General features: G+C 34.4%; 5 protein-coding genes and 1 non-coding gene across 8 annotated transcripts; 2 read left to right on the top strand and 4 right to left on the bottom strand.

Moving 5' to 3' along the window:
* Positions 1-16365: 16365 nt before the first annotated feature.
* LOC145607665 (acid beta-fructofuranosidase-like) lies at positions 16366-24810 on the bottom strand. The gene is made up of 7 exons (XM_081663260.1): positions 24307-24810; positions 24141-24149; positions 20127-20980; positions 19100-19261; positions 17229-17455; positions 16959-17046; positions 16366-16785 (listed from the first exon to the last, which is right to left on the bottom strand). The coding sequence occupies exons 1-7, from the start codon at positions 24704-24706 to the stop codon at positions 16594-16596; spliced, it is 1932 nt and encodes a 643-aa protein (XP_081519386.1). The 5' UTR covers positions 24707-24810; the 3' UTR covers positions 16366-16593.
* A 6291-nt stretch (positions 24811-31101) lies between these two features.
* Positions 31102-36368, bottom strand: LOC145606734 (trehalose-phosphate phosphatase A-like). 2 transcript variants are annotated; one of them, XM_081662558.1, is made up of 12 exons: positions 36178-36368; positions 34225-34297; positions 33606-34122; positions 33384-33524; positions 33208-33279; positions 32995-33123; positions 32820-32876; positions 32594-32695; positions 32354-32501; positions 32165-32235; positions 31986-32078; positions 31102-31828 (listed from the first exon to the last, which is right to left on the bottom strand). In XM_081662558.1, the coding sequence occupies exons 3-12, from the start codon at positions 33891-33893 to the stop codon at positions 31778-31780; spliced, it is 1152 nt and encodes a 383-aa protein (XP_081518684.1). In that variant the 5' UTR covers positions 33894-34122; positions 34225-34297; positions 36178-36368; the 3' UTR covers positions 31102-31777. The 2 variants fall into 2 exon arrangements, with proteins under 2 accessions (XP_081518684.1, XP_081518685.1); XM_081662559.1 differs by lacking the exon at positions 36178-36368 and adding an exon at positions 35166-35634.
* A 7022-nt stretch (positions 36369-43390) lies between these two features.
* LOC145609886 (small nucleolar RNA snoR114) lies at positions 43391-43482 on the top strand. The gene has a single exon (XR_014106159.1). It is a non-coding gene; the product is annotated as a small nucleolar RNA snoR114 (small nucleolar RNA).
* Positions 43483-43779: 297 nt separating this feature from the next.
* On the bottom strand, positions 43780-47136 carry LOC145609177 (BAG family molecular chaperone regulator 7-like). Its single transcript, XM_081664726.1, has 3 exons — positions 46424-47136; positions 44736-45017; positions 43780-44407 (listed from the first exon to the last, which is right to left on the bottom strand). Exons 1-3 carry the CDS (start codon positions 47099-47101, stop codon positions 44186-44188), a joined length of 1182 nt encoding a protein of 393 aa, XP_081520852.1. The 5' UTR covers positions 47102-47136; the 3' UTR covers positions 43780-44185.
* Positions 47137-51649: 4513 nt separating this feature from the next.
* LOC145609295 (vesicle-associated protein 1-3-like) lies at positions 51650-55493 on the top strand. Its single transcript, XM_081664813.1, has 10 exons — positions 51650-51792; positions 51921-51991; positions 52080-52161; positions 52439-52551; positions 52678-52848; positions 52955-52993; positions 53429-53470; positions 53722-53763; positions 54605-54682; positions 55126-55493. The coding sequence occupies exons 1-10, from the start codon at positions 51744-51746 to the stop codon at positions 55234-55236; spliced, it is 798 nt and encodes a 265-aa protein (XP_081520939.1). The 5' UTR covers positions 51650-51743; the 3' UTR covers positions 55237-55493.
* Positions 55494-59171: 3678 nt separating this feature from the next.
* On the bottom strand, positions 59172-69730 carry LOC145608405 (disease resistance protein RGA2-like). 2 transcript variants are annotated; one of them, XR_014105802.1, is made up of 3 exons: positions 69348-69730; positions 67930-68039; positions 59172-59432 (listed from the first exon to the last, which is right to left on the bottom strand). XR_014105802.1 is itself a non-coding variant. In XM_081664013.1 (2 exons), the coding sequence occupies exon 1, from the start codon at positions 63486-63488 to the stop codon at positions 59943-59945; it is 3546 nt and encodes a 1181-aa protein (XP_081520139.1). In that variant the 5' UTR covers positions 63489-64996; the 3' UTR covers positions 59172-59432; positions 59898-59942. The 2 variants fall into 2 exon arrangements, 1 of the variants encoding a protein (XP_081520139.1); XM_081664013.1 differs by lacking the exons at positions 67930-68039; positions 69348-69730 and adding an exon at positions 59898-64996.
* Between the last annotated feature and the right edge of the window lie 2359 nt (positions 69731-72089).

Genomic DNA, 72089 nt, shown 5'->3' with positions numbered 1-72089 from the left:
TTTTTTTTAAAACTTTTACTACCAAGTACTATCACCGCTACTCCCTTTTTTTTTTTTTTTTTTATAAATAATAAATTCTTTTTTTTTATTTTTTTATTTTTTTTGTTTGTTTTGTAAATAGGATTATTATTTACTACTACTACTAACACTTTTCACTGTTACTTCGTATTTTTATTTTCATAATAATTTTTTTTTTATTTTGTTGATTATTATTATTATGAAAAACCAAAATTGTGGTACGAAAGATGTAAATAACAACTACATATAACAAGATAATTAAGTATAGAATAGCAAGTTTTAAAACTCAAACTCTTAAAATTATACTCACAAGGACAGGGCATATGAAAAATGTAAATTGCAAATTCATTCCTAAAAGATGTAAATTGCAAATTCAATGTTCTAATACATATTAGCAACTACTGTACAAATTAATTTTGTATAATTAAATTTTGGGTGAAAAGGGTGATAGTAGTAAATCTAAGCAGCAAACACTAATAAAGACGTCATTTTGCTTCCTCTTCATTATGCTCATGCATTAAGCTAGTTGGGATCTCACTTTTTTGATGAGATTTTTTTTTTTTTTTTTTTAATAAAAAACAAATCAGAACCCATACATTTGCAAATTGAGATCTCAACAATTTTGTTTTAACTAACCAATAAGGCTTCTTATTAAATTCTTCCCTAATTAAAAGATAATTAAAGAGCTTCATGGTAAATTCTGTAGGAGTTTATAGGTACTACGCAGCGGAAACAACATATATGAATCATATTCAATAAAGTACCTAATCCCAAGAATCACATGCATAACACACAAGACACATAATCATACCTTTGAAGCGTGAATTCCACGAAGCTATTCGACAGGCAAATCAGGGAGAGAATAGAGCCCCAAGTGTTGCTCCTTTACTTAGTCCACGAGATTCGAACGAGCCGTCCACCAATACTAGATTGGTCGAGTGATTGAGGAAAACCGCGATCACCACCTTTTCGGACAACCGACCACCGCACGAACCACCACCACCACGAGACACCACCGTGCGCCGGGAGGAGGAGAGAGCCGTGAGAGAGGGAGTATGAGAGGGGTTTGGTTTCGTGTTTGCTAATTAGGGTTTGATCTAAATGATCAGTTAATTCCTTACCAGCAAACCTAGGCACCTAGTCTATTTATAATCTCATTATAATTAGACTAGGGCACGAAGCCCAATAGCCTCTCAAAGCCCCTACATGGCCGGCCACCTAGAGAGATGAGGCCCATGATGGGCCTCGTCCTCTAATGCTCGATCTAGCCCCTTTGTGTGACCTTATAGGATCCGTCCAATTGGGCTTTGGCCTATTTTACTAGTCCAAAGATCGTAAGTACCTCTAGCTATGGCAAAACGACGACCCAAATGTCCGAACTTAATTATCTCCATAATTTGATCCAATTATATATCTAGTAATTGCACACGACGAAGACATAACTCCTTCAATCTCCCACTTGTCTGAGACAAGGGTGCAATATTCAAATTCCTTAAGTCAATGTATATGTCGATTTGATAATATGATTGCATCACATGTCGAGATCATATTAATCTACAAATCATTTCTTGAAATCTGAGTTAGAATTACAAAACCAAATGATTACTGAGTAATGCATTTGAACGCGGCCACGTATTTTCTGAATTCTCCCTCTTCAAGCGGCCATGACACATTTCCTAATTTAATAGGTAGACTCTATCCAATCTTGTGGCAACAAGCCTCCCACTCAACTTCTGAAATAACCGGGAAACATCCTTTATAATCTCCAGTTACGGGTAGACGTTTGAATGTACCACAGTTATAACATCCATTGAATGAAATCAATGTTCCACTCATGTCAAAGGAATCCACTAATATATACGGAAGCTCTATACTTGAACTTCAAAGTAGGTCAATAGTTCAATCATGCATCATTCATGCATATCCAAGTGATTGATCGAGCATCACTATGCCCCTATAGCCCATGAAACCGAGCTATCCAATCGATCTTACATGCTAGTCCATTTATTGAAATCATTTATGTCCACTTTAATGATTTCGAACTAGGAACTTAAATAATATACGGATTTTTGTTCACCTGTGGAGTTTCATACACCAGGTCTCTATCTGATAGATAACCTGATGAGCCCATCAATCCATAATTATTTTGGACATTTTATTTAATTTCAAAACCATAATTAAATAAGAGAAATAATAATTTCTGTTTTAAACATAATTCTGCAAATTGATGTATTTTCTCATGTAATATGTTTCCACAAACATACACAACTTAAAATTACATAATTTGCTTCAATCCAAGACTTTAATATGACTTTCATACCTTTGTCTATGGAAGGGGTTTAGTGATTTCTCACTCATAATAAAACTTCGCAGAACGTGACCTTCCGCCGGTCAATGATCTCATAACTGAGGCGATATTTTATATCCATTTGTTTGGATTTGTAATGTGACCCTGGCTCCTTTGTTCTTGGGCAAAGGTGATCCTTTAGTCATATTACATTTTAATCCGAACTTCCTCTAAAACTATCCGACTATAGCTTAATACACATATTCTGACATTGAGCATGCAATAGTGCTCTGCTTTGAACTTTTCAAGCTCACTGTATTTCTCCATACTGACAAAATTGTGCGTCTAGATCAAAATCTAGAGTCATCTTGCCTGTTTGGAGAGAACTCGCATTCGTAAAACTTTTGACAAACTTGTTTACCTTTAACACCATAAACTAGACAAATTCCTTTAGTGCTTCTCAAGTACTCAAGGATTTGTTCTTGGTAACTTTCCGTATGCTTATTCTGTATTTGCTTGAAACTTGCTACACATGCACAAGTCATATGTAACAACTTGCTTTGTACATTTCATGGTACATGTAATGGTCCCTTTTGCAAAAGCATTAGGTCCACTGCCTTTACAACTCAACTCAACTAGCTTTTAAGGCACTGAGTTTTACTGAGTGTAAAACCATGAAACATGGGAAGAGATCCTCTCTTAGAATCTTGCATCTTGAACTCGTCAAGAACCTTATCAACATAAGTCTCTTGATTTGGTCCAGTCATCCTTCAAGATTCACTTTGTAGATTTTGATTCCCAATATGTACTCAACATCTCCTAAGTCTCCCATATAGAAACAATCTTTCTAACCATTGCTTGACTTATTCAAGCATTGATATATCGTTTCATATGAACTGTATGTCAACTACATACTAGACTAAGAAGACCAATTGCTCCCACTAAACTTCTTGTTTGTACAAGATTTCTTTTCATTCTTCCAAGGTAATCAAACTGTTTGATTTCCTAATGAATATTTCAACTCCTTAATGCTTATTTCAATCCATAAATGAATTTCTGAAGTTTGCAAAACTTTCTAGGAATTTCTGGAATTCAAAAACTTAAGTTGTATCATATACATCCCATCCGTCAAGAACATTTCATGAAGGTGATTTTTGATTTCCATAACCAGAAATAATCCGAATAGGCTTACATGACTAATAGGTTTGACCCTATTTGTAAGACTATCATGGACTAGCACATCTTTACAGACATGGAGTCCATTCTGGATTTCTTAGCCTTAAGCCATTTCCTGAGTTGGCACTTGTCCAAAGCTTGCTTGTAGGTATGGATTCCAACCATTCCAATAGGAAAATTTTAGAATCCACCTTTTACTAGAATTCCAACAAACTGTTTGTTTTAATCCTAAGTAACCTACGATAGGTGTGAGCGACAATAGAATTATTCTCTTCAACTCTTTGAAGCCTTTCATTCTAGTAGGACGATAGAAGTCTCGCTAGTTGAATTAGCTTGCTTCGACACACGTTTTATCAAATTAGCTGATTTCATGCGCATTCGTCTCTAATGTAGTGTTATCTACATCCCTTTGTTGCTCGTCTCGAATCTCATCGAGATCTAACTTTACTCCCACTTGGCTTTGTAGGAAGACATTTCTTTCTATAAAGACACTATCGCGAGCAACAAACATTTTGTTTTTACGCGATTGTAGGAATAATACCTCTGATTTAGGGTTTATGATGTCATCTTTGTAAACATTTTACATAGATTTCATATTCCCTCAATCCTGTTTAGAAAAGATTATTTTGGAATATTTCCAGTCTTTCTACTGCTTTGGTGAAGTTTCTGTTTAGTATATTCGCAATTGTTGTTGTTCTAATGCATATCCTCAAAACGATATTTGTAAATCATTAAATCTTGGATCGAACCATGGCAAGCAAAGTTTGATTCCTGCTTTATACATACATTTTAATTGTAATGTTCCTGGATTGTGAACTAATTCAACAATTCCTTTAGATGATCATTTGTTTTGAGTTAAATATTTATTACAACAATCATATTGTGGTGCTAAATTGTTTATCTCAAACTTGATTTTACATTTCACTTTTGGAATTTTGAACATTTCAATGATTCCAACTTTTATTTCATTAAGTAATTATCGACATATTTGCTTAAATCGTTAATAAGAGCAATGAAATAGTTAAATCCTTTTGCTATATCTTGAACTTATGGTACACACACATCATATGTTTGTGTTCCAAAAGGTCATTTTAGCTCTTTTACCCTTTCAACTAAAAGGTAACTTGGTCATTATACCTTATCAAGCATGACTTCTAATTCTTAAGTGATTCATAATCATATAAGAGTAAGAGTCCATCCAAAACTTTGGATGTGCAAATGGTTTATGTGACCTAACTTTACTTTGTTATAAGTATGTTTGCTTTGAATCATCTAAATTTACTTTTGTGATCTACATATATCAATGTCATAAATAAAATTAACTCATATCTAGCAAAATGAAAACAATTTATTACCTTGGTCATGGATCAACATTTGTCCAAGCCAAGTAAAACAAATCAGTATTCAAAACAAGAAAACCGAAATATTGTCTCATCAAAAAATGGAAATAGTTCTAAATGTCATGATAAACTAATCAGAAATTAAAACTATGAAGCTATCTCTGGCCACTCAAATACTCCTAGTGTACCTTCAAGCTCCATCTCCATGCTAGCTTCACTTGCTTGCAGTTCCTGTGCAACATCATAATGTTAAGCACTGCAACTTGGTATCACATACCTTAGTGAAAGTTAAAATGATTATAACTTAATACCTGAGGTTGATGCTCCATTCTTCTTCTTGAGGAAATCAAGGTATTTCTGGCAATTGCGTTTCCAATGCCCCTTCTTCTTGCAGTAAAAGCATTCACTCTCACTTGCAACTTTGGGTTTTGGATTCGCCTTAGGCTTTTCAGGAGCCTTGGCAACTTGCTTGCCTTTGCTCTTGGCACTAGCCTTTTGCCCCTTCTTCTTGAACCCCTTTCCCTTTTGGATCATAAGAACTTCCTTCTTAGGTTCCTTAGGGATTTGTTTCTCAGCACTCACCAGCATTGCATGCAATTGACTCATAGTCTTTGCATTCGCAGTCATGTTAAAGTTCATGATAAACTGGTTGAAACTTTCTGGAAGTGAATGGAGAATGATGTCTGTTGCCAAATCATCACTAATTGGGTACCCCAGTTTCTCCATACTTTGAATTAGGCCGATCATTTTGAAAACATGATCATGAACTGTGGCACCCTTCTCCATTCTACAATCCATAATCTCACGATGAAGCTCATACCTTTCAACTCTAGCTTGTTTCTTAAACAAAACTTTGAGCTCTTCCATGATTGAATAGGCATCCAGGTCCTCAAAACGCTTTTGAAGACTAGGTTCCATAGTAGCAATCATTAAGCAAGTGATAGGCATAGCTCTATCATGAGCTTCCTTGTGCTTCTTGATATCTGCCGCAGTTGGATTTTCTGGCAGAGGTCCTGGTAATGGGGTATCAATGATATCCTCCTTACCCTCAGATTTCAGAACAAGCCTTAGCATTCTTTCCCAGTTGGAAAAGTTTTCCCCTGTCAACCTATCCTTTTCAAGGAATGGTCGCAAATTGTAAACGTTGTTGTCATTGTTATTACGGCTACCCATCTATGTCAAAATAAGGCAAAGTTTAAAATTATGTTTAATAAATTAAAGTACCATAAAAACATATTCATTTGGTAACTTTAAAACACTTTATTCAATAATTAAATGATCCCAATTGAATTTTAAGTGATTCCAAGATCCTTTATTTGTGCAATAATTGACCGGACTGAGGCCCTGCCATCAACCATTACATTTTCAAGGTGAGTAAACTCTTTACTGATTACAACTCTTGTAATTCTTGGTTGAATAATTAACCATCACATGTTTAATTATTACCCTTAGCTTCAAGGTTCTAAACTGATCTTTAGGTAACCTTGTTGAATATAACCAATTAAAAGTGTAGATGTGCGGTCCTACCCCCACTTCCCCAAGATATATTATGATGCTCTGCTGAGGCCGACCCATCACAAACGATCAAGGTTTTCGTCGGGTTTTTAATTGGGAAAGCTGTATCAATATTTCTGGGATCTAGATTTATTATGTTGTGATTGTATAGTGAACTCTAGCGCATCATCAAGCAACATAAATAAACCTAAACATGCATAATCTACTAATGCAATAAAATATGACATAGTATGGCCCCTTAGTCCTAGGAAAACTAGAAATAAAATGCTCCCACTTGAATCATCATGGATCTTCATCCACCTTGCTCCTTTGGGCCTTCACTTCATGGGCTTCTTTTGGGCTAACACCATTTAAATAACTATTCTATTTACATTAAATAAAAGTTATAAAAATACTCAACGGTACGTAGACCGTATTTAGATTACAAAAATACATCACGATACGCAGATCGTATTTAAGAATCTATGGGCCATACTAGTCTATATATAGCAACATAATATCATATATTATAAAAGTGCCATATAATAAATCACTCAACATGCTTGTCTAAACTATAACATCTGATGATCATAATAAAGACAACGCATTTCCTAAAATATCTTATATATTTTAATCATAATTAGATAATATCATATATTATTCATGACGGTTTATAAAATATCATATATTTAATTTAGTCATGAGATAGAATCAAATCATATTTTAATCTAGAAAGATAAAATCATATTTAATCTTCCATGATTATCCTAATTTAGGAGATTCTATCCTAATTACTAGCCAATCAAATAATTTTAAAATCAATTATATCCTAATCTAATTATGGGATAATCACATTATTTAAATCAATTATTATCCTTTTGGAATATGCTCAGAATATCCTCATCAATCTTATCCTTAATTAACCACTTTAATTTAGGATAATTATCAAAATAACAAACTAAATATGGATAATATCAAATATAACAACTTTTGAATATTTGATTTTATCCTTAAACAAAAGATATTATCCAAATAAAACCAACTTTATCTTTTAAATTAAAAGATCATATTTTGAAAATATTTTAACTTATCCAAAATAAAACCGATTTTATCCCAAAATAATTCGTAATTATCCTGAAATAAATTTTTAAAACAGAATTTTTTTTTTTTATGAAATTATCGCAACCACCAACGCCGGCCACCGTGGTTGGCTAGCCGAAGCTAGCCACGGTGGCTGGCTGCCGTGACAGCAGCCACTGCCGCAAAGGGCAGCAGCGTGGAGCTGCTTTGCTGGGGCTGCAGGCCACCGTGTGTGGCCAGCCGAGGCTAGCCACGGTGGCTGGCTGCCTTGCAGCAGCCACTGCCGCGCAAGGCAGTAGCAGCACCCAGCTGCAGCCGTGGCAGCAGCCGTGCAACGGTTGCACGCTGCTGCCCACAGCCACCCTTGACCGCCGCCCTCCCTTCCCTCCCTCTTGGACACCACCTGGTCGGCAGCCGCCGTGGCTGCGCCACCCAGCCGCGGTTGCCGACCAAAATAATTAATTTTTTTTTTTTTTTGTGTTTTAATTTAATTAAAATAACATTTATCCTAATTAAATTAAATTAGTCCATAAGATTAAAATTAAATCATATTCAATTTTAAAATAGGGTTCATCATAAAATTAATCCCAATTTAATTTTAACTTTTAAAATTAAATCTATGATCATACATAAAACATTTTTATGCATAATTCAACCTAATTAAAATTATGAAACATAAAACGATTCGAATAAAACCATAATCAAGCACAAAAATCATATTTTAGGGCTTGGAATTTTCGAAATTTAGGGTTAGGGTTTTCGAAATTTTCGAAAATATTAGGGCATAATTCGGTCCTCTTTATGGCTATTTGAGCATAATTAAATCGCATTTAACCGATTCCAAAAGTTTAATCACATTAAAATAATAATCGAACCATAATTAAATTAATTTCTCCCTCTTAATTGATTATAAAATTATCGTGGACATCAAATAATCGTATTATTATGATCTAGCGCGTTAATGCAAGAGGCTAACTGATACCACTGTAGGAGTTTATAGGTACTACGCAGCGGAAACAACATATATGAATCATATTCAATAAAGTACCTAATCCCAAGAATCACATGCATAACACACAAGACACATAATCATACCTTTGAAGCGTGAATTCCACGAAGCTATTCGACAGGCAAATCAGGGAGAGAATAGAGCCCCAAGTGTTGCTCCTCTACTTAGTCCACGAGATTCGAACGAGCCGTCCACCAATACTAGATTGGTCGAGTGATTGAGGAAAACCGCGATCACCACCTTTTCGGACAACCGACCACCGCACGAACCACCACCACCACGAGACACCACCGTGCGCCGGGAGGAGGAGAGAGCCGTGAGAGAGGGAGTATGAGAGGGGTTTGGTTTCGTGTTTGCTAATTAGGGTTTGATCTAAATGATCAGTTAATTCCTTACCAGCAAACCTAGGCACCTAGTCTATTTATAATCTCATTATAATTAGACTAGGGCACGAAGCCCAATAGCCTCTCAAAGCCCCTACATGGCCGGCCACCTAGAGAGATGAGGCCCATGATGGGCCTCGTCCTCTAATGCTCGATCTAGCCCCTTTGTGTGACCTTATAGGATCCGTCCAATTGGGCTTTGGCCTATTTTACTAGTCCAAAGATCGTAAGTACCTCTAGCTATGGCAAAACGACGACCCAAATGTCCGAACTTAATTATCTCCATAATTTGATCCAATTATATATCTAGTAATTGCACACGACGAAGACATAACTCCTTCAAATTCTACCTCAAATTTTACCAAATTAAATGAGCATTTTTTACAGATCTAAAAAACTTAATAACCACAAAAATAAAAATAAAAATAAAAAAAGTAACCAAGTAATGTAGTCATGCAGATGCCGGAGCTTGATTATGAATTTATACTCCGCCGCTCCGGACGCTCTAGTGAAAGTGATACCTTCACCCAAACTTCTCCCAAATTCTCTCTGTAGTATAGTAGCAGTATAGTGGGTAATTTGGTTTTTGGAGAGAGAAAGGTAATTGAGATGAGAATGATAATAGGTGTCATGAGGGATAAAAATGTAATTGTTATCATTTAAGCCAAAAGCCAACCCAAAAAAGCTACTCTCACTAGCTTTTGGCTTTTGGCGGAAAAGCTGGCTTTTTAGCCAACCAAACAGCCAATTAACCAAACACAAATTTTGGCTGTTTGACCACTTCCAAAAGCCAAAAGCCAAAAGCTATACAAAAAGCCATCAAAAAGCTACTTACCAAACAACCCCTAAAACTCCCTTAATTCTAGCAGCAATTGGCTCCACTAATGTCCTGTCAAAAGACTATTGTGTCTCAAATTAGATATAATTCATTATTCAACTAATTAATTAACCTTAGTCTTAGAAGCATCTATAACAAAATGTAGCTATCAGAAACCAACACATTAAATAATGCATTAGTACTAGCAGTAGTTGAGGATTTGGTGACATTTTTTTTTTTTAATTATTATATGTCTATATCAAATATTTAATTATGTGATTATATTATTTGCAACATTCCGTGTTACATCAAATTATTAGTATCACTTTATTACTAACACTTCTATTAGTAGTGGGTTTATAGGTTTATGTACCTTGACTTCTGAAGTAGGTTAAGGCCAGTTAAGGGAGTTATTATTTTACTAGCTACTTCGTATATGCTTAATTACTGCAAATGGGATCTTTGAAATTTGCAACATAAAGTTTTAGATTGGAGAGTTTGTACAACTTATATGAAGCATAGAAAAACTTGTCTAACTCACTTCATTCTTCTTAAGTGTCTCTTTTTATATTTACTGTATACAACATGACCTACATGATCAATCTAGCTAGCTCAAATTTTTGTGCTGAAAATCAAACTTAGGGCATGTTCTCATACGTTGAAATTCAGTTCAGTTCGGTTCAGTTTAGTTCAATTCAGCTCAGCTCCTAAAGGGAGAATCTTGCTACTTACTTGCTATATCCCCGCGTCCTTGCACGGCTCGAATTTCTTTTCGAAATCCCTTTCCCCTCCTCCTCCCCCCGTTCTATCGTCCAAAACAGGCCGTATATGGAGTATAGCCAAGTGGTAAGGCATCGGTTTTTGGTACCGGCATGCAAAGGTTCGAATCCTTTTACTCCAGATTATATTCAGCTTAGCTCAGTTCAGTTCAGTTCAGTTCAGTTCAGTCAATGAGAACAGACCCTTAATTAACACTTAATGAAAATTATGACTAATGAATTGATTAGACTTGAATATTAATACTTGTATATACTTGTATGACTGATATCAATATGACTTAACTCGAATTTTACACTAGTCAATGCAAATAACTCATCAATCAAATTCTCCCAACTCATAAAGCCAAACAATTCATTTCCAACACAAGCGGTTAGAGTCCCTTCCTGGTTCCAAATGATTCTGGGATCAATTTTCACCCCTGGTTCCAAATGATTCTGGGATCAATTTTCACCCCTGCCTTTATAACCCTCAAAACACAAAAAATAAATATGCATGATTTTGGGGTAATGATTTTTTAGTTTTATCAAGATATGATATTTACTGTATCCAAAATTAGGACTGGCTCTTCAATTGCACATGATCCAAAACACTATGGGCCTCAAGTTAGTACCTCTTAAAGATATTGTTGCTATTACATGTTAAGCCATGTTCTCTTCACCTTAAAAAAATAAGATTAAGTAAAAATAATTTCAGTTCAGTAAAAATAAGTTCAATTCAGTAAAATTAATTTCAGTTCAGTAAAAATAATTATAGTTCGGTAAAAATAAGTTCAGTTCAGTAAAATTCAGTTTTCTTAAAGAAGAATAATAATAAAAAAATTCAGTAAAAATAATTTCTGTTCAGCAAAAATAATTTCAGTTCAGTAAAATTAATTTATGTTCAGTAAAAATAATTTAAGTTCAGTAAATATATTTTGTTTCAGTAAAAATAATTTCAGTTCAACAAAAATAAGGTGAAGAGAATGGGACCTTAGTATAAGTGTTGTGGTTTAGGTAAATGCGAATCACTACGATAAATGTGAACTTATTTCCATTATAACTTTATAAGTCACCCACAAATAGAAGGTGTTTTTATCGACTATGTCAAATAGACAAATAGCTACTAGATTATTGATTAATGGAGCACCCATTATGCACATAGTCATAATATTCATCTTTAGTAGTGCACTTAAGCTTTATAATAGTGGTTTACTAATTGGAAACTAAATTACTGCACTAGTCCACTTAACATTTCTAGATTTCCTGCATTTTGACACATTATTCTTTTATTCACTATGTAGTTCGATTCCACACAAAATGTTGGTTTATTTCTTCTTTAAGATTTATAGATAGGTAATGCACTTCAATTCAAGTTGGTAGATGTGCATTTAATCATCATTACTATATTAAAACAAAATGATAAAATGACTTTCTTAGAAAAGCCTAGTGACTTATTTCTAATTGTGAACAAATATAGTTGGATTATTCTTCATTCTTCTCCTTTCTTGATCTTTCTTACTTTTGTGTCCAACAACATTTCTTAAGAAGTTTTGAAAGTGCATCACCTCTATACAAATTGTAACAACTTATGATTGATTCTTTTTCTTTTTTTATTTTTTTTTCGTTAGGAGAAGGGCTTTACCGAGCCAGAATCTCTCACAAGTCCTCTTAGCCAATGTTCATGGTTGATTTCATAGTATTATGCATTGTGTTCACTTAAGTGATTACTTCTTGATACAATGTAACAACAAATATCGGACATAATTTTCAACTCTTGAAGATGTTATAATATAATATATTTTAATAAGCAACTTAACAAATATTTCAAACTTTGAATTGGTTTAAAAAAAAAAAAACAAATATTTCAAATTTTAAATCACAAATATTTGAAAAATTAAATCAAGATCCGAAAAAATTTGAAGACTTTGGAGGATTTCATACATAAGTATATTTGAATTCATATAGATCTCCCATTTAGCTAAAATTAAAGACATCAAAATCATTAAATCACACACTACAAGAAAACACGGCATTTCCAATGGATAGTTTCCGATGGCCATATAAAACCATCGGAAAATACATAATTTCCGATGGTTTTAGTGGTCATAGGAAATTTCCGATGACAATGTATAATTTCCGATGGGAAAAGCCCTCGGAAATTTCCTACGACTTATAAAACCATCGGAAAATATAGAATTTCCGATGGATTTTAAAGCCATCGGAAATTTCCTATGGCTTAAAACCATCGGAAAAAATATATTTTCCGATGGTTTTGAAAGCCATCGGAAATTTCCGATGGCTTTTAACAAAAAAACCCTCGGAAAGTTTTTTTTTAAAATAAAACAAAAACCTGAAACTTCCTAACCCTAAACTGATCCCCAGCCGCCCCTTTTACATTTCACTCTCTTTTCATTTCCTCTATCCCTCTCGTTCTTCCTCTGTTCTCTTTCTTTTGATTTGTTCTTACATTACTCTCTTTCCTCATTTTCCCTTCTTTCTTTTCTGTTCTTACATCTCCTCTCAATAAACTTCTCTCTTTTCCTTCTTCTCATCATTTGCTCTAGATTTTTAACGTTTGAACACAAAGTTAAGTTTTTGAGGCCAAATTCATCCATGAAAACTCTAGATCTAGAGTTTTTATGGACGAATTTGACCTTATAAAACCAAATTCGAAGCCGATTCGGAGTTTTTAGTGGTATATTTTGAGGTATGTTTTCGTTTTTATATTTTTCGTACTATTAATTCTACTTTTGAGTTCACTTTTTTTTTTTTTTAAATGTGTTGGGTTGTGGTTGATGAAACAAACAGTGGTTGTTGCGGTGGTTGGTGTCAGCGGTGTAGGTTTTGGTTTCAGGTTGTGGGGGTTGGGTCTGTAGTTCGTGTTTTAAAATATGGTGGGTGGATCTGGGTCTATGCTTGTGTTTTGAGGGGATTTAAGGTGGGTGGGTAGGTCTGGGGTCGTGGGTTAGGGTAAGGTGGGGGAGAAGTGGTGGTGAATTTGGATGTAAGGGAGGGGTGATTGTGCTCGGTGGCGTCAGGGGTGGTTTTGGGTAGGGGTTTTGGGTTTTTTTTTATTTTTTAATTGCCGGATTTTCCGATGGAAAAGCCGTCGGAATTTCCGACGGTTTGGTTGGCCGTCGGAACCTTCCGACGGTTTTTCCATCGGAAATCTACGATGGTTTCAGCCGTCGGAAATCTCCGATGGCCTTGAAAAACCATCGGAAAATTGATTTCCGATGGCTTATCCATCGAAAAAATGGAAATTTCCGACGAAGGGATTTCCGATGACACATTTCCGATGGAAAACCGTCGGAAACCATATTTTCGACGGTTTTTGGGTGATTTCCGATGGATTTTAACCATTGGAAATAAGCTATTTTCTAGTAGTGACAACTAATTTTAGAAATTTAATCCAATAATATGAAAATAGGTGCAACTTCAAACTAGGGATGTCAATGGGACGGGGCGGGCCGGATGTTGGCTTCCCATCCCCATCCCCACCTAACATTTTCATCCTCATCCCCATCTCCATCCCCACAGCGGGTCTAATATTCATCCTCATCCCCACCCCGGCAGGTACAACTCAAAAACCATCCCCGCGCCCACCCCCCACTTGGATATCCATCCCCACCTTATCCCCACCAAATACCCGCCTAATCCCCACCCAAGACCCACCTAATCTCCGTCTTTCAAATACACAATCCTACATGATTAAAACGGATCATAATATTAAAAAAAAAAAACATTCTTATTATTACACACATTTTTGTTTATAATATAAGTGTAGTATAAAGTATTATAATTAATATTTTATTTCACGTAATTATTTTATAAAATAGTATAAAAGTATATAGATGTGGGTATGAGGTGGGGATGGGGCGGGTACGAAGTGGGGATGGGGCGGGTACGAAGTGGGGCGGGGCGAGGATGGAGCGGGTACAACTTAAAGTCCATCCCCGCCCCATCAACCATGGCGGGTATGATTTTATCCCCATCATCGCCCCACCACCCGCCAAACCGAGACCCATCCCCGCCCCATTGACATCCTGATTTCTTCTAATTGATTTGACCAAGTGACCATGCTACTTGCGTCACTTTCAAGAACTACCAACCCAAACTCTTCTTAAAACCACCCACATCTTTATGAGCGATATTATGGCCTAAAATGTTTAGCTTAATTTCAGCTCAATTCAGCTCCAATCAGTTCAATTCAATTCAGTTCCTAATTAATTTCCTTCTCTCATAAAAAATTCATTTCATCTCCATCACCAACTGCAGACCCGATTGGGGGAGCCGACATAATTTCTCAATTTATTTATGTATATTTGGCAGGAAAATGACTTTAATTTATATGTTTCTTATTATTTTTTTTAAAAAAAATTTGTAACCAGTATAAAAACAAATTTGGTGTTTAGAGAGCCACAAGGGCGGGGGTGAGAATCGATCCCAGGATCTCCTGGAATCGGGAGGGAAGCTCTAACCACTTGAGCTATCCCTCACTCTCTACTATAAAAACAAATTTAATTCAATACTTTATCACATCTCTAGTCTCAAATTACATGCATTACTTAATTTTGACTAGTTTTTAGTACAAATATATACTCCGTACAAATGTGTATACATGAATATTTTTTTGTGACTAATTTAAAGTGAGGTTAGAATGTTAGATTTACCAGTTTAAATTTTTATTAAATGATTTTCAACTCTACGAGATGTTATATTACATCTTCATATATATATATATATATATATATATATATATATATAAGGGGAGGGATCCGGTAAGAACCCCACCTTATATAAGAACTCTTTCTTATGTAAGAACCCTAATTATGTTCTAAACTTTTTCCTATGTTCTAAATTTTTTTCAACTTATGTTCCAAAGTTTTTCCTATATTCAAAAAATTTTCTTACTTATGTTCCAAAATTTTTCCAATGTTCTAAATTGTTTTTTAGATTATGTTTTAAATTTGTTCCTATGTTCTAAATTATTTTTTTCAGCTTATGTTCTAAATTTTTTTTTTTATGTTCTAAATTTTTTTTTCAGCTTATGTTCTAAAGTTTTTCCTATATTCTAAATTTTTTCTACTTATATTCCAATTTTTTTTAATGTTCTAAATTATTTTTAGATTATATTCTAAATTTGTTCCTATGTTCTAAATTATTTTTTCAGCTTATGTTCTAAATATTTTCTATGTTCTAAATTATTTTTTTCAGATTATGTTATTAATTTTTACCTATGCTACGATTATTTTTTTCAACTTATGTTCTAAATTATATTTCTTATGTTCTAACTTTTTTGGTTGTTTATGTTCTAAACTTTGCTATCTTTTAAATTATTTTTCTTATGTTCTAAAATTTTCAGCTTATGTTCTAAATTTTTTCTACTTATGTTCTAAATTTTTTTTTTCTATGTTCTAAATACGAAATTCTCAAAATTACAGAAATGTCATTACTAAAGGATCATTTTAGATGGTTAGATCAAAACTAATAAAGGGCTGAGATTGGTTCTTATATAAGATTGGGTTCTTATATAGTGGAGGTTTCTTACATGAGTCTTCCTTTTATATATATATACTACGCAAATTTAGACATGCACATCGAGCTTGTTTCAAATGACATAAAGGGCCATCCGGCTATTCGGTGTGGGCGGCTTCCTCATAGTCCATTGCCTTGTTAGCATTCAACATAATATGGCACAATGTATAGCTCAACACGACTTAATGCCAACTTATATTACGATTTATGAGTCATAAGATTTGAATGTATTTAACCATTTTCTAACTAAGGACTTAAGGTAACAGATAATGTCCTAATATCTAATACATACCATATTTTACATGGAGTAGGAAACGGAAGCACATTTCCTATAAAAAATTACTTGCGAAAAATGGCCGGAAACATATTCGATTATAATTTAGAGTTCATACACTTGTTAAAGCTATGAATCATGTCATATTTGACTAATTGTCATAGTTGGGCAATTCTCAATTTCTCATCATGTCATCAATTGCTTTTATAATTTTATTGCTTTTAGCCTTTTATCCAACAAAAGTTTACATTTTGCCTCATGAATTAAGAACCATATATTATGATGCAACTTAATCAATACAACACTTGACTTCCCCACAACTTTTAGACAACTTTCCCCTTTATTTAGCTTCCTCCCTTGGCAAAATGTGATATAAATTATACAAAAAATCGGATCATATTCATACATATATTCAATGATCAAAATTTGTAAGGACCAATATTAGCTGATTTTAATTTCCAAATCTTGATAGAAGCCGTAACACTCGAATCAGTAGCATTGTTGAAGACGAAAACTCGTGCCATCCCGTTGATTGCCTTTGTTGGGTATATTCTAGAGGCTATACATGTCCTCCCTCCTTGCCCAAAGGCTTCTACTATTGAATGATCAACCTAACAATAAAATTCAAAACAATTAGATAGTTCAAAACCACCATGTAATTCATGGCCTTATTCAATATTATAAACGCGATTTCAATGTTGTACAACCATCTAAAAACGCGATTTCAATGTTGTATAACCACCTAATAAGTTTGCCAAATTTAAGTATGAAGAGGTTAACTTACAAGTAATCGCATGCTGTATTTTTCACCCTCTAGAACTGGTACTGACCCTCCGTAGATCTGCTTGTCTACACCGGAAGCCTTAGATGACCTACACGGCGAAATGATAGTAAGAAAATTAATGAATTGATTGTTAAATTAAATGAGCAGTTCTATTTGGTGTAACATGAAAATTTTGTCATGGTCTCTTTAAATATGTCGAGCATATGCTTTTAAGTGCACCTAATAAACTCAGGTAAATAAAACGCGTCTAAAAAGAAGACATGTACGTACCTTGATTGATCAGTGCAGAACCAATTCTTAACAGATCCATCAGAAGCCTTAGCAATGTAAAAGTAAACAGGAGTGAACTCAGAAAGAGATTCATCAGCCAAAACCAAAAGCCCAAATGGGCCCAAAGCCTGTCTAACAGCTGCAGCACTGCAGTTGTTGATCACATCATCTCCTACTGTTGATTTCAAAGCCTCTTGATCTACCACAAATTCAGCACTTACATCCAACTATCATCATCATCAAAAACAAGGGTAGCTCAAAGTTAGTTGAAATTTCCATATTTGATTAGTGATTTCGAGTTTTCGATTGGCCCTGATGGGGTACCGATAGAGGTGTGGAGGTGTTTGGGTAAGATTGGTATTGATTGGTTAACAAACCTTTTCAACAAGATATGGACGGCTACAAGGATCCCACAAGATTGGAGGAAGAGCACCTTGGTCCCGGTTTATAAAAACAAAGGAGACGCTCAAGATTGTTCTAACTATCGAGGAATTAAGCTTATGAGCCATACTATGAAGTTGTGGGAAAGGGTGATTGAACAAAGGTTGAGGGCATGCACAAGCATTTCAGATAACCAATTTGGTTTTATGCCTGGGAGATCTACTATGGAGGCAATCCATTTGATAAGACAAATGATGGAGTTTTATAGGGTAAAGAAGAAAGATCTTCATATGGTCTTTATTGATTTAGAGAAGGCATATGACAAGGTGCCAAGAGAGATACTTTGGTGGGCAATGTTGAAGAAAGGTATCCCACGAAGGTATGTAGACCTAGTTAAGGATATGTATCGGGATGTGTCAACAAATGTGAGGACATGCGGAGGGTTGACAAAAGATTTCCCTATTACAATCGGATTGCATCAAGGGTCTGCATTAAGCCCTTTTCTTTTTGCAACGGTTCTAGACGAATTAACTAGACCAATTCAAGATGAGGTTCCATGGTGTATGCTGTTCGCAGATGATATCGTTTTGGTGGATGAGACTAAGGATGGGGTTAATGTCAAGTTGGAGCAATGGAGGCAAAGGTTGGAATCTAGAGGGTTTAAGCTAAGTCGGAGTAAGACTGAATATTTGGTATGTCGTTTTGGCACTCAGAGGGGGACAAGCAATGAAGTGGTGAGTTTGGATGGAAAGGATTTGACCATGAATGAATGTTTTAAGTACCTAGGGTCGATCATCCAGAAGAATGGTGACATTGATCAAGACGTGACCCACAGGATTAAGTCAGGGTGGCTTAAATGGAGAGCGGCCACGGGAGTGCTATGCGACCGCAGCATTCCCTTAAAGTTGAAGGGAAAATTCTACAGGACTGCCATAAGACCAGTGTTGCTCTATGGTACAGAATGTTGGGCTTCTAAGAAAGAGCATATTAAAAAGATGGAGGTTACGGAAATGCGCATGTTAAGGTGGATGTGTGGAAACACTTTAAGAGATAGAATCAGAAATGAGGTTATTCGCAAGAAAGTAGGTGTGGCGGGCATTGTAGATAAATTAAGGGAAAATCGTCTGCGTTGGTTTGGACATGTAAGACGGAGACCCGAGGGTGCACCGGTGCGAAGAGTGGAAGAGTGGGACCATGGAGGGATTAAACGAGGAAGAGGGAGACCAAAGATGACTTGGTTGGAAGGAGTGAGGAAGGATATGAAGTGCATGGATTTACGTGAGGATGAAGTTTTGGATCGTAAGGGATGGAGGAGAAAGATTTATGTTGATGACTACACGGAATAATCAAATTTGGTTCATGTTAGCCGACCCCACTTTTGGGATTAAGGCTTTGATTGATTGATTGATTGATTGATTGATTTCGAGTTTTCGACATACTAATTACTGTCAAAGAAGCAGTTAAGTATGTTTGTAGAGGAAGAAAAGTACCTGTGCAGCAGAGGTTATGTTAAGGTTAATGGTAGATCCTGGTTTTAACACAAGGTTATCATACACTGTGTTGTCTGTTCTCAATGATTCTATTTCCTTTACTGGCCATTGAATAATGTTGGTTCCAGTCTTTGCATCATAGGTTACAACCCTTGGAACTGTCTGAAAAATTTTCAAATAATTGTAGGATTTGAGTCAAACTTTCGGGAATAGAGGAAGTATTTTGCATAAGAACTACTTAAAAGAAAATCTATCGGTTTCAATACAATAATAAACCTATCATGAATCTAAGTATAATATTATGATTTAAAATTTTTTAACGACTAACAAATGTTGTACGAGTAGTCATGTCTTGTCAAGCGTGAAATTTTAAATATTCAAATATATTGTATCATAAAAGAATGGAGGAATTTTTGTGTGATAAAATAACACTGTAACAGGGGTTGCCTATGTCACCACAGTGACATTGGCTTTACTGTTTCATTTCTTTGCTAGATAAGCATAACAGCTGTACATTTAATTTGCTTTACATAATTGATAATGCTACTATTACTCACATGAATCATGAGTAAACAAAAGTAGGTCTCAAATACATGATCCTCCATAATCAAAACCTAATAAATGTGATTGCAGTTATATTTGAAAGGGTTAGGTTCAACAACTTTTGCTGCAAATATTAACATGCATTATCTTCCACATATTATTAAGTGTATCTCTCTAGAGGTGATGCTAGGTTTTAAATATGGTAACGAGTCATTTAGTTGAGTTTTAGGTCTATTCAGACAATTCAAGCTTATTAATTACTTCGTATTCATTAGCTACTCATGAAATATACAATCCTTTTATATATTAGTTATATAATAATGTGGAGTATTTAGGTGTATCGATTTCAATTCGGAATAAATAAAGTTATATAAAAAGTCGAACATAGATAGGTAAGATAATCGGACACGAGTATCTAAAATGATCATGTAAATATGCATATGGCAAGAGCACATGCAAGATAAAGGAGTAGTAAGTGTGGTACCTGCAAAGAAGCCCATCCCTTCAACAAATCATCAGCCTCAGTATCAGTCTCTCCAACCCAACCCCACAAAATCCTCCTCTGCATCTTCTGGTCAAAGAATGACTTAGATGCATAATACTTCCCATAATCCAATCTCAATCCACGACCCACATCCATTTCCGGGTTATCGGGTGTCCAAGTTTGAGTATCCATATCATATGTACCCAAAGCATAATAATCCTGCTTATTATCATCCAAGCTAGCCTTTAAAAAATGCTTCAAACCCGGCCCATAAGCCGAGGTATCAAGCCCGTTTTTGCCCGTGGTTGACACCGGGAAAAAATCAACACATTCCCACATACCCGTATCTGGCACCCCATGTAGGTTACCCTCAAGCTCATAAGACTTGAAATCCTTAGTCTTATAAACTAGTGAAATACCGGTTTTACCCTTTTTTGACCCAATTATGAACCTCCATACTCCATTGGGTCCCAACCACGCAGTTGTCGGGTCCCTAAAGTCCTTAGCCCCAATACCCTCAGGCGGGGTCAAAACAGGATTTCCAGAATACTTGACCCAGTCAAGGAGGAGGGGGTCAGATAAGTTGGCAGGGTAGGCTAGATTTTGGACTTGCACAAATTGATCAGTATCACCAGTGTAGAGCATCATGATGTTGCCATCTGGCAAAAATGTAGCTGAACCTGTCCATACACCGTTGATATCATACCATTGATCAGGTACCATGGAAATTGGGAGGTATTTCCAGTGAATTAGGTCTGTTGAAACTGCATGTCCCCATGTAATGTTGCCCCACACAGCTGAATCTGGATTGTATTGGTAAAATAGATGGTAGTATCCTTTGTGATACAATGGTCCTGAAATACATTACACAATTGTTCGTTTGAGTATAGGATCTCGTAAAATAGATGTCTGATTGACACAAAAAAAATAAAAAAATCACTTACGTAAGGAATCTAGGCAAACTATTTCTTTCCTAAGAAACGCAATTTGCTAACCAAACACAGTAATTTATAATCCATATGCTCCTTTTGAGATTCTTAATTAATTAAACATGCTATGCATGAATCACATAATTATAAATTTAATACAAGTAATCCTAAAAAGAGTAGATGGCAATTATTAAAAAGTCAAAATTATTGTTGATCAAAGATTCTATGGCTGAGAAATTAAGCCATGTGAATAAAATGCAAGTATGAAGTTCTGTCCCTTTCATTCTATGTCTGTAGTAAGATCAGTGATATGGGTTTCTCATACTAACCATTCAATGCTATGTCCTCTATTAGTCTAGTTACCAATTACCAAATAACATATCCACATATATCATGAAGATGATGAGAGAAGTATTGAGGATATTTCACAAACATCAGATTATGCCAAACAATAGTCAAGAGAGAAATAATATTTAATATCTACCAAATACTACTTATGCACTTGTTGTATTTTTCTCTCCATCACAATCAAAGAGCTTATTTATTTTACTTACGAGTTAATTTCAGAAATAAGGAAATACCGGAGTAGCAAAGAAAAATTAGTACGCGATAATTTCAAAAAGACTTTAATCTTCTGTCTTTTTGAAATGAAGTCTACTAAATAGATTTTTTGTAAGCTTCTCCCCCGTGGGGATGGGGGGTCGCGTTCCCAGTAGATGAAATTAGGTTTATCTATACAATCTAATTACTAACTAACGTAATAGCATGTATCCCTTTTTTTCTAAAATCTAATCTTCAAAATTTAATTTTTTGCAGTACATGATTACAAAAATATAAAAATAAAAAAAATACATATGTGGTAATGTGGTATTGCATAGTTCTAGTGTGTTCATTCACTACTCTATGAGCAAAGCCTGTCCAACCAACTGGTAAAGAAAACAAGATGGGTCCCAAACCTCCGAACTTATAGCAGAAAAAATTAAATAAAGCTAACCATCACATTTTTTTATTGGTCCACAACTTTTTTATTACTATTAAACTGGGGTAAAAATAAAAATAAAAGAAAACACAAAGTTATTTACTCGTAACTTTGAATCTTTAATAGCCACACTTTCTAATTAAAAAAATCAGTAGAGAGTGTACTTAATTAACACTTGCATAATTGTATTTCTTTTGTGATAGATTTGCACTTTATGCCTATTTGTCTACAACTTAAGTCAAGAAAGTTATTATTGGATCTTAGCCCTACATTATAAAACATGAATCATGCCAAAAAGCCATTATGATGATGTTTCCATACTACATCATGTAGTCTTTGACTCTTTGCAAACGTCTCATATTAATTTGTATGTTTAGAGTATACTATTAATTCTTTCTAATTTTCTTTTGAGTTCAGTTTCACATCTAACCCACCTAAAATATTTTAAATTTACTCCAATTTTCTTCACTACTAATGTACTTGCACATTTGATGGGAAAACTCTCAACCAAAATACCTTTAGTTATCAATGACTATGACAACGCTTAGCTAGTTAACTGGTATTAAATTGTCTTTGAATTGTATCATCTTATTACCACGCATAATTTATTATCATTGAGCATTGTTATAGTCATTGATGACTAAGCTATTATAGCTCGAGAAATGTTTAATACATACATATGTGATTGAAGGGTTTTATCCTCAAATTTTAATTAGCAATAATAAATAAAGGATCTATATAACTAATAAGTATAATACTCCTTAATAATTATTAAAAATGACCTAAAAAAAGGAGTAAGGAAACAAAATCATACAATGATCAACCAAGAGTTACTCAAAGTTGAACTTAAATTAACAAAGCTATCTTAATGACAAGCTAGATTCCAAATTAATTACTATTAATCGAAGAGTTACACTTGCTAATAGTACAAAAATCGCTAGGATTGGTACATCATGATTAGATGTTTAGTCTAATTTTCCACGTAAATTATTATAATCAAGCTTAGCTCACCTATGGAAAAGAGCTTCAATAATTGGGCCACATCATGTTATGGAAGAATTAGTGATGTGTTTGGAGCCACACCATTTATTTTTATTTTTATTTTTATTTGTTGATTTGATGTTTGGGACAACCTCGTGAATTATATCACAATAGAAAATAATATTAAAAACTAATAATAGTTGGTAAGATTAGGTGAATTTTAATCATGTGAATCTTATGGCTTAGTAATTGGCTAGTTAACTACTATTTACAGTACTTAGGTAGTGGGACATGTGATTAAACATAAAGTAATTTTTTTTTACGGTTCAAATCTATTTCAATTGAAATGGACTAGTATGACCACAACCCTTGATTTACTAGCTAAGTACATTTCTTAGATATTTTTATTGTAAATAGTTCTTAATGTAAAAGTTTTAACCATTATTAACATCCTAAATGACTTTATACACTTGCCTAATCATCCTTGATTACTTGACTAATAATATATACGAGTATATTTTTTAACCACGTTGACCTTGTTTACAAGTGAAAATGTACTCGTAGCTTTTTTGTCCGTAATTCAACAAATAAGGCAAATCATCTACACCAATCATTGTTTTTGTATAAACGTGGAAGAATAATATCATAACGTATACTAGAAACAAATACGTATATAATACTCTTCCTCTTACATCCATAAATGACAAGTTTCCTCAAAACCCTAATTAGATAACCATTACAAGTAGCTATTTAACCATTAGTTGAATGCCTACTTTGGCCAAATCTAAATGAACTAAAAGATCAAAATTACGTATTTTGATACATTTAAATGAGCTACGTAAATTACTCTTGTAAGATAGACATTACCAAGTCAATAAAAATTGTGAAACATTTCCTATATTATAATCTTATATCTATTTATTACACTGATGATTAAAGAATCGTAATAGCCTACGTATTACTTTGAAACATATATGTGGCTATCAATACACCCTGAACGACTACAAAGCAAAAAATAATCCAATATATTCATTTAAGTCACCAAAAAAATAATTAAAAATGTAAGTAAATACTTGTCAAAAAAAATGTAAGCAAATAACTTGTTCAAAGAGAATAAAAACTCACCATTAGGATCTGAATTACTTACGCCGTCAATAATTGCAATCACCCAAAAAAACAAATAAACAACAAAAAATTAATTAGCATTTGTTCAACTCTTCTACTTATCTTAATAACTTGCAAAATTATCCTTCAAAAAAAAAGTCAAAGACGAAAGAAATGATTGACCAACCATTCATCCAATTTTTTTCCGGCTGAAAATGGTAGCCACTCCTTTGCCACATCAGCATATCATTTGTCCATGGAAATGAAACTCCTTCATCACATTCGTGCAATCGAAAAACTTTTTCCGATACACCTTCCATTTTCCCTCTAGAAGTAACCGCCGGAATCACCTTCTCCGGCGACGGAGTACGGAGGTTTTCCGGCGACAATGGGAGGTGGGTAGTCTGGCCGTTGAAAATGACCGCCATTAGAGAGAGTATTAGCATACATGATAGGCTGATTACTGCGAGTCCTTTGATGGGTTTGTGGATTGGGGATTCGGGTTCGGGTTCGGGTCGGGTTTGGGTGGGTTGGAGGAGGGGTTGGTTGGTTTCCAGGTCTGTTAGAGGAGGGTGGAGAGCATCCATTGTTAGTGTCTGGTTTTAGAGAGAGAAAGATGGAGGAGAGAGAAATTGTGTGTTTGATTTAATTAAGCAAGAAAAGAGGAGAGAGAGTTGTTTAAATAGGAGGAGGAGAGAGGAGGGTTAGTGGAGGAGTTGTCAAGGATGGATTTGTTAGGGAGATCCAGAGTATGTTCCAAAAGGGAACCAAAAAGATCTATCGTGATTCTGTGATCGAGTCGGGTGTGGTTTAGCGATAGATTCACCTAAGTCTTGTTCACTTCAGTTTAATTTCAGTTCACTTTAGTTCAGTTTAGATCAGCTTCAATCAATTCAGCTTCAATCAGTTCACATCAATTTAATTCAGCTCCAATTAATTCAGTTTAGCTCAATTTAGTAAGTGTGAACAGATCCTTAGATAGTTTGATTTTATAATGAAAACTCTATATTAATTAATTCTCACTCTTGATATGGAATTTGATTTGAACTTTAACGGTATTAATCTCCGCTTATGATGAATTGATGCAACGTGTTTTTGATATGATGATAAAATTATTCTAATTAATTTTTAGTTTTTACTAAAATCATTTTGAAAAAGTTGTTAATTTGTTACAATGCCTAGGCAAAATTGCAATAGCCATCACTCCTGCCCGCCACACCACTCTCTAGTCTCTAGTCGTTTCCATCACTTGAGCACCACTTTTTAACCATCATAGACAACCTCCTTCCCTCAAATTCCTTCCTAGTTTATTGTTTTTGGATATCCATCACTAGACATTAATGAAGGGAAAATTGACTCACTTTGCATTTGGGCAATCGTTGATATGCATCTTTGACCATTACTAGATTTTGTAATATATGTATAATTAGAAAATTAATAAATAAGCGAATCTAATTAAATTGTACATGTTAATTTATTTATTTCGTATGAATCATAAAATGTGGTCAAAGCTTATTTATTTTAATCGCATAAGTAGTGAGTGAGTCGATATTTTCAGAAAAAGGAGACAATATTTGTTTGTTTTTTAATAATCACAGTATAAACATTTGCATAGTGTTTATAATAGTTGTGAGAATGAGATATATACAAAGGTAGGGATGACAATTCAATCCGAGTTCGATTCGAATCCGATCCGATTCGAATCCATTTAAACATATATAGTCTGAATCCGAATCCGATAAAATAGATCCAGATCCGAATCCGAATAGGAGGCGGATCGGACTAGGACCCTGCGCAAAGTCCGACGGAGTTCGAGTCCGACTCAAGTCATCCTTGGTTATATTCATGTACATAATGTTTAGATCAATATTCTGGTTTTTTAGAAAATTTATTTTGCACTAATATGATATAAAAATATACTATTAGACATATAAGCATTTAAAAGTAGTATATCACTTATTTATTTTTTATAAAAAAAAGGGTACTCGGATCAATTTAGATGTCCAAATAAATGGACAGGATTCAGACCCTTGAGATGTAAGTCGGATCCGGACTCAGACTCGAGTCTGTCAGATTCGGATCTGGATTCGAACCCAAGTATACGATCCGAAAGTTAAAACAAATCGGATTCGGACCTGAATTCGATCAGTTGCCATCCCTATATAGAGGGAATTCCATTAGTCATGATATTAAGAGAAACTTTAGCTAGATAATCAAAATTGAATTTACTACAATCTTACAACTATTTAATAAGAAAAACGTTGTTATTACACTCTTACTATTTTGGTTCTCATAATTTGACTTTTACGCTTTCAATATACAAACTCAACTATTTTGTCACGAGTCTAATCTAAACAAAATCTAAATGACTGCAGTTTTTATATTGTTCATCACATATCATGTACTATAATCGTACAATAAAAGACAATCAAGGAGATCAAACTGAATGTTAATTAAAATTAATGAAAGGAGTATTGATAATACGATAATATTAAAAAAAAAATACATAGAAGATCGAGACAAAAAATAAAAGAAGATCGAAGATCCCTCCACCTCCAATTATATGTAGAAGAATTGTTGTTGAAGTGATGAAATTTAAGTGAGTCGAATTTTCAAAATCGGAGGTGATATTTATTTGGTTTTAAATAATAACATCATAAACATTTGTATAGTGTTTTAATAGTGGTGAGATCGAGATCTAGAGGAGATTCACGTAATCATGAGATTAAGAGAAACTTTAGCTCGATAATGAAAAGTGAATTTACTATTATCTTACAACTTTTTAGTAAGAAAAACGTTGTTATTACATCCTTACTATTTTGGTTCTCATAATTTGACTTTTACGTTTTCATATACAAGCTCAACTATTTAGTTACGAGACGAATCTAAACAAAATCTAAATGACTATATTTTTCATTTTTTTTTCTTCACATATTATTAAAACCATACAGTAAAAGAAAATCAAGAAGAAGGAATAACGTATAATAAAAATTAAAGGAGTATTAATAATATATGAGTACAATATATATATAATATTAAAAATTTAACACAATAATACATGGAAGATCAAGACAAAGACTAAAAGAAGAAGATCCCTTCACCTCCAATTATGTAGAAGAATTGTTGTTGATGTGATGAAATTTAAGTGATTTGTCGCTAGGTTTGTGTGGGGCCATGTCTCAATATATTCACCCATTTGGCCATGTGTGAATTGAATTATGGAAGGTCTCAAACATAATTGATTAAATTAATTATGAGAGGACGAAATAATAAGATTTAGATATACTACGGAATACTATACAACTTTTATTACGTAGACAAGACGTAATATTGTAGACTTGTACGAGTATGAAATATTCAATTTTATTTTTGATATACAAGTAATATGTTAATTAATCGAATGATGTTATTAATAATTGAAATAGACGACCTAGCTATACAATCTATTAGGATATGGAAGCAAGTATACAATATTACTATATTAGTAACTGTATATTATAATGGTTATTAACCAATTAATTATTCAATAGAAGTAGTACTTCTTGTAACAAACAAGGTTAGGCAGGCAATGAGACATTCTACAAATGCATGTACACAAATGACAAATATACAATACAAATATACAATATATGATTTTCTAATAAATTATATATGATGATTTATATGGGCACATATATCATTATTTGGCAACTAATTAGTTGTTTTGAAGCTGACTTGCATAAAATTGAAATTTGACACTTCCCGATTGTCATTTTAACACTATAATATACATAGAGTTGCGTTTGAATGACATTTCGTTACTTAATTTGGAAAGTAGTTGGAACCCATCTCCATTTGCTATGAAAACGGAGTGTTGTGTGTATATATTATACTCAGTTATATAGATATTCAAAATATGGAGTAATGATGATTGGTGCTTCTATCATCATTCATCAACTTTCCAAAAATATAAAAATAAAATAAAAAAATCATCATTCATCAAATCCGCCTTTAATGAAAACGTGATTATATACTACATAAAATGAATGAATGAATGAATTAATTACATCAACATTCAACAATATTTCATTAATGAGTTTGTTGATCAATCTCAAATAATGGTTTATAATTATTGTAGTACAGTAAACGTATCATTTATCAATAAAGATATATTTTAAATTATCAATCAAACACGTCATATTCAATCATAAACATATCAATCACGAATTATCATTAAGAATTAATATAAATAAACACCAATTTCATTAATTGAACATCAACTCGGAATTGATTAATTGTTAAAGCCAATATCGCGACTCATATCATGTCCCATTTGCAAGTTTGCAACCAACGGACTAGACCAGGGCACAAGAGTATGGGTTACCGAATGCTACTTCAATGTAAGTGCGACAAATTTTGTCTTAGCTTAAATGAAATCTAATACCTTTTTACACTTCTAACTAAGAAAAATATACAACATATTGTCATAAATTTTTTATTTTGTTCGTTCTTTGATGATTTGGAATGTATAAAGGATAAGCTCTTTGGATTCAGTCGATACAAATGAGTTGTATACTTGTAAGTCATATTCATTTTTTCTAGATAATATGGATGCATCAATATCATGTGGTCCACTAATAATCCTAAAATCTTTGAAGATAAAATACCAATAATACTTCCACACATGTGGGTGGTTTAATTTTTTAATTTTTACTTATTCCTAATTATATCATTATAATGTATGTTGTTTTTATCATCTTTCTTGTTTGATTTTGACACTCATAATTGACTTTTTATATTAACTACTACTTCTATGAATCTACATGTTTTCATGTGTGAAGTATTTAGGAAAAGTCTAAGTGTTAAATTATGTTATTTACTCCGTATTAAAATTTAATTTTGCTATTTTTACCTTCGCCTAGTTGGCTTATTTATCAAGCCAAAAAAGACTCTGTCATGACAATATTTTATGTTGTCAAAGCAAATACTTTCTCCGTTACTATATATAATTGCACAATAAAGAAGAAAGAGAGAGGCAGTACGCCAATACTGCCCTTTGAAGGACGAGAAGAGAGATAGGATTCATAGGAATAAGGTATTGAAATGAAAAAATGAGGGATAATATAGTTTATTTATTGTCATACATAATATTAGGGGTGAGCGTAACAGGGTACCCTGTAAAAATATCAAGACCCGGAATCGGAACCTGTTGCAACAGGTTCCTATAAATAGGAACCGGAACCGGAACCTGTTGCAACATGTTCCTAAGGATTCGGAACCGGAACCGGAACCTGCACATGTTCCTAAGGATTCGGAACCGGAACCGGAACCTGCAGGTTCCGGTTCCTAAACAGGGTACCCTGTATGTCAAAGCAAGCTTAATAGTTACTTGATAAATTGTGACAAATTTATTTATTTTAAAATAGATGATCACAATAAAAGCTTACAACTTTAGTATAGTACTTCAAATATAACAAACCAACACTAATTGTCTAGAATATTTAATACCATATAGGTTCCGGTTTCATGTACCCTACAGGTTCTAGATCCAAAATTTTATTACCCGGAACCGGAACCTATTGCAACAGGTTCCTAATTTTATTACTCGGAACCGGAACCTGATCAACAGGTTCCGGGTTTGGAACCTGCAGTTCCGAACAGGTTTCGGTTCCATATCAGGGTACCCTAAATTTTTGCTCACCCCTACATAATATACATACCTAGATGTAATCGCTATAACACCAGAATAATGAAGAAATTATATTGAAAAGGATAAAGTATAGAAGATCGACACAATTTCAACACACGCTACATTGGAAAATCTTTACCATAGCAAAAAAAAAAAAAAAACAAAAAAAAAATGAAATTGATTCATAAGGCTAATCAATGGTGGAACATAGGGGATGAGCCACCGAGAGTCTTGACTCAATCCTTATATTCTACTCCATCCGTTTAATATTCGTATTTCATAAATTATATTTCGTAAAACATTATAACCATGAATATTATCTTATATAATACCCCATACCATAAAGATATGAGGTTTTTCAAAATTGAATTAATTAAAAATAATACTCGTATGAGTGAATTAATTGTCGCATTTTAAATGGTCATCGATGATTGAAAGACGAATACTATAAATTATTTATCCATGGAATGAAAAGGCATAATGTTAAAGATAGAAGGCCATGACATGAAGTCATGAAGATCAAGTGACCAACTATGCTTTCTTTTCAAAATCATGTGAGATGTTAACTTCTTGCCATACGTGTACTAATTTCATATACCAATTTACTAATCAAGCTTATCATGAGAATTATGTCACATGAAAGTATTACACAAAGTACAATTTTTATCATTATTTGCAATTTTAGATATAATTTCACTGTTTTAATGGTAATTGCCTGAAAAAAAAAATTGGTGCATGAATCATCGGGCCGGCCTTAAGGACTTTCCCGTATGGGCTGGGCCTGAAGGCTTTCCTTAATGATAGTTTTTGACTAATCATTCAACGCATTATGTTACCAAAAAAATAAGATTATCCGATTATACATGCTCTCCCCGTTCCTAAAAGTTCGACTCACTTTGCATTTACACAGTCTCAAATGACATCTTTGGCCATTAATAACTTCGGCTATGTATAAGTAAATTTTTTTAAAAGTTGATATTTAAAAAATTTATTAGTAGGGGAATCTAATAAGACCAAACTTGTTACTATAATTTGTTTTGATTGTATAAATCATAAATGTGGTCAGGAATGGAGGTAGTATGTAAAGTACGAATAATAATCAATTTAAGTGATGAGGGCATTTTATTATTCTAACATGGAAAGTGCAAAGAGAAAGTAAAGCTACTGCCTATTGGATTCCAAATGAGCATCCTTCATTCCCATTAGTCATTTCAAGTTCAATTGAGTAGTTGTGAAATTTAAAAAATAAACATAAATATGATTGAATCATAAACAAATTGAAAACGAGGCTAAGCACATATCTATTTCAACAGATACGACAACAATATATAACACGGGTATATTATTATAAACAATCACATAGAATTACACACGATTGTTCCATACACACGACGTTAACAGTTAACTTCAAGATCCGTGAAATAAACTTGCCAGCAAAATGAGCCTCCCAAAGAATAACAAGAGACAACACTACCAATCTTCTTTCCCCTTTCAAAAAATTTACTCTCTCTTCTCTCAAACAACCTAGATATAAATTTTTTTTCCTCCGAGAGTGAACAATACACATTTCACAAATAAAAGAATTTGCAACCTAATTACTCTCCTAATAATAACCTATATGGGATTTCAAACATATTAAAGAACTGACTAATTGACTATCCTACACAAAGAAGCAAAGGTACAAAACTCTAAATGGAAAATTAAGCACCTTTATCAACTGCTTCTAAATACAAGGGCTAGCAATATACAAAGGAAGAGGGATTTACAAAATCGCAGACGTTTTTTACAAACAAAATTGTTACTGAAAAGATGATGAAGCTTCTTCCACTGCACGCGCCAAACCTTGCACCAAAACTGGTTGCAGTTCTTCTTTAATCCTTCCCATACTGTATATATTTATGTAATGGTAAATTTTTTTGTTCTTTTTTCTTTTTTTGGCTGATCATATTTATGTAATGTTAGAATATACTTTTTCTAGTTTGTGGTTAATCTAGAGTGAACTCGACTTCCAAGTCACAAGTGCCTTGAGAAACTCCATAACCTGCACAAAATATCAACAGTATAAGATTACTGTTCTGAAACCGATTCCTGAGATTAAATCAGTCTGAAATCAGGTGTTCAGACTAAAGTCCGATCCCTACGAGTAATTTATCATTGCTTCAATTCAAAAGGAGCTCCTATAGGATTAGGTAGAATACCTCTGATGGGTTCTTCAGGGAGTAGAATGCATTACTTTCTTTGGGAACAGAAGACACTAAAATACCATATCCTCTATTTTCTTCTCTTAGGAACTGCACTCGAAAATGTTTTATGGATTCAGTAGGATGTTCACTTCATCAAACAGCTTATACATCATTTAATTTAAGCGCATAATTACCTTAAAAGCATCCTCATCAGTTCTGTCATCACCGACATATATTGGAAGCACGTCATCAGAGTCACTTAGTCCTGCAACATGTTTCCAACATCGGGTTATAAAACTGCAGAGAATGTCCTATACAAATATAGGAACCTGTTTTCTTTGTATTATAAAATCAGAAAAGAATTCCGAGCAAAAGATCCTCACCGAGGGACTCTAGCAAAAATTCAACAGCCTTTCCCTTGTTCCAATCAATCACAGGACGGATCTCTAAAACCTTCCGCCCATGATTCAGTTTAAGACGTGGGTAATCTTTTAGTATAGCATGGACACGAAGAGCAACAGTTTTCCAATTCTGTAACATTTAAGTGTAACACAATCAGCACTAGAACACAAACAATAAGCCAAGGAACGAAAGTGTATTTCACTAAGAGAAAACTGTTTTACCTTTTCTTCTACATTGCGATAGTGAACAGAAACACAAAACTTGTTATCCTCAACCGTTGCACCCTTAATTTCCTTAGTAGTCTCAATAAGGGATGTATAAACCTGCTTAGAGAAAAAACATATAGAAAAACCCATGATTACTAAAAAGGTTAAATAATGACTTTGACTTTAACATGATTTAAAGATAGCAATATTACATATTAACTAAGAAAAAAGGTAGCATTACCTCCTCAATCATAGGCAAAAATTCACTAGCAGGCTGAAAAAGGACAGCTTCCTTACCCTAAAGAAATCAAGAAACGAAGTAAAAAAGAGTAGTCAGCTATATTTTCGCCCAATGATCTTTCTTCCTCCGAGTTTTTTTTTTTTTTATTTTTTTTTGTAATACTTGTATACAATACCTGCTTGTCAGTTAATTTGACACAATTAGGGTGCCCATTAAAGGCAGCAGAGCCTTTCACAGGGCTCATAATGTCCATCCCATGACTACCGGCATAAAATAGTTCAGTCAATCCAACAAAGTCATAAACCTGCATGAACAACAATAGAAGGTTGATAACATTCTCACAGTCAAGTTAATTGAGCAAGATACATGGACAAGGGAAAAAATATACCTTATCACGACTTCTTCCACTGATAATTGCTGTTGGAAATAGTTTAGCAACATCTTTTACAGCAGAACGCATCTATGGAAATATCATAGCCAGTCAATTGAAGGGCCAACAAAAGAAAATAAAAGACAAAAATCTAAATTGTTCAAATCCAGATAGTTGAAGCAATTAATACTTACATCATCAGACATGAAAGCCATAGCAGGATTATCTACAATGGGTGACAGGGTTCCATCATAGTCCAAAAACAGTGCAAGCCTCTTGCCCTTGGCAAAATGTGTGATTTGCTCAAATGTTGTGATTGCTGATGGATAATTAAGCTGCAAAATGAAAGAAAAATCAATACGTAATAGTAAGTAATCTTGGCCAAGAGATCAAACAAGAGAGAGAGATCTACTCACTGTCCATGCACGATAAGCAACGTCATCATCTGATGAATCTTGTTCAGGGTTAGCATCATAAGGAAATTTCTTAGGTGGAGGAGATGAAGATTTCATAGCATCCAGCCAAGCTGCAGCTCGGACATCATCTAAAACACCGGTTTTCTTCCTTGGGATTGACAAGAGCATGCCATTAGCAAAGAGAGCTCGTTGTGGATGAGGTGAGTAAGGCATAAGACTAGAATGCAAACTTAATCTAGACTTTTTGATAGGTGCAGGGTCAGCAAGAACAGGAGTTTTGAGGTCCATAGGATCCAGTTTTGTAGCAGAAGTCACAGTGTTAGGGAAACTATAAACAATACTTCAATGAGCTAGGCTTCAAATCTCAAGAAGAGAAATGGCTAGGAATCACGATCAAATTGTACAATAACAAACAGGCACTTTATCCAACCGTTTTGTCAATGAAAAACCACTTCTTCAAAGTTTTCTTGTCACTGTTTGGGGGGAAGCAGTCCATCAAGCATAGAAATCCTGGGAACTGGTTATTTTATAATCAAGTTAGCAAATTAAGAAAAAAAAATTTATACAAATCAAACAAAGATCAATGAAATATAGTAGCAGTTGGTCCTCAGTCACATACCTTCTCATTTCAAAATATCCTTGTAAGCTCAATGAAATGTGACCTTTGTATGTAATATAGCTTTTCAAAATATCTACACCAAAGAAGATCAGAACAATAAGCTACACTATATTACTAATTAGCACAAGAACATACACCGTACTGCTTTGTACTCAAGCATCCAATCATGATTGACGACTTATAATCAAAAAACATGAATATATAAAGCAACATCAAAGGCCGAGAATCAGGCAATTGAGGAGACAAGAACATGTGAGAACACGAGGCAACGAGAATCAGGATTCAAAGTTAAAGACTTGTTGCCTCAGCAAATACCACTTACTACAAGCTAAATGAAATAAAGAGACAATGAAAAGCGAAATTCTTACATAGCATAGTCATTGAAATGGAATCAAAGACCACACCATTAAGGACTTTGCAATGTAAAATATGCCCTGAAATCCTATAACCTTTATAGTTTATTTTTAATGGCTGCTTTGACTGCAGTCAATTCAAACATACAGTTAAAAGTATAACGATCTTCAACCTTAGCGTGGTCCAACTAGCATTCCCACATACAGTTAAAATCATGATGAATATCCCAAAAATACACACATTTCCCTTAATGATAACTAATCAATAATACTCATCAATTAACAAGGATTTGTTAAATCTATCTGTCACCCAATAATACTAATGATTGTTCATCACTTTTATAACCAAACCATGCCAACTTGATTTCAATCAAATATTAACAGTAAACAGGAATAAACTATGCTAAACACAGTTTAAAGGCGCGTTTGTCTAATCTCATCATTCCTCGAACTCAAACAACGAAACAAATAACAACTAACTATACAAGCCTAATGCTTCCAAACAAACATGGCCCAAAAAAATCAATGTGAAACGGAGCACACTTCAATTATCCACACCCACATTAGGTATTCATTAATATGACCTACCAAATTGAATCATGACTGTACATCAAAGATGCAAAATTTGGGAAGATTCATTTACACCACATAATCACATACACCCCTCTTAAGGATTTTAGGAGGAAAAAAGGAAAGGGTGTCATAATAGTGTATTAGTGTAGGTCATTCTTTCGTTCATGTGAAAGATCAATGACCTTTGGGAACAATTTTAGCTACCATTTAAGGGAAGGGGAAGGGGTCCTACAAACTAAAACCAATTATATAAAAACAAAAACCCTTAACATACATCAATCCCACAAACCGACCTAAGTAACCCTAAGACATGAGATCGAATCTCGTCTACATCATGGATAATTTCGTGACCCCGCGTGCACCAAAATTATAAAAACAACTAGATACCAATTGTCTTTAGAATGAAGCAATAGTTCATCCATGTCACTATCATATGTTTTTCCTTTGCAATTCTAAACAAGTGGTCTAAAATGAGAGAAAATATAAGGGAAAAAAAATCAAGAATCAAAACAAACATAAAAAGTTGGAATCAAATGAAACCAAGAAATAGACATTAAGTGGGCCTTGTTCTAATACGGCCGTTTTGCCTTGTTTTTAGTCTCAATATTTCGACAAAAAAGACCCAATCTTTACATAGGTGAACCCCATTTGTGCATCTGTTGTCATTTTCTTTCTATATTACCTTTCTAAATTTCATTCTCTTCTTAAAAAACTATGAAATTAAACATTAAAAAACCTTAAAAAAAAATAAATTTTAAAAAAATACATACCAAAAATGTACATAATTTCACACCCATAATATGAAATTCAAGCTAAAAAAAACCCATTTTTCATACAATCAAGCAATAAAACAGAGAAACAACAACTACCCAGAACAAAAAACAAAATACCCATCAAAAATTCTTGAACAAAAATCATAAATTTGGAGAAATTATAAATACCCATAACAAAAATCAAAGAACCCATTAAAAATTTCATCAGATACAATGCAAGAAAAATCAAAATACAGAGAAATAGAAGGACAAACCTTGGAAAATTCTTGGTAGGATGGAAATGAGAGCAATGTAGACAATAAATGGAAGAAATTAATAGTCAAAGGGGTTTGAAAAATTGCAGGAAAAAAATAGAGAAAGAACCCTAGAGAGACAAACACAGAGAACGAGAAGAAAGCAGGAGCAGATAAAATTACAGAGGAGACGTACAGAGGAGAGAGAAAGAGAGAAGAAAAAAAGAAGGAAAATCCTAATTTGGGAATGGGTTTTTATAAGAGTTTTTGGAAGGTTGTGAAGTCGTGGTCACCAAGTCAATTACTTGGAAATTTTCTAATTTAATTAATTTTTATAATATAGTTTTCGTGGGAAAATATATGTACAAATAAATAAATTAATTAAATTTCCTTAATGTTAGTAACCACCTACCATTGTCACCAACTGAAATACAGAGATTATTTAGGTTTGTTTGCATTTTTTAAGTTTGATGTGATGTGATATAAAGTGTATTTTTATTACACGTTTTTATACATTTGAAGTTGTATAAATTATACGCTACTTGATCACAAGTACATTGTACATAAGCACTCTTTTTTGTATAGGTTTAGTTTAATACGGAGTGTTGTGTATCATTTTAGACTAGTTGATGGCTATGGTTTGTTTGTTAGAAAGATCTATTTTAACGCGATTATGTTAATGTTAGTGTGTTGTGAGCTATGGGAGCTATTAGTAGGTGAGCTTAGATTGCATGTCATGGTCTTGAATTCTTGATGTTGACTCCGTCATGCTTGGCTAGTTTGCTACGCTTTGGTTGAGATGAACCATACAAATTCAATTACATTGTACGTAGTACGAATACTCTTTTTTTATAGGTTTAGTTTAAATTTGATTATATTTTTCTTGCTTTGAATGGCTCAGTTATGTCAAAATAGGATTGAAAGTATACTAATACTAGTTATAACAAAGGTATGTTTTGTTCAGCTTAAGAAAATAAATATTTAGGTTAATCAAGTTTAATTGGATTTAATCCATCAAGTGTAAATAATATGAGGCAAAATCAGACCTAATCAATTAAATTCATGTTGAAAACAAACCCTAAGTCATAACGTATGAAATGGAAGATTAGAGCAGACGAGCAGTTGACCACTAGCACTCGGAATCCCTCAACGAGGCTAGGGGTCGAACGAATTGAATCTCACCAAGCTTGATCATACTCATAGTAATTGAAGTTATTGTGTTCATCATCTTCTCCAATTTTTGTCGTATGGTTGAAGAGGTTGAAATGGGAGACAACCTTGTGGACTTGTGGTGGCATTGTTTTAGGGAATAACAAAGGCAGCAAATAAATGTAATTGGCCCCAATAAGGCAATAAGGGGGTGGAAGTGTGGAACAAGTATCATAAAAATATTGTTCTTTGTGAGATACTTCTGAAGCGCCATTTATTTCTTGTCATATTTTCTGTTTTGCTATGTGGCTTGCTTTTTATTCCTAAATGGTTAGGAAGACTCTAATTAGATCTCAACCCTTGCGGTTTTTTGTCCAATATTTACGGGTCAGACACTTAATAGTAGAGGAGATGATTTGAGAGTTGCTCTTCATTGTTACAAACATATTTATATATTACTCGAAAGTCAGAACATATACACATATTCTTTAATTTCTCAGTTCTCTAATACAAAGGAATTTTTATAGTGTATATTTTTACCTATTCTGTCATCTTGCTTACCGTTACCATAAAGTTATGCTTTTAGACAAAAGTATATGACTAATTGACTAACTTAGCAACTCTATTACATGTTATGTTAGTATTTATAGTCGTGTTTTACTTTGAATGTGACAACTAACATTGCGTATGAAAACTCAAACAAGAAAACACTTATAACCTTCGAGATGTTAAAAATGTATTAGTACAAGTTTGGAATATTCGATCCAAACAAGCATAATATGAGGCAATTTGCATGGTATTCATGTAAAAAAAAGTATTTGCATGTCACAATGTTCTATTTTCTTTTCTTAACTCCCTCAACTCCAAAGTTATGGAATAGTTATAATTAAACTTATAAAGATCTAAACAAAGGCATGTAAATTCAGACAAATTTAATTTAAATATAATAAAATAAATTTAAATAAAATCAGATGTAAAAACCTAAGCCTAAATTTCTACCACAAAATAATATGTGTATTTTCTTTTTTCCTATACTTCCAATGTAATGATTGAAGAAATTATTCGAAAATCCTTTTTTAATTCATTGATGAAATGCTATGATCTAAGGAGTAACGATGTTTTTAGACCAACAGCTTATAATTTTGTCATTGATTATGTATGTAGTATTTCTTTATAATGTATACAAGTATATTAATATAATTGCCTCAAAAAAAAAAAAAAAACAAGAATAATTTATGGAATCCAATTTTAAAATATACGAGCACTCCACAAGTATATAACAGTAACGTTTCTCCACTTGTATCAATGTTTCGTACGGATTACGGAGTAACACCATTAACTACCTCAAAAATAAAGAAAATACAATAACTACCAACAAAACGGAAAGAGAAACCGTTGAAACGGACTTTGGTCCCACCAAAAACGGAGAAAACGACAGACACGTGTCACCGTGGCTGAGGCGCGTAATGACACGTGTGACCATGTCAAACTGACGTGTCCACGTTGGAATGGTGGGGCCATACACGTCCCTTTCTTTGACAGCTGTTGATTGGTGATCAACGTCGGTGACAGTTGAGTAGAATCTATTCGACGGCTTAGATTTAGCCACGTGGCCGAATCACACCCCTTAATCAAACGTGGGAAAAATGTGGGACCCACAGAAAGGAGAAAGGTTTTCCAGGAAAAGTGGGACCCAAAGTCTGAGCTGGCTACACGACTGTTTGTTTTTACATGGTCAAAACTGGAGGTTGACAAGACAATGTATTACTAGTCTTTTTAATACTCCTTTTTATGCATTATAAATTTTCTTTAATCGGTCAATTTTATATTCCATACGTCTCCTTTTGATAGTCCTTTATAGGCAAAATTTAGTCTCAAAATATTCACCCTATTTTTTTTCAACAACCATTAATATTAATATTTTATCAAAATTCCCTTTAATTTGCAACAATACTTGTGCAAATTTAAATTTTCTATGCAAATTTTGTTTTCTCATGTACCTTTATTACTTTATCCCTCTATTTTTTTGCTTACCCAATATCAATTTACTTTTTCAATGCACTTTTACTATTTTTATTTGTGTTTATTAATTTCCGTAAAAAATGTCCATAAGTGACTATCATAAGGGGACGGAGGGAGTATTTGTTTTTAAGGTGAGGAGAAGGACTCTAATTAAACATTAACCCTTGCAGAGTCATAGTTTTTGGTGCAATATTTACTTTGTGACACATTGAAAAATGAAAATGAGGGGGGAGTAAAGGATTAATGTATAAAAAGCTCAAGGTGCATTGAAACAAGAGGGGTTTTGCTGCGCATAGTTGTGCCTCTTTGAAGTGAGGCGCAGTATATGGGCAGTTAAAAAAATTATGGCTGAAGTTTGCCTCATGTGCGCCTCAGGTTAGCATTAGACACTTTTTGTGCGCCTAACCTAAAACGGCTCGCCTAGACCTAATTAAACGCTCACCCATGATCGCCTTGCGCCTAGGCGTGCTTTTTCAAACATTGGTAAGGAATCTCACTAGTGTTTTTAGTATGAATTAAACCCCCAACCTCAAGTTTATAAGGTACAATATTTTTCACTAGTAATTTTTTTTTTAAAAAAAAAAAAAAAACTTATCTTGATACTTCGGGCCAGTTCACTTCAATTTCAGTTCAGTTCTGTGCAGCTCCAATCAGTTCAGTTTAGCTCCTATTTTTCTTCTCTTATAAAATATTCATTTCAGCTCTATTCAGTTCAGTTCCAATTAGTTTGTTCAGTTCAGTTCAGCTCCAATCAGTTATGTTCAGTTCAGCTCAGTTCAGTAAATGTGAACAGACCCTCCATAGTACGTATTTATTTAAATGGATTTATGCTTTTTACGGAGTACAATTTTTGACAACTATTACTACTCCGTACATTCTCGTAGAGGAAACATTCCTCCTCTAAGCCTGTAAGGTTATACACCCTGGTGCAAGATTGTACGATGCACCTAAAGATATTTTGTATTAATTTAATATCTATCTTTTAGTGCACTTAAGGTATGTTCTCATACGATTATTTTCAGTTCAGTTCAGCTCTAATAAGTTCAGTTCAGTTTAGCTCCTAATTTTCTTCTCTTATAAAATATTCATTTTAGTTCAATTCAGCTCTAATAAGTTCGGTTCAGTTCAACTGAATTCAGTCAATGAGAACAGGCCCTTACTCTACAATAATAGGGGTGTCAAACTGTCATATTGATTATTATCTCCGTTTTTGAATATCTATTTACGGATCGGAGTAGCACTTTTCTACGTTTTCTTGTAGAAACTCCTACTCAAAAAATTATTTGGGATCAGATTAAGTCTTGATAACTATGATAAGGAGATTTTGATACAAATCAATTTGGAACTATTTAATTCAACTTTCAAGTAAGGTTAGAGTCATTTTTGCCTTTTCCAAAAATGAAAATTTTCTTGACTTATAAAATTAAAAATTTAAAATTATAAAATAAATAAGGAAAACTAGCACAGGAAAGTTCCATGAAAGCCAACAATTGAAGACTAACAAGTAACAACTGGTCAACAGTATAGAATGAACATAGTCAGGAAATTAGATTTGTTCAACACTTTTTATTTTTTTATTTTTTAAGGATGTATTGCCATTTGCCATATTGGTAACTCCACCACCCCACCGCTAAAAATCTCTGTTTTCTTTTATTTTCCTTTTAAACGAAATAATTAATGGTAATTTTATTTATAAATGATATTCATAATCTTGACTTTATTGCTTTCCTTATTTGAATAATTCTATGCGGGCATGAAACACGCTACCTATTGATCAATGTTACTTGTACAAAATTTCCCTTTTTTTCCTTTTGTAGTTGGGAAGTAGGAGAAATCTAATTAATATAATTATATAGTTTTTCCTTAAAAAAAAAAGAAGTAATTATATAGTTTTGTCAAAGTTTATTTGTTTTAACCATTTGTGTCATCAATGACGAATTGACAGCTATTCGATCTACAATTATATGATTTATCATCTTTGTTTATTACTTCGTATTTTATATTAAGTTTGAGTTTAACTATTATTTTACCAAATGTTTATTTAAAAACTCTTTTTAACTCAAAACTTGTATAGTAATTTATACTAGCTAAAGTCATGGTTTGGAACCAAACTTCGAGTTGCAAATATGTGGTGTTGGTTATGACAAATTGTGTGTTTAATAACTAGTTAGGGCTTGTTCTATTCAGCTTAATTCCAGTTCAGTTCAATTTAGATTCAATCAGTTCCTTTCCTAATTTTTTATTTCATAAATAATTCATTCCAGCTTTATTCAATTTACTTCAGTCCCAATCAGTTCAGTTCAAATCAGTAAATCGGAACATGCCCTTAAAGTGTTGTTTGGCAAACACTTATTATTTGTTAGTTAAAATCTATCGTAAGAGTTTAATTGTGCAACTATTTTTTTCATAAATTGATTATCAACTGCCTAGGGAAATTGTTAGCGTGAGGCATGACATACCAACATCAAAAATTTTGACTACACATAAAGCATTTATTACAGGTGGTAACAACTAACGAATAATCTAAAATAAAACAAAATTAATGAAATAGAGTTGATCACACGATCACATGATAATGAATAGTGGAAAAGTTGAAAAAATGGATCATTAACTTATGAATAACATGAATGGTCTTACTATTTGATTTAATATTGGGTGATGACATTAGGAGCTCTATAAATTAATTAATTAAATACAGCATTAGGAGGTATAGTATGACATATCAAGATGACATGAGCATCATGCATTTCATGCCTTCTTTTGTAACCAAGAAATAGTTTTGTGTTTAATTACAAAGTGGATACAACATAATGCTTAGTCAGAAGAAAACGACTTTAGGAAGCTTCTTCAAAGAAGAAAGATCCCGTTTTTCTCAAGGTGTTGCAATTAAATAATTTTCATGACTATCGCTTCTTCTTTTTCACAAGGGGTTATAAGGGATAAAAGTTATCAATCTATTGTTGCATAACAAGAGCATATTGATTAAGGGCCTGTTTTCATTGACTGAACTCAACTGAGCTGAACTGAACTGAATTGAAATGAATATTTTATAAGAGAAGGAAATTAGGAGCTAAACTGAATTGAAATGAGCTGAGCTGAGCTGAACTGAACTGAACTTCAACGTAAGAAAACAGACCCTAAATACACCAATAAAATATAATGGATCACATTACGTCACTTTGGGTTTTCATATTTAGTGTACCATTGAAGTCATTTTAGACTTTTAGTACCACCATTTGTTATTTTATTACAATATCAATTAGTGGCGAGTCTAGAAAAAATATTTAACGGGTCAAAATGTACAGAGTATTTGATAAATTTTAATGGAGTCATTTGATACAAATATAAGCAATTTATTGGAAAAGAAAAAAAATAATTATATTTTAGTACACAAATATAAGCAATGGTACAAATATAGGCTTTAAAAGTATACTTTGTTTCCTCAAAAAAAAAAAAAAAAAAAAAAAAAAAACTATTGTAGTCATCTTTATTCGATCTTTAGTAATCCGTACAATAAAAATTATTTACAATACTTTGTATTTTTCTACTACTAATGCTACAATTCACAACTTAATAGTATGAATATCTAATCCTACTGTATTTCATAGTCCATTTATTTACAGGTTATAAGTTTATCTCCAGTGATGAGACTCATGTTTGAGTATTGAAATTTCAAAATGAGTTTTTTTTTTTTTTTTTTTTTTTTTTTTTTTTTTTTTTTTACCTCCAATAGAAGAATGGTGATATTCAACCCACTTCTCAATTTAACAACTCATGCGAAGTCTAATTTCCCAATTGTGAGACTCTCTAAAGTATACCTAATATCACTTTCAATTTATGGCCCACCAAATCCATATTGTAAGTGTTCAATACAAATTGCAAAAGGAAGAAGAATAAGAAAACCAGTGGTCACTGGTCACTTGGTCAGTGCTCATTGAGTTTTTAGAATGTTAATTTAATGGGAACAATTGTTTACAACAGGCACCAGTGGTCTAGTGGTAGAATAGTACCCTGCCACGGTACAGACCCGGTTCGATTCCCGGCTGGTGCAAATAAATGTGTAAAGCTGTGATGAATTCTGCGCACAATGTGGCAACTTAGGGTCTGCCACCATCTTCTGATATTCCAGAAGAAGTTTAGTGTGCATCTGAGCTTTCTTTTTTGCTCAACTAAACCTCGTATTATTCCTGCTCTTCGTGCACAAAACGAAGGCACTCAGAGTTCCGGAACAGAAGCAAAAAAAATAAAAAAGGATGTGCAGTATGAAATAATTGTAAAGGCAGCAACGAGTTTCACTCGATCAATACTTGCACGAAACTCAGTTCACATAAGCTTGTTCAACACCATCCCAAAACAGTAATATTTGCAAAGGCAGCAAGCCAGCAACGGGTTTCACTAAATCAATACTTGCACGAAACCCAGTTCACATAAACTTGTTCAACACCATCCCAATATAGTAATATTGTAAAGGCAGCAACAGATTTCATTAAATCAATACTTGCACGAAACCCAGATCACATAAACTTGTTCACCACCATCCCAAAACAGTAATATTTGTAAAGGCAGCAACGGGTTTCACTAAATCAATACTTGCACAAAACCCAGATCACATAAACTTGTTCAACACCATCTCGAAGCAATAAGCTCACAAGCTCAATAGTACATGACTAATAGTAATAGGTAGGGATAATCCTCTTTAGAATACATACTAAGCTACACCTAAGAACCCAGCTGCTTTATATAAAATGTGTCCAGACTGCAAACTCTAACCACCTAAATTAACGAAGATACAAGTCATACAACAACAAACACAGCTGAATAACATGCTCTTATGCGTGGCTGCGTGCAGTCAACTTCTTTATACGCACGCCTCAAAGGTTCCGTTTTCTTCATCAAGCATTTGGACAACCTGGGCAACACCTTCTGCAATTTCCTTTTGGATGGTACCACTAGGCATATCGAAGGTCCTTCGCCTCATGGAAAGTGATTTCCCATCAGACTGGGGTTCCACCACATCAAGCATTGCCTCCAGTTCATCCACCATTGACCTCTTTGCAGCTCTCACCATCACATCAACTCCCTGACCATTAACAAAAGCAAGATTATTAACCCCTCTATAAGCGTATAGTCTATACTGAATGTAGATAAAATGAAAGGAATGCCAAATAAATCAGAACTCAGGATGGCTCTGTCAGGTGAGTCATTTTGGTTTTTGGGGGTACAGAACCATTTTAGATTTCTAAATTTCCAGATTAGTATCGAGTTGGTTCAAAGATAGGTGTTTTTTCATAGCACAAGCCTAACTCAAATTAAAATCAGTTTCTGGTCATTCAAATTAGGTGGAGGCAGATTTACATGAAGGTACAAGATTAACAAACCAAGGTACTATCAGTGAAACGAGTTCTCACCTCGATAGCATCCACAGTGAGGAGCAGAACGATAATTTTCTCCGAGAACTTCTGACGCTCCTCAGCATCACGGGAAACATGGCTACGGTAGGAGAAATTGTGGAACATTGCCCTGAGTTCCTTCAACTTGGTTTTTGCAATTGCCAGCTCACGAAGGGCACGAAGGGCCTGAGATCTACGAATAAGATAAGCCCTAAAGCTATACTGGATCAAAGCTGCAGCATCCACAGGTGATAGTTCTTTCTTTTTCCCCTTGCCATTGGCAGCTCTTTTGGCAAAAGCCTATGGCACCAATACAACAAAATTACGTATAAGACAATTATGGTATGCTCTGACCATCTTCCTATCAAAATAACATAGCACCATGTTTAGGGAGAAGTGGTCCAAAATTTAAGAGCAAATAATTGTAAAAACAGCAAAACAGAACATGGGGCTAGCAATGAGTAAATAGTAACACTCAAGGATTTTTAATTAGTATACTTCATATTAGATTTCTACAACAATGTAGGATCTGTCACCATGAGAACACCAGGAGCTGGACACCTACAGAGCATATATGATTTTTTACCAGTCCTATTAATCGGAATACTTTTTGGAGGTGGCTTCACTGACCCATGTGATATGACTGATATCCATAGTATCAATGCAAGTACCAAATACTCCAAGGTGACAACAACTCAAGCTCAAAACGAGCTATTATTGAATTTGCAAAGACATCAACTTACGTTAACTATTACAGTATATTGAACCAACATCAGAAAACTTTTTGTTAGAAAGTAGAACATACACAAATAGCTGAAAACACCTTTCTTTTGATGCTAGATGAAGCTACATATGAAAAACTAACACAATTTCTAGAAAATTGGAAAGGAAGGGTTAAACCAAAACTTTAAACTGACCAGAGGACCTAAAGTCGCTATCTCATTTTGTGTTTTTGGAAAATGGGATAAATCAGCCCACGCATTCACCACCAGAAAACACATTGCTAAACAGAGGTATAAAATATATTGGATGAATGGAAATCACTGCTTATAAGCTCTTCCATTTCCATACAATGAATTTCGCTTCTCCCTTGAAACCAACTGAACAAGAAGAACATTCTCATCTCTACTCATTTACCATAGTTCACACGTTATCATCACCAATGTCCTGCATCAATGATTTGAGGTTTCTTTCCCTAGTCCAAACTCTCATTTGCCAAAAACAAGTAACAACTACTGAAAAAGCCGCCATAAACAACGAATCAATCAAAACCCTACATAATCCTCTAACATTATCATATTCCTGTGAGATCAACATCCCTACTAGTACTAGATCAATCATTTTTACAGCATTGCAGTCTACAACCTCTTAAGATCTTCTAACACCTCAAAGACCACATACCTCAACATCTTATCTTCGATTCGAAGTTCATCACTTTCAAGCTCAGTGTCCACCATATCAACACAACAAAAACAGGTATATCTACTTACATAGCCTAGCAACTCACCCTAGGTTCCATTTACCCAACACCATTGTTCATCAAACTATCAACAACAATCCATCAAAATACTTCAAAATCATATATTATACAGCATTTCAAAACACCATTAAATAAAATCAAATAATCTACTCATTTTACTACATCACAACTTCAATTAAACCAAACAAACACAAAAATGTATACATAAAAAAACATAAAATTATACCTGACGCAAAACTACAGCTCTTTGATCAGGTGATTCTTCGATCTCAACAATGCGCGTAGCAGAGGAACCCTTCTCACCACCATTCTTCTTCTTCTTCTCAATCTCATTCTTCTTCTTGTTATCACCACCAATAGTAGCCTTCCACGTGTAAACCCTCTTATCATCTTCCTTCCCTTTAATCTCAGTCATCCATTGATACTTTCTCTCTCCTCTCTTCCCTTTCTTGACATCATCCCCTTCAATCTCCGCCGTCCACTTGTACTTCTTCTCAACATCCCCTTTAATCTCAGCCGTAAACGAGTACTTCCTATCCAACTGCTTCAACTCCTTCTGCTGCTTCTTCTCCTTCTCCTCCTTCTCCTTCAACAGCAGAAGTCGGTCGAACTTCGACTCGAGCGAGCTGACTCGGTCGGAGATCTTCTTCAGGTACGACTCGGACGAGTCAACTCGGCGAATGACTCGTTTGAAGGATGAGCAAAATGGGGTTGATTCGATCTGGATTAGATCGGAGATTGAATCAAATGGGGTTGGGAAAACGAGTTCTTCATCTTCTTCGAAGGGGATTGGAAGAGGAGGGAAGAAGGGGTTTATGGAGAGGGATTTTGGGGGGAAAATGGTGGTTTCAGTGATGAAAAATGGGGATGATTGTTGGATGATTTCGAATTTTTTGTAGCTCATTGTTTTTTTTTTGCAGATTTTTTTTTTCAGAGGGGAAGAAGTAGGAGAGAGAAAATGAGAGATGAAGAAGATAGATAGATGATGATGATTGAAAGGGAAATGTAGCGATTTAATTATGAGGGGAATAAATGGTGGGGGGTAATTAGGGAATTTCACCTCTTTTTAACGAGGATTTCACGGCCAATAGATTGCGGAATTTGTATGATGCAATTAAGGGCTTGTTTACATTTATTGAATTAGAATGGACTTAGGGCCTGTTCACATTTACTTAATTTCAGTTCAGTTCAGTTCAGCTCCAATCAGTTCAGTTCAGTTCAGCTCTTAATTTCCCTCTCACATAAAATATTCATTTCAGTTCAATTCAATTCAGTTCAGTTCAGTTCAGTTCAGTTCAGTTCAATTTAGTTCAGTTCAGTAAATATGAACAGGCCCTTAACTGATTGGAACCGAGTTGAACTGATTGGAGCAGAACTGAACTGAACAAAGCTGAAATGAATATTTTATGAGAGAAGGATATTAGGAGCTGAACTAAACTGAAATGAATTGAAATGATTGGAGCTGAATTGAACTGATTGGAGCTGAACTAAAATTAAGTTGAAGTGAACAGAGTAACAGACCCTAAGTCCTTTCATACCATGTATTATTTGTGTCTCAAATTAATTGTTTCACACTCACACGGTCAAACCTGTTATTTTAATATACAGAGTATGTATTTATTGAGTATATATACATTGTATATTTGTATGTCGTATTAGATTGATTGTAGTATTTGTAAGTAACTTAACATGGCTAATGGTAATGTTTTGTATTAGTCATTGGTCTTTTAACTAAAGCAAATGTGCTCCGTATGTGAATGATTAAGGGAGATTTTCGAGCAAAGCCTCTCAAACAATTAGAAATAGTATATTGAGGATAAAAATGGATGTGGGTTGTGATGGCTGGAGCCTCCTTGATTTGGGGTTAGCTAGACTTAGCCCATAAGCTACATGTTGTGAAGTGTCAAATGTTTCTAAAGATCAACCAATGTGAGGTTCAAACTCATGTACCACAACATCTTGTTGTCATGGTATGTTTGCATGTCTAAGTTACATTTACATATTTTGTATATTTTGTATGCTTTTGTTATGTTATTTGGTGTCTAATCATGCAACCTCACGTTTCTTTCAAATAAATAAAGTATTTCTAGTGCAATATGTAAAATAATACCGAGTATGTTATATTGTATTCTTCCATACTAACACAAATTAGTGTCACTTGTATAAGAATATACTCCCTCTGTGTTTTTTTAAGTGTTACAATTTAACCGACATATAGTTTTAGACAATTTAATTGACTTAAATAAAATAAGAGGTAAGTGAGGTAGTTGGAGTATTTAAAAATTGTAAAAGAAAGATAGTGGGGTTAATAGTTTATTGAAAAGTAATGAATATAAGAGGAAAGATATAATTAAAAAAGTAGTAGTGAATTTGAGTGGGGACCATAAAAGGAGAGAGATATAATATTTTAAAGTAGCTTTTTTACTAAAAATAAATAAAAAGTGTAACATTTATTAAAATACGACACTTATTAAAACAGGTAAGCGAATTTTCACTCTAAACTCACAAGGCACAAGGACTCACAAGAGTCACAACCTTATATAGTTATATTCCGTACAATCTTTATCATTGCACCGCATACTATTAGAAAATTTGGCTTCTTTTTGCACTAGTAAAGGAGATGATTCCTTTTCTTAAAAACTTTCCCTTTTTGCCCTTTAAGAAATTAAAAGGCTACATTTTCACATGTATATTTTGGACGGTTGTGATGGAGTTGATGGGAACCAAGTGTGGGCCACGTGGGTATATCCGACAAATAATAGTTGTCTGAGTGGGGCCCTTAAATCTACTTTTATTTGAATTTAATATCCAATTCATACCCCTTTTAAGTATAGTTGTGTTAATGTTTCTCTCTCATCATTTGGTGGGGATGTCTGATGTTTTGCTTGGTTTACGTCTTGATATTCCTTTGACTCATCCTTAATTTCTAACTTCATTATTTGTGGATTTAATTTGTGAGTTTATCTTTGGTTGGTTTAGTTTATTTAATTGACACTTCTCTACGCCACTCCACTCTTAAAGTCTTCATGTTATGATTGTTATCCATTCTCACTATTAGGGGTGTACAAAAACTGGCCCGAAACTGAAAACCGACCTGAACCAGACTTATTGGGACCGGACTTTATCCGGACCTGTAGATTCAGATCCGGTCCTGACCTTGAAATTCAAGGATTCCGGGTTTCAGGTCCGGTCCGGGTAAAACCCGGAATTTCAGGTCCGGACTTGAAACCGGTAAAACTACTTTTTTTTTTATTTAATAAGTCTAAACAGGTCCATAAACAGGTCTAAACAGGTCCAATCAGGTCTAATTAGGTCCATAACGGGTCCGCACAGGTCTAAACAGGTCCAAATAGGTCTAAACAGGTCAGCACTTTCATATTATTTTTTTTAAAAAAATAATCAGGTCTATTCAGGTCCAAACCCGGACCTGTTGATTCAGGTCCGGTCTCCGGTCGTTAAAAATCAAGGATTCAGGTCCCGGTCCATTCAGGACTGGTGTACCGCCCTACTCACGACTAGGGGTGTGCAGAAATGGACCTGGACCGAAAAATCGACCGGGACCGGACCGAAATTGGACCGACCCGTCCTGGACCGGTTGATTCTGGTCCGGTCCTCACGAATTGGGGATTCTAGGTTTCCGGTCTGGACCGAAAAGCGTATTTTTGTAATTTTTTGGGTGAAAAATTTAAATTTTATGTTTAAATTTAAGTACAAAACTCATAATTTATAAATTTTAGGTGCAAAATAGGAAAGCACTCAAACAAAATAAGACGTTGAAAAATGTATATATATATATACTAAGATACTAAATAAAAAAAAATCCAAACCGGAATAAAACAGGTTTGGACTGGAACCCAGACCGGTTGATTACGGTTCGGTCCCGATCCCCAAAAAACTTCGATTCCGAGTTCCGGTCTGGTTTTGGATTGGTGCACAGCCTACTCACGACTACCCCGGTTTACAATTTATACAGAGTATTAGATCTGGCAATTTAGTAGGGTAGCGCAATGATATTAAGATCATTGTCAAACTTAAGGGACTCTTAATGGACGAGGCCTTCAATGAACAAGACAATTGAAAAGAGTCGACATAGGGCTAATTAGCTAAAGTATTTGTCCAATTTTTGAATTCATAAATACTTATTTATGACTTTGTCCAATATTTATTTTAATTGATACTTTGTACATTATCGACCCGTTATTGGCCCGTCACCCGCATTGACTTGACCCGCTATTGACCCTTTAAAATATGACCCTCTTTGACTCGACCCACACTGACCCTAGCTTAACTTCAATTGATTCAATTTTTGTATAATGTAACTTTTGTCCGACCTCAAATATAATAATACTTTTCATTTACTTATTAATAAGCAGTGGCGGATCCAGGATTTGGATAATGGGGGTACGAAATTAAGTTTAATAAAAATTTTTTTACAAAATACAAAGTAATATGTCGAGCGTAATAATTTTTTCTTAACTAAATTTTGAGTTAATAAACCATTTAATTATTGCATTAGTATTTGTGTGTATTATGCACCTTCTTCCGACAACAAGGCTTATAATTGAGTAACGAAATATTTTTTTAAAAAGAGATTGTCTAAGAAACTTGTTATGGTAGCAATAGATCTCTTTGATCAAAAGTACAAGTTGGAAAAATAAACAATATCACCTAAGAGACCTGTTATTTTAACAACAGGTCTCTTTGTTCAATTAGACTACAATGGAATATATATCATCTAAGAGACCGCCTGATACCAGTTTTAAAATAGGCGGTCTCTTAGAATTTAATACTTGTGCAACAAAAAAGGCGCTGGTTAGGCTGTTGTGGTAGGTAACAGTATCTAAGAGACCGCCTATTAGAAACAGGCGGTCTCTTTTTGTATCAGTTTTTTTTTTTTTTTTTTTTTTTTTTTTTTTCCCTTCCTGCGGAATGGGGGTACAGTTGTAACTCTATGTACCCCCCTAGATCCGCCACTGTTAATAAGTAAACGACATAGGACAAAGATTAAATTCTGTATTATATAATGACAAGGTTTGGAAACAAAGGTAAGGAAAATTAAGACCCACTTCCAATAACGCAACTCAATCCTTAACAAGTTAACAAGCACACACGTTTAGGGTTGCGACCTCGGCCTCCCATTGCTTGCCTTAGGCTCTTAGCTAAGCTATGCTCCAATTTTGCTAAAATAAAACCCGTTGGATTAAATATGCATCCAACCTCAAAAATATATCAGTTGTTCTTAAAATATCAATTGTCTGATTGTCTCACAAATTGTAAAGTTGTAACATGTCAAACTAATTAGACAAAAAAATAAATAAACAAAAAACAGTAATAATAAAAAAGTTTTACCCCCCAAAATCAAGAAAGTGAATCTAATAGGGGATGCAAAACAACTTTGTTGCGATTGAAAGAAATCATCAAGGTCCCATCTATTTTCTGCAATTAGAAATTTAGAATTACCCTTCTTTCTTTTTCTTGCTGTAATAATCTCTCTTATGTAATAGGTTGGTCATAAAATACAAAGAAAACCCAGTTAATTTTGCAACATGCTCAAAAAATTCATTAACGTTCAACCTTCTGAGCTCAAATTCCCATGTAAGTTCCTCCATTTTTCTCTCTTCTTAAACATTTCTTTCTCTTTTTTATCCTTTTGTAGTCAATCTTATTAACTTACATTGTTCTTGTGTTGTTCTGCATTGCAAAATTTATTGGGGTTTTTTCAGTTCAATTGAATAAGCTGAGTATAGTTTGGATTGAATTAACCAACAAAATCGATCATAATGTTGTCTTTAAGGTACCCCTTTCTCGTAAAATTTAAGAACTTTTTGTTAAATTATGTGTTGGGTGCTGTTAAATTTATTGGGGTTTTGTGAAATTTCAAGGTTAAAACAACACATCCCAAAAAATATTGTGTTCGCCCCAATGTGGGTTTGATCTCTCCTGGCTCAACCTGTGTTGTTAAAGGTAAATTTTCTATCATGGGTTAATTTACGCAAATTTTGGGTTGTTTGTTGAATATGCTGATTAATTAGAGTGTTATTATGTACATTATTTGCCCGAGCGTACTTAGTTCTAGGTACACCGTACACACAAGGCTATATGCACCCTTTTGCTCGACTCTAGGTACACTCGGGTGTATAATGAATTGTGCAAAACTGTACAATTTCCCAAGTATTTAAGTGTTTAATTCAACAACGTATCTGTTCTTGGTTATTTGATCTTGACATTGGATGTTATTTAGTTAGTATGCAAGCTCAAAAGGAGTTTCCTGTTGGTTTGCCAAAGGACAAGTTTCTAGTCCAAAGTATGATAGCACCAGTTGGGTTGAGTGCAGAAGCTATAACCTCTGATATGGTATGATCAATTTTTTTCTTAGGCTGATGAATTGTTTATTGAGGATCATTGGAAAAAAATAAAATAAAAGGAAATGGGTGTTGCGAGTTTTCAATTAGTGTGTATGTTTCATGTCTGTCATTGTAGTTCAGAAAAGATAAAGACAATGATGTTGAGGAGTTAAAGTTGAGGGTAGTCTTTATTACTGCGAATCCACCATCCCCTATTCCCGAAGTTTCAGAAGAAGATTTTTCGCCTGAAGCAAACGAGCTTGAGAACCCGGATCACAAAAATCATATCATGGAATTGTTTGATGCTGTAAGTGCTACTTTCTGCTGTTAGGATACATTTCAAAATGCTGCTTGTGCATTTTTGGATCCTCAGGTTGTTTTACAAGCTTTGGTAATTTAATTGTGTGTTTCAGGCTACAAGTGGATGTGAGCTCCAAGATCAATCCTCCAAGGTTTAAAATCTTGCCACTTTCTTAATGTTACATCAAAATTACTTGTTTGAAGCTGTAAGAGATCGTGTTTGAAGCTCTAAAAAGTCACACATTATCATCTTGTGATTTTCTTAGTATTTTAGTATCTTTAATCATCAGTCATTAATCACTTGTTAGGAGGAGTAAATGGGGGCATGTCATTCCTTGTGGATTCATTAGGAGGTCATTTCCCTTAATTCCACTTCCATCTTGTGAAATTGAGTGTAGACCAATAGAACTGGTGTAACTGTGAAAGCATGCTGGTGGAAACCAAGGCTAAACGCTTAAACTCATATACATATACGCTATTCTCAATTCTCATTAGCTCTATTTTCCTTGTTGGATTGATTTCTCCTTAACACGTCATTTAAATCAATGAAGCAATGCATGATTAATTGTATTGTTGTATCTAACCAGGAATCAAACACTGACACAGAGGACGAAGATCAAAATTTCAAGGTGATAACTCTCTCGCAATTGTTAGTTAATGCTCATCATGTAAAACTCCATTGGTGGTGTACTATTACTCCAATGATGGTCATGCATGTCAGACCTAATAGTTCTTTGTTTTAGATGCTTCCCCACTTTATTGCCTTTACATTTTGAATGCTTGGGTCATGTGGTTGAATATAGTTTCAGCCAATTGTTTATAATATTTTATTGCATCATTGATGTCACTGCAGAATTAACTCTCTGGTTTTTAAATTCAGGATTCAAATTCGACATTCGAACCTGAAGAGCAGGTTTCTCAGGTACAATAACTTAAATATCTTGATCTTAACTATGCATATGGAAGTAGCCTTTTCTCTTAATATATCACTTCTTTTATGGCATACCTAAATTGTAAATGATCATAAAAGTCTTCATTAAGTTATTGCTTATCATGATTCCTGTAGAATTCCATCACTTTTTCTGGGTGTGAGCTGTGTATGGTATTTAGAGTTGATATCAGTGACCTTAGCATCATTTAGTTTACTTTATTATTTGGAAGATTACCAATCTTAGCATAATACCGGATGATTAATGGAAAAGAAGTGTTGATCAACAGGTAATATCTCAAGTAGGTTGATTTTTAAATTAATAAATCCACAAAGCCAAATGAAAACGCTAAAATCTTTAAGGGGGACTTAATTCTTTTAAGTTTCCACTTATCAATCCATTGCAAGCTGATAATACCTGAATGTAAGTTCTAATTCTCTAAAGATTGCTAAGATCTATTTAAGCTAGTCATAAGTCAGTCGTGACACAATTGCAGGAAGAAAGTATAATTCCTTTGTAAGAGCTCGCTCTTCTAGCAATCTCTTTCGTTCATGCTCCTTGTTCCTGAGCTCTTCCAATTATGAGGAATTCCCTCTTTTATAATTGGCAAAAATTGGCGGTAGGATAATATGCTATAGAAGGCAACCAGATAAATGTCGTTAAGCTATCAGAGATTCAGAACTCGCTGTGAACAAAATATATGAAAAACTCTCCTTGATGTGTACTAATAAACGTTATAGTGTATCATGCATATGATTCACACAAACTTATGCTTCTTATATCTAAATAATGTCTACAGTTGATGTAAAATTATTTGATGGTCAATCGTTTCAGGACTGGGATAGGGTTTGTCAGCTTATCGGCGAAAGGACTTTCTTGATACAAGAAAATCAGGAGCTGCAGAACGAAGTGGTTTGTCTTGAAATCACTGCTTTATTTTTTCTGTTTCGGTCTGTGTCATCAGCAAATTGTTTCCCTTTGTTGCCTTGTTGGTATATGATCTAATTTAGTAGCTGGGGCTTACACTTTTCCTTTGTTGGTATGCGATATCTATTACTCAATACCATATAAACCAAGTTAAAATGCTTTCCGAGTTTCTGTTATTTCTAACAGTTTAAAAAACAAGCATTTGTTGTGGCTTGTTTGGGCTGAGATTTGGATATTCTGTCCCTTTCTTCTGTAGTGCTACCTATGCTAAATTAGTAAATTTTGTAATAAGTATTAACTAATTCTTCTGAAACTTAACCTGTGTTGAAAAAATAAAGTCAATAGCCTCTTTAGAACTTTAGACTGAAATCCTTGCAGAAAAAACATAATATCTTTGGCTAACATGATTTTTTTTTTTTTTTGGACAGGAAATTATTAGGAAGCAAATCTTCAGGAGGACTAGCAATGGCCGTAATGTAGTTCCACTCGTGCTGTTAGCCTGTTTCCTTGGCTTTCTTGTTGGGTATGTGATTAAGTAGCTTTCTGCAGTCCCGTAGGAAATCTTGCCATCACCATTCACCATTCACCATTCACCACTGTGTATACAAGCGACAACTTGTCACTTATTTTTCTTGATGTAGCTAATTAGCATTTTACTGTTATCCTTTTTGACTTCAAATTAATGATCAAAGATCTAGTTCTCTGAAAGATAATCTCTGGCTATTACTTTACTTTCTGCTTTTGCTTTACTCCGTATCTAAATTGTAAGGAATATGCCCACGTATTAACATTTTGTTCCTAAGTGATTGGGGTCCTCTTAAATAAGCATGTACTCTGGTCACTTTACAAGGATCATAACTCATAAGCGGGGGGATAAGGCGGATAACCCTAGTAAGAGTCAAGGATTTGGTCAATGTCAAAACATAATTTAGTACACAATTTTTGTGTTAACACTTTCATAATATAGACTGAGAACATCAGCAAAGAACATCACATACTTGAAGAAAACATCACATTACATAAAAACAAGATTAATTCTGTAAAAATTCTAACAATTCCGAAAAAGGTAATGTATTTTAAGTAGGAGTAAAAGATAAAGCAGGTGAATGATATTCTGGAAAATCATGAAAACCTGCCATCAGAGAAATGGTCCCTATTCCTATCAAACCACCCCAGAAAAGAAACCTGAAACAGCAGTGAGTATTATTGGTAACATAATCATCTTCGTCGTCATAATCCTTCTCTGCTTTTTCTCTGTTGTCATCCTTCCGATCAATTACCCTGATTATTTCCACCTCGTCCTTGATCGTTTCAAACATTCCAACTTCATCCTGTTCATCAGAAATACACTTCTCTGCATTTACTACCCTGTTTTCAGTAAAATCATCAATTTTAATCAATTCTTTACCCTCTTGTTCCTCCTCGTCTTCCTCGTTAAGCCCTTCAAAGTCCATTAATCTGTCTTGATCATCGTCTGCAACAAACTCAGAATTCTGATATACCTTAAATCCCACCAGAGGAAATCCTTCTTCCGATTCATGATGGAGTTTATGCACTTCTTCAAGATCATCTTCTTCATCAATACAAGAATCAGATTTGGAACACACAGGGGGCTCAGCAGAGACCGTGAATGAAAAGGTTGGACGGGGCTTTGTCAACTTGCGAATGACAGACTGCATTGTCTGAACCCGATGAACAATCTGGCGCAAGTGATGTTCATCTTCCTGGCCTAAACCCGAGCTTTGATTCGAGGCAATTTCAGTAGTAACAAGATTGTGGATGAACAATAAATTATAATCAATCTCACCAGGAACAAAATCGTAGGGTGTCGTTATGTTCCTTCGGAACGATTCCGAGACTAAAGGAGTTATTTGGGATTCCAAGTTATCAAGTTTCTTGTGCACCCATGAATATTTCTTCTCCATCTCTCTTCTCTTACTGTATCCCTCACTAAATCTGTTACTCTGTTTTTTTTTTTTACTTCTTTCTAATTCTAAGGGTGGTTATATACTTATGTTTGAATTAATAGGCAGTTAAAGTGACGGTTGAAAATTTAGAAATCGTGGCGCCAAACTTGGTAACTGTCAATACCATTTATCCATTATAATGCACGATTTGTTTTTTGGGCCAGAAAATGGTTGTGGGCCGTTTATGGTAGAAGGCTTAGCTTATTAGAGTGTTCTCAGTTCTTACATTACCCCGAGCCAATAACTAGTTGATTCATAATCCTGATAAAAGGTACTCCGTATTAAGAATGCGGGTGCAATGTTGCACTTGTCAACAAACACAAGGCGATGAATGTCCTACAGGCGTCATTATTAAGGTGTATATGTATACACGGGTGTACGGTGTACCACAAATACAATACCTATACGGTCTAATTTTTGCTCCATTTTGATAAAACTCATAGAACAAACCATTACTACTTTAAATATTGTAAGGAGTATCTATCATCAATTCATCATCAACGTGAGTTACGTGACATTGTATAAAACATATTTTGAACTAAATTCGACACAAAGTCTAATTATACTTCATATTTATACATCAAGCACACAAATTAATCATGTCAGGAATATATGAAACAAAATTAAGGGGAAGGGGGTGGAGATTAGGAAGAAGAAATTGACGATCTTAATTATGAGAAGGCGGTCTAGATCTCGGCTTAGGGTAATCTGAGTATATCCCTGGATAATGAGCATGATGTTTGTTAGAAACATGCCAAGAAACAACCGATTTCTTCATAACAACTGAATTTGCTTCTCTTCTATGCATCATTTGCTTCATTAATAATCCTCTATATTTTCGTGGCTTTTGATGAAAGTTTGCAACTTCATGAGTTAGCATTTTCTCTTGTTTGTCAATAGTAGCCAACTTCTCTCTAAATCTCTCTATTACCTGCATTTTTTAATGAACATACTATGGTTAGTTTAGTTACAATTTCTTTACAAAAAGTACGTACTCTCGAACATCAAAATTGTAATTTTAAACTATTCGTGTACAAAAACAACCCACAAACATGTTCAAAATTTATACTAGTATTTTGGATTTATTATAAAGAACATACCAACTAAATTTATCAAATTTAAAATTGTAATTTCAAACTATTCGTGTAGTTTTTAATTATAGATCAACTATTTCAAAAATTATTGATTCAAGTAATTAATAACTAATGGAGAAGGATAAAGTGAAGAACACTAACCTTAAATGATTGGCGAAATGATGAAACTTCAGTATTAAACCCTAAATGACGAGCTTTACATGCATTAATCAAAAGAAAGTAAACCAATGTGCTAATAAGGAGTTTAATCACCATGATAATCTCTGAGATTAAGGATGAGATTAAGCAAACTCGAAAGAGTAACAAAAGTAATACATATAATTATACCAAGAAATGAAAACACGAATATAGAAATCCGACTTAGGATATAGCTATATATATAACCACACTTATTTTCTTTAGTTAAAAGGAGATTAAAAGTAACATCTATATAGATGTAGGCTTAGCTAAGATCAATTAACATATAATTATATAATAATTACATTTAAATTAATGAATTTATAATCTATGTCTTCTAAAATTGTAGGCTTCAATGAAGCACAAGACAAGAAGAGCACTTTTAGTGCGGATGTTGTCGTTGTGTTGTGCTTGTAAATTGTAAAACAAGAACATGGATATTAGTATTCAATATAATGTGCTTCCCAAATCCCAATAAATTACGTTGACAACATTAAAATATGGACAAATAAATTGGAAGTTATTTTAGTGTTTGTGTTCTAATCCGATTTAATTAGGGACCAAGGTTAAAAAGTATGCCTTGAAAAAGTTTGGTACGTACATTGGAGTGAGCAACCCCTTTGTGCCCTTAAATGAGTTTTGAAATTAGAAAACTTGACAGCTATTTTTTTTTTCTTTTAATTTTTTATTTATTTATTATTTTTTTTTTATTTTTTTAATGATATAGATTTAAGAAAAGCAAGAAAAGTTAATGATTTTCGACCGATGCTACCGATTATTTAACGTTGGATGTCTACTCGATTAGTTGTTTAAATTTTAGACATGTTGGTACCGATACATGGATCGGATTTATTTTACATCATTTGCATTTTGCACCTTGTAAAATTTGTGCATATACGGTTTCATGAGTCCTCTTCCAATTGCATACATTTGCATATTTGCTCTAAATCCGTTTGATGATTTCACATTTAACAAAAGAACAATGGGATCCGAATGAATTACTTAGGATTTTGACTTTGGTTAAACATTCTATAAGGTTTTAAGTTTCAACCATCAACAAGACAATGCCTTGTCGACTGTAACAAGGAATTGTGAAACAAGCCGCAAATTGTGCTACAAAGCACAAGGTAAAAAAAGCAATAGAATATACTTCGTAAGTAGTATTAATAATGTTTAGTTTGAACATGCATTAGCTTGTATGCTTCTCTTGGTGGAGATTTTTAAAGAGTTTAACAATGGAAAATCTCGTGATTCGAGTAATTTCCATTAATCAATATATATTACAACAAGAATTCTAATTACGGCGTATATTAGGAAACTAACAAGTTGTAAAAAATTCTTGTACATAACATGAAGTATATATCTTAAACTTACAAAGAGAATACAATGTGTATATTCTGATATTCTTCATCAAACTACCTTGATGCCCTTGTAACAGCTCTTGTTTATCAGCAACACTTCAACAGTTGCCAGCTTATTTTGAAATCCATCTAGTACCTGCACAGTGTACAATACTAGTGAACATCCTACATACAGTCAACTACAGCATACTGAAAATTAAAAATGTATCAGTGAACCTGAAAATTGAGAATTTGATTCTAATATGGCATTTCAAGAGCAGAACCTCATTTGCAAACCATGTTTATTATAATAATGGAATTTCAATTTTCATCCTTGATTTTCTGGAAATGTGCAACAAAAGTAGCACCATTTAAAGTAGAATTACTGTTAGCAAAAAACCTAAAGCAAACTTAAAACCGGAGCAATTTCCAATTGATTAATGATCATATAACTCCAAACTGAAAAAACTTTTAACAAATCAGCACAAGACCCATCTAGAAAGAGCAGCAATGCTATGAGTTAAATAAAAGGATAATGCTAGAAAATATAATTATTGGATGGAAGAAGTATGATATATATCATGTGTATTGCAGGGAACAGTAGTATTTACTTGTTTGCTACCTGTTTATAAAATAACAATGATTATAGAGAAGCAGCAGTAACAAGTCATGAAAAAAAATTCTTCCGAAAATTAATGACGGGGATGTGTTTAATGTAGGGCCAATCCTCCCCGGGAGGATCCTTTTGACATCTACTCTTCAGGCTTTCTGAACAATTCAAGAGCTCAAGTTGTTTTAGTGAGGTGAGTTTGGGCATCCAATTCGGTAATGATTCTAGTCTTTTGCAATCCCGAATACAAAGGTATTTGAGGGAAGCCAAGGATTGCATCCAATCAGGAAGATTCACTAGCTGTGGGAGATCATAAAATCTCAGGTCGCAGAGGGAGTGATGAAGGGATCGCCATGGCCTGCCATCCTCTGCCTCTTCTGATAGCCTCATATTTGGACAGTTCCGAATCACTAACTTCTTTAAGGCAGTGAGATGCTCTAATCCTCCACAAACACTCCTCAGTTTGACAGATTTCTTAAATTTCAAGATTTGCAGAGAAGAGGAGCAGTTGTGAAACACCTCCTCTACTTCTTTTAAGCTCTCCATGTCCCCCCCATCTTTCTCAAGATTTAATCTTTCAAGGCTCTGCAAAGTCACCATGGGCAGTGAATTTAACCACACCGCATTGTCTATTTTCACATACCTTAACATAGGAGTTGGAATACTACTACTTTTACTCGAATTTTCAGTATCAAACAACGACCGCGACAACTTATCACCAGAGAATACTGATGATGAGGGAGGAACCTCTCCTATTTTTCCACCCCTTGTTTGTAATATTTTCAGTCTTTTATTGAAGCTTCTTAACAATAGATCATCCACTTTGAGACATAGCGGAATACATGTCAATTCTGGGCAATATTTTATATACAAGCGAGAGAGACATAATTGCAGGTTTATGTTATCTCTCCATCCTTTAAACTTCGGCAAATACCACAAATCAAGGTTTTCCAAGGAGGGAAAGATTGTTACTCCTTGAGCACATTCTGATTCAGACGTGAAACTAAAAGCTAATTGACTAATTTCTATGTACTCCAACTTAGGCAAACTTACAATACTCAGGAATTTGAGATGCTGCAAAGTTCCCAAACATGGAAGGCACTCCAACTCCGTGCAATCCTCAAGACAAATAGATACAAGATTTGGGAGAAGGGTTGTCCAACCAGGCATTCTCACACCACGGTACCCCTGTACTCTTAACTCCTTGAGATTCAAATGTGGTTGCAGCTCTTCCATAAATTTTCTTGCTTCCTCGGTACCCACACCTTCATCTATCTCCTGGTGACAGAAATGAAACATAAGGCCCTTGAGATGTTCCTTACTTCTTAGATAATGTCCTTCAGTACTGATGTCGTCTACCTTAACGACATTTTTAGGCCACTTAAAGCAAATATCAAGACAGTCTTTGAGGTTGTTCATAGCCTTTAGATCTTCCAGTCCATTTAACCATTGCCTAGCAGTTGAATAACTCCCTACACCACCCACAATAAAATCACTTAGTGTGTGAAGACAATTCAACTTACCCATCCCCTTGGGAAAACATGTCATATTCTGGCAAAAATCTGTAAACAAAGTCCTCAGCTTCACCAGCTTGCTCAAATCTTTTGGCAACTCTTTCAATTCAATGCAATCACTTAACTTTAACGTTTGTAAATTACATAGTTTTGTAATCGACTTCGGAAGCACTTCTAGACGGTTCAACGAGAGATCTAAATACCTCAAATGCAACAGTTCACCTATTGATTCTGGCAATGTTTTGATTCTTATACAAGACAAATCCAATACCCTGAGGCGAATGCAATTAGCTATTTGTGCCTCTACAAAGAACTGATCCAATCTAACAACTTCCCTGCGACCAAATAAAAGAAATGTTCGAATATGGGACTTGTATAATGAACATCTTGCAACTTTTGTTTTGACAGATAGATGGCGAACTTTATCATCCAAGTTGCCCTCTAAGTTATCTGTTGCACAAATTTCCTGTTTGGTAACTGTTTGAGCAACATCGTGCATGAGATCGTGTATCTTAAAACTCACAATATCACCATAAATCACATGCCTTACTATGTCTTGAAAAAAGCATCTTCGCAACAAAATTGACAAATACTCCTCAGCAGCATCTTCTATACTTTGTCCTTCATCTAAAGGGACGATATAGCCTTGTGCCATCCAAAGGCTTATTAGCATCTCCTTTTCTATCCGATAATCCTTGGGAAACAACGCACAATAGCTGAAACAACTCTTCAGTGGAGACTCGAGATTATGATAACTCAGCTTCAATATAGGCATGATGTCATTTTGGCTCTCTCTGAGGTTGGCTAATCGGATTTGAGCAAGTGATAGCCACTTACTTTTGTCTTGGCCATATAAGAGACTTCCTACCACTCTTATAGCAAGAGGGACTCGAGAACATCCTTTTACAATCTCTTGCCCTATATTGACCAAGTCTTCAGGAGGTTTAGATGATTGCAATCCAAAAGCCATCCTTTCAAACAAACACCAAGAATTCTCCTCTGATAAGCCTTGGAGCTCGTGTGTTAGACCGTTTCCTATTATTTTTGCTGTTGCTAGTGAACGTGTTGTTAACAAAATCCAGCTTCCTCTTTGACCTCCGATTAAGAATCTTTCAAGGTCACGCCACTGATCACACTTCTCAGACCATACATCGTCTAAAACAAGCAAGTATTTTTTACCTGCTAGTTGATCGCGTAGCTGCTTTTGTACCTGATCCATGGTGGAGTCCTTCTGAAGCTTATCATTTGCTGAAGCCAAAATCTTAAAAAGAATATCTTTTACATCAAGTTGCTTCTGATCTTGATCAGAGACACAAGTCCACAACTTCAATGGAAATGCACTTGTAACCCTTGGATCGTTATACACAAGTTGAGCAAGAGCTGTTTTGCCCAACCCTCCAATTCCCACAACCGTGAGAAAAGATACATCGCGTTGCACATTAGAATCAAGCATCATACCAACAATCTTCTCCAAGTCATCCTTCCTTCCAATGATATCACCAGCATCCACATAAGAACAGGTCTCGGGCCTTCTCCTTCGGATAGGCTCGGGATCATGCTTTAAGCTAAACTGAGTGTTATAAGCAATAGCATCCAGTTTCTTCCTGATTTTCTTAACCCCTCTAGACATTCTGTAAGCAACACCTAGCGGGTTATCAGAAAACAAATAACGCATCTTTTTAGAGAGACTACCACCAGCCTCCAAGAGTTGCTTCTGCTCAGCAAGAGTAACAAACTCGTCGAGCAAATCATCAGCTGCAAAGACGGCTTCCTTGAGCTCCTCGAGCCGATGCTGTGCTTCATGGGAGAGCTCCTGCTTGGCCTCTGCATCAAGAAGCACAGCGTTGACAGCAGAGACGGTGCGTCGAAGATCATCAAGCTGGGATTTGTAGCCAAAGATTGAAAGGATCTCTTGGAGCTCTGAACACTGCAGCGATGCAAGCAGAGTTTGAGCAGCTGATAGCACTGTTCCAATAATATCCATTTTTTTTTTTTTTTTATTTATTTTTTTTTCTGAAAAAAGATGTGAATGAATAAAATAATGGTTGCAAGCTCTGCTATATTTCACTACAAAGTAAAAATAATGCATACATTGAATCTTATCCGTTGAAGTCTTTTATTAGAATAGTGCTTTAGCTTTATTAGAATAGTGTAAAAATAAATCATACATTGAATCACGCAAAAGGAGATAAGGTAGTGCTTTAGCTTTATTAGAATGGTGTAAGATCAATTTTTGGCTGGACCAATCAATTTTCTTATGTCAGGTAGTGCTATATTTTCGTTAAAAGTAATAATTCAGTGGCTCCACAAATTTGTTTTTTTTCTTTTATGGTTGTTTCAGTCGTCTAGTGGGACTATCACTAGAACAACTTCTGGGAAACAGGGCAAAGAGAAACCATGAATTCCCCAAGATTGTCCCGTATAATAATGCCCAATTAGTACGGAGTATATGAATACCGTCGTAGCCGACTCAATAGGTTACAAAAACTCCAAATAGAAGACCTCAGCAGCAACAATATGTAAGGCGACTAGGTGAACCATACATGCAGCAACTATGAAGTGATCAAATACAACATATATGAAGTATTGACAGTTTGTAATGACCACAGTAAAATTGTAGCGACTACAAAAACAAAATCTACGCCCTTGATTATCATTATGCAAATTAGGACCATGATTTATGTGGACCATAAAATTACCCAAAAAAAATTCTTGAACTGTTTTCCATAATCCTCTACGCACTAAACTACTCCATTCGATGTGATCAATTAGTACAATGACCAGGGAGAATTATAGAGAGCAAAAATTAAATAATTATGAAAATTATCCTATCCAATTATTTATGTAGTTCGTATATACAATGTATAGAATTCTTTTTATCAAATTTAGTTGGCAGTTCCGTTGATGACTTGGTTATACTTTAATACTGTTAATTGTTCCTCCATACCTATTTAATGAAGATTAAGGTTGAATACTTAGAACTGCATCAATGGCAGGCTGGCAGCGATAAGTAGGGTCTTTTTTTTTTTTTTTTTTTTTTTTTTTTTTTTTTTTGTGGTGTAAAAAGTAAAGTAGTTTTAAAAATTATTTATGATTTAGAAGTCGAATATATGAATGACAAGATTAATCATTAATATTTAATAGGTTGAAATTGAAAGTAGTTACAATGGCTACATTTTTAATGTAACCATTGAAAAGTCGTATTTTCTCCGTTTCTTTTTAGTTGACACTTTTCTTTAGTTACGTTTGCCAAAGTAGAAATTCAATCGTTAATATCTTTAATTACTGATAAGCAAAAATTGTAAAAAGTTGATATTTTGAAAATATATATCGTGACGAATCTAACTAGACCATACATGACTATATTTTTCATTACGTATAAATCACAAAACAAGGTCAAAGGGAAGTGTGTGAATAATGTTAAAGTCAAAACGTGTCAACTAAAAAAAACAGAGGTAATATATATTAAGAATTATAAAAAAAAAAAAAAAAAAAGCCACTAGCCTGTTACACCATCAAGAGACTACTACTACTACTACTATCCTAAAAGGAATAGCATCCAGTAGTAGTAGTAGTATAGTAGTTTATAACACTCAACACTACTACTACTACCCTAAAAATAATAATAACTAGTTTAGAACCCGTGCTATGCACGGTTTTAAAGTATAATAATACTTTTATTATTCGTTTATCAAAAAATGTATAAAACGAAACCATTTTAAGGTAAAAAAAAAAAGTGTAATTAACATTATATTGTGATATTTTATAGTACAAGTAATGTGACAAGGATGACATACGGAGTAATAAAAAATACAAGTATATATTTTTATTATAGTACTATACTTTTAATTCTATTTAGATTATTATGGTTGTGCATCATTTCCTTCCCTAAATATAAGGGTAAAAGTTAACAAACTTCATTTAATAATAATATTAAAAAAAAAAAAAAGTAACAAACTTTTTAGAGGGAAAATTTTTCATGACGTAATGACACGTGTACCTCGGGGATAATGTTGGGGACTACTTTAGTATAGAGTATAGATATACAAAGTACTACTTGAAAACAACCTTATTTTTTTTAATCTTAAAATATAAGGAAAGATTTGAAAAATAATTCAACTCAAAGAACTAACAATCAATACCCACATAAAATGCTTCTACACATTATGATTCCAATATCAAATGTTTATAAAAGAAATTGTTATTATTATTAATATTATTTATTTTTTTGAAAGAATTGTTATAATTATTTGAAATTATTAATAAATAATATTATTGAATATTAATTCTTAATGGTTTGAATTATTAAATACTATTATTGATAACTATTATTATTAATTATTATTATGATTAATAAATATTAATTATTATTAATAATAATTATTATTAAAATTATTTTTAATATTAATAATTATTATAATTATTCAAAATAATAAATTATTATCATAAATACAATATTAATTATTATTGAATATTAATTATTATTGGTTATTATTAATTATTATTTGAAAATAGAGCATAGCAGAGCCGAGCCGAATCTTTTGAGCAGAGCAGACCAGATTTGATTTGAGCAGAGTAGAACAAAACAGCTCTAAAGAACGGGGCCTAAGTTGATTTTCTCTTACCTGTAAGGCCTTAGGCCCAAAGACCTCCTTTCTTTCAGGTGATCTACCTTTACATACACATTATTTCACGTCCAAGAGCTACTAATGCAAAGAGTGATGGAAGACGCCTACGCTTATCAGCTAAGCTTATCTCTCAATAACAACAAATCTCCATTTGACATGATTATGTAGTAATTAGGATATTGTAATTCTGACATAGGGTTTTGGCCGTTTAGAGTGATACTGTTCATGGGCTTAGATAACAATGATCTAAAGTTCTAAACTATACCCAAACCTACTAATCTACGATCATATCCTTTTCACACTGCTGCCTTGGCCAGTTGGCTCTATCTAGTATATAAGCCCCCCACCAAAAAAAAAAAAAAAAAAAAAAAAAAAAAACCTTAAACAGAATAAAAACACAATCTCAATTATGTTAGTAGGAAACTAACAAGGTGGCAGGCTTTAAAAATCAATAAATTTTTCTTGTTCAAAATTATTTATGGATATGACATCCTTGGGAAAAGTCTACTGGTTGCAAAAATCTTACTGTAGCAAACTAAACTGCGAGAAATGACTGTAGTCACACATGTAAGAGTCCCATATTAGTTGAAGAAGAGAGAGTTAAACACTTTATAAGGCTAAGGGGCTACTCCTCATATTGCCATATGGTTTTGGGATGGAACCTTCTTTGATCTTGTGAAGTGAACTTTCTCTCTTGATTTGCCGGTGCGGTCCAGACCCGCGTTTATCATGATATCAGAGCCAGACCCACGGTTTGGGACCTCTAATGGCTTGAGTACATTGTCATGCCCAAGTTTGGGACCTTTAATGACATTAAGTATTCTGGGCCAAATTGAATTGGATCAAGTGATCCTTGAGTTAAAAGGGATCTTACATGTGAGGGGGAGTGTTGAAGTATATCCCACCAAGTAACACATGTAAGAGTCCCATATTAGTTGAAGAAGAGAGAGTTAAACACTTTATAAGGCTAAGGGGCTACTCCTCCTATTGCCATATGGTTTTGGGATGGAACCTTCTTTGATCTTGTGAAGTGAACTTTCTCTCTTGATTTGCGGGTGCGGTCCAGACCCGCGTTTATCAGAAAGAGGAGAGGTGGTTCCACTTTATAAGGTAGAGGAGAAACTCCTACTATTGCCAATTGGTTTTAGTATGGAAGCTCCAAAGCCTTGTTTGTGGGCCTAACTCTCCTCCTCCTTGTTTGGGTTGCCCAGGCCCAATTTATATTGTTTCGAAATTTATCATGGTATCAGAGCCCAGGTTTGTTGGGCCGTTTATAACTGGGTATTTGTCAAGCCACTGGTTAAGGGGCCTCTATTGGATGTTCATTCCCAAAGAGGATTTATATTGTACCTTCTGGTGTGCTTTAGTTCTAAGGACACTCATAAGTGAGGGGGAGTGTTGAATCCCATTATAGCCCACTTATGAGTGTCCCACATTGGAGAAAGAGGAGAGGTGGTTCCACTTTATAAGGTAGAGGAGAAACTCCTACTATTGCCAATTGGTTTTAGTATGAAAGCTCCAAAGCCTTGTTTGTGGGCCTAACTCTCCTCCTCCTTGTTTGGGTTGCCCAGGCCCAATTTATATTGTTTCGAAATTTATCACCCAAAGCATAATGTAATCATAAAAGGGTCCACATTTACAACCAGACTCATCAAAAGGATTGGTTAGTTCAATAATTTCGTGTTCCGGCAAGTATGTCTCAGCTTAATTTTAAGGTCAAATCAAATTTTCAGTTGTTCTACTTCCGCAGCAGTTATCTGGAATTTCATGTCAAAAAATGTTCATAACAACAAAAAATTTAGGTGGCTCAGGTTGGGTCAGCTTTGTGGCTTTGCCAGATCTCAATTTAAAAGCATTAGCAAACATAATAATAGTACATCTGTACATCAAGAGAGTTTATACCTGGAAAATCATTTCATCAGGGAAGTGAGGAAGCACCTCTCTTACAGTGTCTGCCATGTGCAGTAACAATTGTTGCAGGGTATCTACGTGCAGCAGGGGGAGATGCTGTACTGGATGTTGTAAAGGCAAGCAAATAACATCACAACAAAACTAAGAGTTATGATTTAAGAAAGGTTATCAAGTTACAATTAACCAAGAAAATATTTAAATGTGTAGCCTACAAAATAGATATTAGTCCCTTTAAAAAAAGGTTCACTGAAATAGAGGTCTAACGATGAATTCTCCACCAACAATCAGTGTTCTAGCAAATTATTTCACTGCCATATAGATCAAAGCAAAAAAAGACTTAAAGGGATAGCTCAAGTGGTTAGAGTTTCACTCTTGATTCCAGGAAATCATGGGATCGATTCTCACCCCCGCCCTTGTGGCTCTCTAAACACCGGTTTAAAAAAATATAGATCAAAGCAAAGCGCCAAAGCCCCTAATTTAAACCCAAAAAAGGGCTACAAATCCTAATCCATGCAATCTTTGAACAGCATTAGATATTAAAAAAGAAGCATTTAAAAACCATTATTAAGGTACCCCAGGAAATAGTTTCACCATAAACTATAACATACCATCGCCACTGACAACACCTCCATGCCCCCAAGATGATATTAGCTTATGGTATTGTCTATGTACAGTTTTGTCGCCTATAATCAGATAGAAGCAAATAACTAAAGGCTAAAAGTATTGTTCTATTTCCATCACATAATAAAAATAACTGCCCATATGTTGATACAGTACTATTTAAGTTGATTTCAATTACTATGTGCTAAATAATTTATGGGAACTAATCATTCTATAGTAGCCCTCTAGAGAGCACATTAAGCACAATTGGATTCTTATCTTTGTACATTGTTCAGTCATTGCATATTTTCCAGGACCAATAACGGCTCTTTTACCACATACGAAAATTCTTGAAAAATACTTGTTACTAATACTTTTACTGATCTAAATTTGACATTGACATAGAATTGAAGCAAGTAACTAAGCCTACAATCACAACAACAAAACACAAAATGTAACAATTAAGAACATTTCAAGAATGAACAAGACGAAATAAGAAATTAAAGTTAGCTGCAGAGCTTACAACGCAAAGTACGGTTGAAGTTAAATCGGTGTTACACAAAAATCTGTTGCTGCTTCTAAGTATTACTCAATAGTATTTGTGGTCGCACATAATCATTTTTTATGACACGATTCATTATACACATCAAGAGAATTGAAGTATATTATATTGAAACGAAATACAATAGCACTAATTGTCATAATATATGTATTAATTCAAACTCAAAACCATATGATTTATACTTGATGTTATTGAAAATTTGAAACAGAGGTTGCTAATTCACAATGAGGAGAGATAAAGATGATACCATGAATGGCTTTGAAAATTGAGAATGAGAATTTTGACACCTTTCTTCTTCGTTGTTGCTGCTTGGGGAGAATTTCACATTGACGATCATCCTTTAAATTTTCAATGGAAAGTTGTTATTTCAGATTAAATTCAATCCCCAAATTCGTTTGTTAATCACAAATAATTTGAAGAGTGGCAAAATTAAGAAACCCTATATTCTTCTATTGATTCTCTGGGTTTGCTTGTTTTACCCGAATATCGAGCTGAAATCAAAGGATTTTTGAAGTGGTTGCAAATTAGAGCTGCCCAATTCGGCGATTTTCTGAAATTTGGTTTTGAATTTGAGGTGAGATAGAGATTAAGGTGACGGGTGACCCATCTGATGAGCAATTTCCTGGAGAATTCATATACAAGTACAAGCTTATACAGAACAAAGAGACTGATTGTGTGAAGTATCACGTGTGAGCACTGTTCATAAGGTGAGGGAAGATGAAGCATTAAAAACAAAAGTAGACATAGGCACGCATGCCGGGTGCGTAGAGGTGTCAATTCGGGTAAACGAGTTGGGTTTGGGTCGGGTAAGAGTGGGTCGAGTCAATTCATATTAATTCCATAACCTATGCGGGTTGGGTTTGGGCTGGGTCATGCTTGAGTCGGGTCACGTCGAGTCATACTTCTTATAGGGTTTGGGCAGGGTTTAGGTCGGGTTAATAACATGTCAGGTTACATTCGGGTCGGGTGAACAATAGGTCGGGTTTAATTTGGGTTAAAACGGGTTAGGGTAATTCTCGGATTCAATTCAAGTCAATAATTTGCGGGTTAGAATCAAGTCGGGTCATTCTCGGGTTTGAGATGGGTTCGGTTCAAGTCAATAATTTGCGGATTATAATTAGGTCGGGTCATTTTCAAGTCAGGGCATTCTCAGGTTCAATTCGGGTTCGGTTCAAGTCAATAATTTGCAGGTTATAATTAGGTTGGGTCATTTCCAAGTCGGGTCATTCTTGGATTCAAGTCGGGTTATGTCAAGTCAATAACTTGCAGGTTACAATCAAGTCGGGTCATTCCCAAGTCAGGTCATATTCGGGGTCAACTAACTATAAATAGATAATTATCATTTTTATCAAACTAATCATTTCCTTTGCAGGGCGTTTCTGGTGCAGTTGGCTGCACGGTGCGGCAAGGTGCCATATCAGTAATCCCTCAAGTAACCCCACTTAAGTAGCCGCTCTAGTAACCCCCAGACAAAGTAAACCCTGATTGTAACCCCTGATTGACTTAGTTAGTTAGTAACCCCTGACCAAGTAACCCTTGACTGACCTAGTAACCCCCGACCTAGTAACCCCTAGTAACCCCTGACCGACCTAGTAAGAGCAACTCCAATGGTTGTATCTTGTATCTAGGAACTTGCTTGCAGTTTTCAAAAGTTTCAAGCTACTAGCTTGACCGTTGGAGCTAAAAATACAATTAGCTTGGCCAAGCAAATTAGCTTAGACAAGCTAAATGCTTGAGAAAAAGTTTCCAAAATTTTTGGAGATCAATATATTAAAATAATTAAATTTATAAGGCTAATTGAGAATGTCAAACTTTTTGATTAGCAAGCTAGTAGCTAACCATTGGGGCACAAAAATACCTACAAACATAATTAGCTTGAAATCACATGTGACATGTCAAGCTAATTTAACAATTAGCTAACCAATGAAGATGCTTTAACCCATAACCTAGTAACCCCAAGTAATCCTAACAGACCTAGTAACCTCTAACCTAATAACCCCTAGTAACCCCTAACCTAATAACCCCAAGTAACCTCAAACCGACCTAGTAACCCTTAGTAACTCTCTACTTAGTAACCCCTGACTGACCTAGTAACACCTAGTATATAGCACCCAACCTAGTAACCATTTACACACACCCAAACCCACCATAACCACCACCAACACCAACCTTTTTTAAACGCCGTCCTCAAAACCTTAAACTCCACCACACCACCACTAACTCCCGTACCACTAACAACCACACCTAGATCCAACAAAACCGAACCCACAACCATAAAATAAATTAAAACTGTTAAACAAGAAAATTAAATCGAACAAATACCTCAAATTAAAATTAATATTGGCTTCGAATTTCATTTGAAATATGGATAAAAAAGGTCAAATTCAACCATAAAAAATTAAAAACTCTAGATCTAGAGTTTTCATGACTGAATTTGGCCTTAAAACCTCTAGCTTGTTTTTCGGCGACGGAGTACGAGGAGCTTCTTTACCCCCTACCACCGTTGCTCCATTTAACTTGTTTAATTTGAGTGGGCTAACTAGAGAAGATGAAAATAGGAGAAAGAAAGAGGATAGAGGAGAGATAGAAGAAAGTTTAGCAAAGGGGTGTGTTTAGGTGGGAAGAAGAAAACAGGAAAGAGAATAGGAGATAGAGAAGAGAGAGAAAAAAATATTGCGGCTGGCCGTACGGTGCGGCCAGCCGCATATGAAACTTTGTGTTTTCTTTGACTATAATATATATGGCAATATACTAGGGAACTATAGTGTATAATTTAGGAAGATAAATATCTCCTTTGACCATACAACAAATATATACTATATTTAACTCTTAAATTTGAGGATGATGCTCCTTTCTTTTGCTGGCCTGGACCGACTTGGTCTCCCAAGACAAAATGCTTTGATCAACAATAATAAGGTGGTCTAAATTGCATTTAAGGTGATTTGAAATCGGGTCAGGAACAATTTGGGTTGAATATAGGTCGAGTCAA

Source organism: Chenopodium album, chromosome 23, assembly GCF_948465745.1.
Source record: "Chenopodium album chromosome 23, dcCheAlbu1.1, whole genome shotgun sequence".
NCBI lineage: Eukaryota > Viridiplantae > Streptophyta > Magnoliopsida > Caryophyllales > Amaranthaceae > Chenopodium > Chenopodium album.
The sequence above is the reverse complement of the archived record's forward strand: the minus strand, read 5'-3'. Positions and strand labels throughout refer to the sequence as shown.

Bases quoted from the DNA above. Each gene is read 5' to 3' on its own strand.
- LOC145608405 (XM_081664013.1), bottom strand. From the start codon at position 63,488: ATGCATTATTTTTACTTTGTAGTGAAATATAGCAGAGCTTGCAACCAT.
- LOC145606734 (XM_081662558.1), bottom strand. From the start codon at position 33,893: ATGGACCTCAAAACTCCTGTTCTTGCTGACCCTGCACCTATCAAAAAG. The intron at 33,124-33,207 runs GTATATTTTTTC...TTGTTCATGCAG, and splicing joins GTGGAAGAAGTCGTGATAAG to GTTTATGACTTTGTTGGATT. The intron at 32,696-32,819 runs GTAATGCTACCT...TTCTCTAAGCAG, and splicing joins TTTTGCCTATGATTGAGGAG to GTTTATACATCCCTTATTGA.
- LOC145609295 (XM_081664813.1), top strand. From the start codon at position 51,744: ATGCTCAAAAAATTCATTAACGTTCAACCTTCTGAGCTCAAATTCCCA. The intron at 51,992-52,079 runs GTACCCCTTTCT...TGAAATTTCAAG, and splicing joins ATCATAATGTTGTCTTTAAG to GTTAAAACAACACATCCCAA. The intron at 52,552-52,677 runs GTATGATCAATT...CTGTCATTGTAG, and splicing joins AAGCTATAACCTCTGATATG to TTCAGAAAAGATAAAGACAA.
- LOC145609177 (XM_081664726.1), bottom strand. From the start codon at position 47,101: ATGAGCTACAAAAAATTCGAAATCATCCAACAATCATCCCCATTTTTC. The intron at 45,018-46,423 runs GTATAATTTTAT...TTGGTGCCATAG, and splicing joins GAGCTGTAGTTTTGCGTCAG to GCTTTTGCCAAAAGAGCTGC. The intron at 44,408-44,735 runs GTGAGAACTCGT...GTTAATGGTCAG, and splicing joins TCACTGTGGATGCTATCGAG to GGAGTTGATGTGATGGTGAG.
- LOC145607665 (XM_081663260.1), bottom strand. From the start codon at position 24,706: ATGGATGCTCTCCACCCTCCTCTAACAGACCTGGAAACCAACCAACCC. The intron at 19,262-20,126 runs GTACCACACTTA...AAAATTTTTCAG, and splicing joins AGGGATGGGCTTCTTTGCAG to ACAGTTCCAAGGGTTGTAAC. The intron at 17,047-17,228 runs GTACGTACATGT...TTCGCCGTGTAG, and splicing joins TTCTGCACTGATCAATCAAG to GTCATCTAAGGCTTCCGGTG.